This window comes from Cercospora beticola, chromosome 9 (genome assembly GCF_033473495.1).
Source record: "Cercospora beticola chromosome 9, complete sequence".
Classification (NCBI taxonomy): Eukaryota; Fungi; Ascomycota; class Dothideomycetes; order Mycosphaerellales; family Mycosphaerellaceae; genus Cercospora; species Cercospora beticola.
This window is the reverse complement of record NC_088943.1, coordinates 241,541-308,042: the sequence shown is the minus strand read 5'-3', so window position 1 is coordinate 308,042 and position 66,502 is coordinate 241,541. Positions and strand designations below refer to the sequence as shown.

Here is a 66,502-nt window from a genome sequence, read left to right as displayed (position 1 = left end):
AGACGAGGGGTATAGTGTAGAGCAATCTGTCGCTTCAAGTCGAAGTAGCCGACGGTGTCGATCTTACGGGCGTACTCGGCTATCGTATGGATCATGGATTCGAGGAGCTGTGGAACCGATGCATCACCATGTTGCTTGTACTCAGGCCGAAGTTGCGCAAGGAGAGCGAGTGCGTCGACCGACCACGCGATCATGTCCCAATCTGCCGTGTAGCAGAACTTGTTAATCGAGTGCTCGTCGTAGCGCGGACGGCGGCCATCGTCGTGACGAGCTTGAAGGCCTGTTCCCTCCAGGAGCGTGCGACGAACCATGAAATTACCCAGAATGGCCTGCAGACGTTGAATCTCGCGGCCTGGGAACTCGTTCTCGAATTGGTTCTCCTGGAAATTGGACAGGTCAGGATGCTTGAGGTTGAAACCGAAGATCTCGTATCGGCTACCGTCACGTTTGGTCTTGGCTCGGTCTCGATGAGCGGTCAGATAGGTTTCTGGATCGAGCGCATGCAAGGCCACAGCGCCTTCGAGCTTCTCCTCGAAGCAAGCGATCTGGTACATGAGCTCGGTGTCTTTGTGCGCATATGTCTGCATGTCTTCGATCGCGATTCTCACCATTGGCGCAAGTCCCGGAAACCAGCGGAGCATGTCGACACGGCGTGCGGATCCAGTCGTGGCTAGTTCAGCAGCTCTCATGTGAACCTCGAACTTGGCATGTCTCTCCGGTTGAACTGCCTTCCATACCGCCATCTCCTTGTTGAAGCTGTCAACAAGCTTCTCTCTGTGAGAAGCTAATTGGACGCGCATTCCCTTGAGCTTCTCGATGCGTTGCGCAATGGCGTGCTCACGCCTGATCTCCTCTTCTGCCGCGGCGAGTCGGCTCTCTTCTTCCACGGCCAGCCCCATCTCATAGAGCTCCTCGCATGTTGGGAGGCGGGGACCCAGAAGGTCATTCATGCGTGTTTCGTCGTCTTCCAGACTTGTGTTCAGGTAGAGGTCTGCTGCTTGGCCCCGCCTAACGGTTCTGTTGGTCGCCCGGTCTCCGGGATGGATGAGCGGAACACGGCGTCCTCCGTCGGTGGGGAGACGTTGGCGAGGAGCCCGGAGCGCCGGACCACGTGTACGTGGCATGATTGTGGTTTGATTTATGGATGTGTTCGTTCGTTGTACTGCTGTTGCTCGGTTGGTTGTACTTCAGCTGCGGCAGCAGGGGTAGTGTTCTCGGGTTGGCTGTTTGTATGGGAGAAGAGAAGTGTAAGAGTGTAGAAGGAGAGCATCCCTATAACCCTTCGACGACGCTGTGACTGTGAACACATCACGCTTCACTTGCAGTCATTAACTTGCGAGCGAACACAATGCCTTTGTCCAGTCACGAGCGCTCATATGGGCACGTCACTGTCGGTGGAGACAAGTCACTTGTCCAAGCGCTGTAGATGATCTCATCGCTCTGAGCAGCAACAATAGTGCTGTACATCCAGGTTCCATCTCCTGTTGGGTCTGCCGGGCAGCCGTAAGGGAATGATTATAATGGTGTTGCAGTATGTTGTATAGTTTCTTTGATGTCGATTCATGATGGTATCTCTCAAGGACAACGCCTTTGTGATTTTGACCTCACGCGGATGCTTCTCCGACTGCGCGTTGCGGATGGGAGCTCCCTGGGTTGCAAGCAGTGTATCGATTGAGACCTGATGTAGCGCAGAATCGATTTCGGTAGCTGGTCTTGCATGAGGTGGTATAATCCATTTAGCTATATAGTGAGCGCCCGCCGCAGCTGCGCGAGCGTTGGTAGCATGGACAGGGATGGTGTGAAGTCGAAACGATCCGCGCTAGTGGGCAAAACAAACATGCCTGCCTCACGCGGCTTCGCCCTCTACCTGCCCACGAATACCAAAACCACGCAGAACGAGAAGACCAAGACAGAGAAGAAGATGACGACGACGACGAAGACGACGATGACGATGCCGTTCGTTTCTCCGCTCCGCCGCACTCCCTCAACGCCGCCCTGTCTCAATCTCGCTGACTGTCCAACAGATTCAAACACTGGGAATTTTGGGCCGACGGCAGCGTGCGGCCTTACAACCGCAATGACCCCAGCGTTGCTGGAGGTTTTGCGGGCTGCGCGTGGGTGATGCGTGATCCAGAGCGCAGTCCCTCGCGCTTTGGAGAATGCTGGGCCCTGCCGGTGACCCGCGATGTCACCTCGACCGAGCTCACCGGCATCATGAAGGCTCTGGACTTTGCCGTTGACGTCGTCCATCAACTGTCAGCTGCTGCCATCGCTGATCTCCACATCACCGTGCGCTCCGATTGCAAGGACGCTGTCGACGAGGTGAGATACGCGTACGGGCCCCAACACGGGCTCATCCCACTGAGCGGTGGGCGAGATGGGTATATCCAAATACACCATCCAACGCTCACCCACCGATGCGTGAACGCAATCCGCTCGCTCGAAGCACGAGGCATCGTCGCTCGCGTGGTGTGGGAGGAACGCATGGCAACAGACGAGGCAATAAGAGCTGATGCCGGCGCGAGGAAGAGGGGCGAGATGAGGCGCATGTTCTCTGGAACGCATGGTCCTCGGCGGTTTCCGCTTTGAGGAGTACCGACGAATGCCATGAGAACGTCGTTGACTCTCACACTTCATCGCAGACTCAGCTGTAATGGCTTGTTCTGTGGTCCGCATGCGGCAGAAACCGCATGAAAGCCGTTCGGAGCGGTAATGGAGGTCAAATCTCATTCCAACCTCCTCGTTGGTGGCCTCTGGGCGGCTTCACGAAGCTGGCGGACCGGAAAGGGTCGTGATCTTTGGAGATCGTTGTTTTGCTTGGGCGGATCGTCTCACGAGGCACTTCACTTCAGGTCTTGACCAGGTCTCTTCGCGAGGACAGACAAGCACTGCGACTGAAGGCGGCGAAATTCCATCAAGCTTGCGACACATTGGACAGAGCTTCAGCAGAGCGACAAGAAAGCTTCAGCCACGAAGGTGCCCTCACCTTCATATGTTGCTGTAAGCTCCATCCAGAGAGCGTGAGAGGAAGCCAACAACTGACAAACCCTCGCAGTCAAGCCAACGATCGAGGCGCCGAAACACAATGCCTTGGCATCCTGGCGATGGATGAGGAGATGGATCCCAAGATTACGAATTCAGAGTTGATCGATACCGACTTGCTGTTTCTCAACGATGCACATGGCTTTTCCAACCCAAGAACGATGCGACTGCCAACAGAAAGCGACCCGCCTGCTCATGCGATTGCCGTCAACCAACAGAGTCAGCAAGACGTTGGACATTCAGCCAGCGTGTGTCCACCAAGGTACGGGCCACTTGCTTTCAGAGCAGCCAGAGGTTAGGCCATCAGATCTAGAAGACTGGTCAATCTTGCTGGCACTGCCTCGTAGAAGCACTCTAGCTGCCATGGCTACGATTTCCGACTTCAATCAGCATCGATCAAGCTCATAAAGTGTCCGCCCGATTGTCGGCGCTGTCATTCTGCCATTCTGCCGAAAATCCCAGCTCCGGGCCTCGATGTCGCTGAAGCCATCTCAATCCAGTTCCAGAATCAGCCACACCGTCTCCTCTGGTCCCTAGATCGATACCGAGAACGAGGAGCGCACATCGTGTCGAAGGCGCGAGCAGTGTGCAGTGGTCCCGCAGCAGACTTGGCCACTGAAAGGGCTTGAGCAGCAAGAGCGTGAATGGCGGAGCGCAGCGGAAAACGTTGAACGACAAGAAGATGCTGCGCAGCCGGCGTCCGAATCCAAGCTCACGGAGTGGAGAGCCTGATGAATACCACGAAGCGAAGAAGCCCGGATCCGAGTAGACCGATGTGGCGGCGGCGCTGAAGGTAATGGTCTTGACAGTCCTGACTCAATCTCTGGCTGACTTTGCAATGTCGCAGAAGTTGCTCGGAGCGATAGCTTATCGGCAATGTTCCTCTCCTTGGTTCGAGGCTTTGGATCAAACAGTAGCGCCGGTGAAGAGAGACGAAACCTGGCTGCCTGATTATCTCTCTTAGACCCGCACACCAGGTTTGTGCTTAACGTTCGGAAGAGAATGGATTATCAGTCGGGCAGCTGCGGAGCGAAAATGACATGGCTGCACCTTGTGCGATCGAGCCCGAGGGCACAGCTGAGCATGCTCATCAGCCTTCCGGCGGTAATAGGCGCCCTAGCAAAGATCGTCTTCGCAGTGAAGGCGTGTTCCGCGAAGAGCCGTCCGTGCGTGTTCGAGCTCGTCGAGGGCGAATGCCTACTGGTGGTGTGCTCAATGAATGAAGGTTCTGGGTCGCGGGCAGAAAGGGTGCGTGGGACAAGCGTTTGCGTGGAATGCCAGGAGCGCTCGTGGGCATGAAAGTACGTGTTGGTCACTGGCTGGGATGGTGCGGAAGAAAGGATACGAAGGCGACGATGGGTCCTATCAGCGACTGCTGATTGGCTTGATGCATTCGTGGAAGGCTGAGGAGGAGGAGATATCGAACGGTGTGAAAGAAGAAAGGATCTGTGTACGCGAGAAGAGAAGCAGAGGTCAACAGCACTTTGAGCATGCAAGAAGGAGTACGGTATTTATGCTGTTGCGAAAAGCTTTGTTTCTCAGCCATGTCTCAAGGTGTCTCATTTATGCCATCATTTGTCTTATGCTGGAGCTGCCTTCCTCATTTCTTCCAGCCTACATTCGCATCGGAGCTCGACCCTCCAACAAGCCAGCTTCTTCTGCTTTGCCGTTCAAGTCCGCCAGCCAGACATTCTGCTCCGTCTTATACACCATCTCCTCCACATCGTACCACAGCCTATCCACCTCATACTCTGCCGTCTCATCGCTCATCCGCGACTTTCGCTGTCTCTTCGCAGGACGAGCGGCAGGTTCTTGGGCATCTGCCTGCTCCATGGCTCTCTTCTTGTCCGCGATTCTGGAGCTGCGGCGTCCAGTGCTATCGTCAGTGGTGGTGAGACTGGCTTGCGGCGCCGTCGATGAAGAAACATCACCCATGTAGTCGTCTCTATCCTGGTCTCTCGCCTGTCTCACCACGACCTTCTTCGTTCCACCACCCTTCTTGCGCATCTCTACCACCTCTGTGGTACCCTTACCAGCTGAAGCCATCTTCTTTTCCTTGCTCACCTCCACAAGCTCCACAAACGGCGCACCAGCAGTACCCATCGCGAGGATTGCCCGCACCTCCAGCTCTTCGACGTTTCTGAACGAGCACTGTTTGAGCGTCTGGGCATCCGAGGCACGCGGAATGCCGTGGAAGTACTGCATATGTGTGGAGAATGAGGACAGACCACGTAGTGGTGTGTGCCCGGCCTGCGTGCAGTTTCCTCCGCAAGTGCGGCAGCGGAGCTCGATCCATCGGCCTTTTTCTGCGGCTCTGATGATTGTTGTGCAGGGTGGGACCAGGGTTTTGTATGTGGCGGAAGCGAGGAAGGAGTCGATCTCGTCGTCTGACATGGGTGGAATCACCTCTTTACCTCCAACGACGCCAAGGGAGGAGGTGGTTGCGTCTCCGTCGTCAGCAGGCTGTGGCTGAGCGGCAGCTTTGCGATGAAGAGGCGCTGGTGGAGGTGGCATTGATGAAGTGCCCGTATAAGGTCCATCTATAGACGCGTTGTAGGCTTCCAGCGTTGACTCGAGTTGCTCGCAAAGTGGGAGGACAGTGGCTGCGGTATATGTACCCGGGTCCTTCAAGATGATCTTTGCGTCGTCGAGGAGATCCTGGAGCAGTTCTTGCTCCTGGGCATCGGACAGCTTTACCATGGCCACATTGTTGTATGCGCAGAAGAGGCGGCCCATCGCGTTGGAGTTCGAGTTCGAGGCCATTTTTTCGAGACTTGGAGTGAGTGTGTTTGTGGAGAAGGATCTAAGGGATTGATGTGCGCGTCGTAGGCTGTAGTGGGAGCGAGAAGGCGAGAGTTGCTAAGCTCAACGATGCACTTGGTGTGTGTGTGTCTGATGAGAGAAGACGAGCGAGCTTCGCGGGAAGAAGGGTGCTCGAAGGTGGGCTGCCAAGCATCGAGTGAACGGTCACAGGCTGGCGACTATGCACGTCACTCGTTCACTCCATCCATGCTTGGCATCAGTATCTGGTGATAAAATGGCTTGATGAATAGTTCAGGCATTGAATAATGGAACATATATTGTTGAAAAGGTTGCATGAGTATAGCTGAGGACGCTGAGGTGGTAATTGAAACAAGCTTTGCGTTCCCTGGCTGTATCACTAGGCAGTACGCATCAGTATTCCTCTTGAAATATATCAACACAGTTTGCTCGTATGCATTTACAATCAATATCATGTATCAGCAATAGGAGCCTCCATGTACGAATCATTGATCGAGCACAAAGTGCTGCTTGCCGGCCGCGATTGTTTGTTGGGCCTAATCTTTGAACAGGACGACAATGTTTATATGCACGTGAAGGTGGATCTGGAATTGCTGATCACAGTAGAGTTGCAGGCAGACGAGGACAATCACTCCTCATTGATACGACAGAATACTTTCGTCCCGTAGCTAGGCGAATGAGCTGAGACTCTTGTTCGTATCCAGAGACAGCTATTCCTGCGATGTTGTCTTGCACAGTATCCAAGACGTATTGCCAAGCTGTGTCCAGGTAAATTAGCTTGGAGAGCTTCATTGCTACCAGAGAAGGGTGCCCTTTCCGGCGGACCGTATCAATCGCTCCATTGCCTCAATGCAGTACACTTTCGTCCTATATCCAGACGAAGAAGCAGGAAGCATCCGCTCTGTTCAGAGAAAGCTGTACTTGATGCCATGTCTCAAAATAGCGTCTGAGACGAATTTCACGGCCGGAGCCAGCCTCGTAGGCTTGACAAGCTGCGTTCTGCTGGAGAACGGTGTGCCATCCAGCGGACGGTAACGATCGCTCTGTTTTGACACGGTGGCACACTTTTGTCGTATATCAAGATGAGGCGGCATAGATTCTCTGCTGCATTTCAGAAAAAGCTGTACCTGCAGCCACGTCTCCGAGAATTATCTCAAATGCATTCCATTGCCGTGGCGAGGCCTGTAGGCCGCCCAAGCTCCGTTAGACCGGAGACGGTGTACTTTTGGTCGGGCTGTAAGAATCACTCTATCTCGACACAGCGGCACACTCTCGCTCAAAACTCAGACAAAGCAGCTGGGACGTCTGGGCCTGTTCAGAGAAAGCTGTATGTCAGGTTATGTCTCAGGGAATCTTTCAAAACGCATTTCATTGCCGTGGCCAGCCCTGCAGGCTTGATCAGATCCGTTATGCCGGAGAGGATGTACTTTCTGGCGGACTGTAGCAGTCGCTCCACCTCAGCGCGGCGGCAGACTTTCGGGCCATAGCTGTACGAAGAAGCATCGAATCCCCACTGTATTCAGAGAAATTGGTAGCTGCAGCCTTGCTTCAGGATATTGTCCAAGACGCATTCGGGCGTTGTGTTCAGGTCCATAAGCTTCGAGAGCCACCTCCTATCAGAGAAAGGTTGCTTTCGATCGATCATTTGGATCTGGAGGTGTTGCTTTTGTTTGCTTTTGTATGCTTTTGATCATATCGTTGCGTGCGATTGATATATCCATGATGAAGGGTCCCAATTGACTTTTCTCGGCTTTGCTATGCTATCGTATACGATACTGGCATCCTTCTACTGATTCTTCTTGTCCTCTGCCTCCATCTCCTTCTTTTCGGCCAGCTTCTCATATGCCTTCCACCAAGCCTCGTTGACGAACAACCAATGCTGACGATACTTCTGCAGACCCTCGAGGATGCTTGCTCCATCTTCCATCATCCACTGAACGATCTCCAGCATATCTTCCTTGTTCGAAGAAGCTTCAGCTGCCTTTCGCAAGTTGTCGACGTATTTATCAAGATAAGGTTGCGTCGCTTTGATCCAATCTAGCGTACGCGCTCCCTTCTTGATTTCCTGGTAAAATGGCATGGGTCTGTCAAGGCCCGAGAAGGATGGAAATTGTGCCACCATTTCGATCGGAGCTGCCACGACGCTTTTGAAGTCCATTACGCCTACAATCTCGAAGTTGTCGTTGACGAGGACGTTGTGGGTTCGGAAATCACGGTTGACGAGGCAGAATTTCTTCTGGTCAAGTTTTCCGTACGATTTGATGAGTTTGAGGAATTTCGATGGAAGTTGAAACGATGGGCTGTTCTTGAGCTGCAGGCTGCCCTGCTGTTCTGCAGTAGTGTGGTAGCTCTTGACCAGGTCACTCCAGTATTGCTCGGCTGTGTTCCATGGTCCTTTGCCGGTGATCAGCTCAGGTCCAATCGTGAAGTTGTCGTCGATGTTGTAGAGGCTGCCGATGCGATCGAATGTGCAGCTGGCGAGCTCGATCTGTATTTCAGCCATTTGTTTCCAGAAGGCAGTGTTGGTCTGAAGATCGTAGTCCTTGACCTCGGCGAGATCTTGGGCAACCGTGCCGTGGATGTAGTCCATGAACATGTAGGGCGCGCCGACCTTGGTATTGGCGTCGAGGCAGTATGTGTGGACTCCTGGGACGGGAATGCTTGTGTGCTTCCTGGTCTTTTTGTCAGCAAGTTGATTGGAGATCCAGTATTTCATGATCTTACCTCAAATACGCCATCGTCACAATCTCTACTTCCATCGTCCGGCGTGCGCTGAGCAGCTCTCGGCGAATTGCCTCTCCCATATCTGGCATCCGCAGTCGCGCGACCCACTGCACGCCATCTGCGAAGTCGATCTTCCTGACTACATTGTCGAGTCCTGTTGAGTAGCTTTGACTGAGCTCGCACGCTACGCCGCGCACGCTTTGGGCGTGTCTGCGAAGGGCGTCCCAATCGACGCTCTTGACGAAATCGGTGACTCTTTCGTGCAGCGGATTGTCTTCCGGGAACTTACTGGCACCCTGCCAGGCTTCAGCGCCGGAAGCGGACATTGTGACAAGCGTAATGGCTCAATGTAGAAGTCGCCGGTTCGAGATGGGATGATGTCGTTGTGTGCAAATGCGCGTCGGTGCTGCTAGGCGTGCACGGACCATTCACTTCACTCGCTTAGAGCTCGAACACTCGCCCAAGCGAGCTTGAGGCCGGGAATGTAGTATTTTGAAACTTCAAATTTCGACTTCCAAAGCCTTCCCCGACTCGGCTGGGACTCGTTCGTGCAGCCGCTCGTGGGTGCGAATCGATGTTCCCACTAGTCTGCCAGCATGACTGATGTTGTGTACATAGCCTCAGACGAGACAGATGAGGAGAGCATGAATATCCATCTTTGAGGCTTCCCTACAGTCTTTTATGCCCACTTTGGATCGCTCGCGCCTCCAACATTATCCTCATGAAGGCACATCTGGCCGCAAGCTATACGCCTCACGTTATGTCCCAGCAGCTAGAAGGATGGACAAGGCAATATTGAAACAGTCAATGAGTGTATATGTAGAGTGCTGTTGCATAATTGTGTCGATGTGTTGTGCTGTTTCCAAGATTGCTTCTGATCGGAGTACATGTAGCTGCCCAAGGAAGTTTGTCCGAGCCTTGCAAGCACTTGCTAGAAATCACTAGTTGACCATACAATCAATAACATATCATAAGGTAACTCTGTGATGAGAGTGATGGCAAACAATGGAGGTAACTCAGAAAAGCTGGAAACATCTCGCAAATGCTCTTGCCCACACGATGGTATCTACTACTTATACCATGGGATGTACCAGTATCCGCAGCCTTGAAACAGTTGCTGCACATGGAATAAAGGTACTGCAGTACCTCTGCAGATATTTGCCACATATCCTTCCATACCACATGGATATTGGTAGCTCACAATTTGCTCGCTTTTATTCGCCTTCGATCAGGTCTTGTGGCATTCATTTCAGTACTGGGAAACACACATCAATATACCGATAGGGAGGACGTCAGAATGATTTTAGACAAGCTTGACTTGTACTTCACGGTCTTGTGCGAGCTGTCTTTGTGTATTACTGACAATTTGACAAGTAGCAGGTACTCGAAGCCGCTCGCCACGATCCGACAAATCCCTGTTGCCTCCATGTCAAGCTGCTTTCGCTCATTCATACCGCTGGCAAACCGATCATCGCTTTCCCGTGCATCGCATTCATTCAGTCCTCATCAAAACCATTCTTGCCCACCTCTCCATCATCATTCGCATTCGTATCCTCATCCCCAGACTCCCCATCCAGGTCCACCACCAAGTTTATCTTTCTCTTCTTATTCGTATGGCAAAACAACTCTTCCTCATCCGAGTCCTCCTCATCATCAGAACCCTTAACTTCCACACGCTGGCCACTCGAGCTAGACGCCAGAGAAGTTGACTTTCGAAAAGCTGGGCCCAGAGACTCTCGTGCGTGTTGATAGCCTTTGCCCATTCCAAGCCTGGACGTGGTCGAGACTTGGGGCAAGGGTGGCGACGAAGTGAAGACGAACTGCTTTGAAGGAGTCTCGCGTGGAGAGATTTGGGGTGTGGCGTGACGAAGCGTCTGAGACTCCTCGATGTCCTCATACTGGGGCGATGGTGCCCATCTGGGATCGTCCCGGATGAGATGACCACGATGTGTGGCGATGGCCTTCAGAAACTCGTCCATCTCAGTCGGCTTGTAAATTTTCGTGATCTGGAAGAGCCATTCGATAGACGTCAACTTGTGCCCATCTTGGTGCTCAGACAGATCGCCTGGATTGAAGGGTGGCAGCTCGCCCTTGATGCACTCGCGCAGCCAGAGGAGCAAGTTATCCCAGTGCGGTTCATACGAGAGGTCACACTTGATCTCGCCCATCGTGAGTGAGGTGGTGGGAGGATCGTTGAGGCGGCAGATCGTGAACTCGCACTCCTTGGTGGCTGTCGGCCTCGAAGAGATGTGGTCCTCAAGGCCGTCCAGTAGCGGTGTCGACTTCTCCTGCAATGCTTCGAAAAAGCCAAGCTCATCGTGGCTTCCGGCTAGGAGGATTGGATCTTTCTCAGCTTGTTGACGATGCGAGTCCATCAGCTTCCAGAAGGGCTGAATCGCAAGTCCATCGAAGTTCGAGACACGGATGTTGAAAGAGTTTCCAAAAAAGAAGATAGGAACAGCAAGTTCGCGAATCTGCTTGCAGGCTGTGAGGAGTCCAGGTGCTTCGCGAATCGGTGTGCCATCGGACTTCGTGTGTTGGCGCTTGACGAGTTGGCTGCTGTCGGTGATGTCCCAGCTGACGAGTGGCTGTGGCACTAAATGGCCTTGGGGAAGGACATCGTAAGGTGCTTCATCGACGAGCACGAAGCTGTAGATTAGTCTCTGAACAGACTCGGGGAGATGCAGGAGGTGCTCGCCAGCTGGCTGCGTGCTGACAGAGTCGTTGTGCATTTTCTATCCCAGAGTTAGTACTCCGTTTTTCTCGATTGCCATACGAACTTACGCTTATGGCCGGTATGACCTTGCTCGAATTGTACACCACTTTGAAGCCGCGTACGGAGATGTCTCCAACCTCATGTCCGGCCTTTCGCTTCAACCCGCGCGGTTGAACTTCCAGCATGTACTCCTCCTCATCTACCTCTGGTGCTGGAGTTCGAATCTCTGCGGCCGAGTTGTCGACTGCAGGGCTTGGTGCTTGAGAAGGAGCGGGAGACGGCGGTCGATCGGGCTCCTTGCTCGAGGTGGAGCCCCAAATCCACGCCATGATCGGCGATTGTGGAGTTGATTTGGAAGGAAAACGAATCAGTTCTCGTGGGTCTGGCGCAGCTCGAATAGCTCGCGAGGGTGATGATCAATGGCTTCGTGTTCGCAAGAGAACTTGGAGTGATAGGTTGAGCAAGAAGGGAAGAGTGGTTTTATGGAGAAGACGAAGGCATTGCGAGCGCTGCAATCACGTGCGGGACAGTGAATGTGAATGGTCTCGTATCTGCAAGAAATCAGTGTTTCGAAAGAAGCGAAAAAGTGTTTCAAGCATTGTCTGGAACCAGCTGGACTTTGAAACAGGATGAGAATGAGAATCATGCAATACTTGCCACCGGATCCCCATTTAGTTATCTTTCGACAAACCGGCATGGATGTCACCCTGCTGGGCTCCGCTTACCCTCTCCCGCACAGAGACTAGCTCACTGATCCTCTGGTCGATACGTGAGACTTCGTTGCGGCAGTAACTCAGCCTCATAGAGATGGCTTTGTCCTGCTCCTTCAATCCCTCCATCCTCACCTTGTTTCTGGCAATTTCTGCCATGTTCTGCTGCAATTGTGCCTTCATTACACACAGTCTCGCATCTTCTTCTCTGCTGAATGATCTTGTGCCGATTTGATGCGGTTGCCGCAACAATGGCTGCCCAGTGCTCGCTTTCTGGGAGGTACTGGAAGCAGGGCTATGCCTGTGCTGTTTCCTTCTGCTTGTTTCCTCCGCCACCATCCATACCGCCGCCGAGGCTGTTGCCGCTGCCGTCTCCGCTCATCGTGAGCTGCGCGTGTGATTCCAGAAGGCGCTGAAGCTGGATTTGAGGTCGTAGAGGAGGATTCGAGGCGGGCGGACAGTGGTGGAAGTGAGGTGCTGGCCTGAGGCTCGGAGCTGCTTGCCTGGCGGTCGTACTGTGCGCTGATCAAGGCTCCGGAGGGCACCAAAACACCTCGCGCTGCTTCTAATACCATCTTTGACCTTCCGCCGCGGTGGTTTAGGTGTTTTCGAAGTCCTGTGGTGGTGTTGTGGCCGTGGAGGGGAAGCCATTCGGCACATTCGCAGCGAAAAGCCAGGGTCTTGGCGCTGAATTGCACTGATGGCTCTTGCTCGCCAGTCACTGACCAGCAGTTTCCTCTCCACCACCACAACGACGTCTTTCTTTCCGCCAACAAACTGAAAGAGCAGCGGAAGAGCTTCTCGCTGCCTCTGACACCCTCTACGACATCTTCCGGCCGTCAGTAGAGCCCTCAGTCACCGCTTAGTCACCCTTGAAGGAATGTTTTCCCGCCATCCACCACCTCCGCCGCCTCAACAGCGAGCTCGGTGGCAACGAGGAGCTGGACTTGGCCATCTCATTCGTCCTAAGCAGCCGCGGCAATGGTCTCAGCTGGCTGGGAGGTGCTTTCGCCATTACTTCGCGCCTTGATGCGTAAGTCTTCCTCTGACACCACCTCCTTTGCCGCAACACCGATTTCAATGACGGCGGAGAGCCTCCAGTGAGGATCCCCAATGCCCCCAGCAGCTGTGACCACAGCCTCAGCTCGCTGAACAGCTCGCTGACCTCACCTTGAGGCGCTGATAGGCACAACTAACGCCGACAGTCATCTTCCGCGAATCGACGGCGAGGTCGGTGGCAAAGCGGCAGCTCAGCACTCGCTTACACACTATCCGCGGCGTCCCACGCGAGATATGGTGTGCCAGCACTCCATTGGTGCCGCTGACAGACTTCCTAGGGTAAGATCTCCCGCCGAGCATCTCCGCCAACATGGCCTCCACCATCACCCGCAGTCGCCCAGACATCCGCAACACCGATACTCTCCAACATCTGAACAGAGCTGCCGGGTCGGGCACAGCTCCAAGAGGAGGACGTTGAGGAGGATGAAGAGGAGGAATGTGACGAGGACAGCAGCACCATGGGAAACTCCGGCGAGATGAACACCAACCGCACGGCGGTGGTCTGGACACCACGGGACATCTCAATGCTCTCATGGGCTTTGCAGATTCGTCTGGGGTCTGACATCGTGGTCCTCGATGAGTTGCACATCACTGCCACCAGTCCTACGCCAGCGGTGGCGACATCGACAGTCATCGGGCTCCGAGGAGTCTCAGTGTCACATCCTGTGCAGTCCACTGCTCGACTGAGTGAGTCCTCGGAGTGTGGTTCCGCTCAGAAGAGAGACTTTCGGCATACCACAAATGGTAAGCCGAGAACCAGGTGGAGACCCGATGCCACTCCGAAAGCTGGCTTGTTGGTCGTTTCTCAGAGACTTCTTCATCACACACTGCCTTCTCCCATCATGGAGACACACTCTTTGCACAGCAGGATGACAGTTGGCTGATACAACAGATGTAGGTGCATGCTGGCACATGGCAGGCTGATTCCAAAGACCACGGCGATGGACGTCGTGCCATGAGCAGCAGAAGCAGCAAGTGGCTCCGAGATACGTCTCTCCTCGGTGACGCCAGCAGACAAGAGCTTCTGCTCTCGACAAGAGCTCAACAGGTTACACTTCGAATTCGGCATTCGCCATCATGGCGAAACACTGCCACCCAGCTGACCGTTTGCCGCCATGGAAGTACTCCATCTCATGTGGCTTCTTCTTCTGCAAGACCGAATAGCAGGATCTTGGTCGAAGTCTATGTCCTTAATGCCAGGAGTTCTTCAGTAAGAGAAGGATATCGCCGCTGCCATGGTCCTCGCAAGATGTTGCGAAGTAGGGTGACCAACTCCGATAGTACCACCATGGCCACAGCTCAGGCATGAGTACCAAATACAAGCATCACACTTCGGCCACCGTTCGCATACTTTCATTGGGCATCCGTGAGCTGCTTCAGCCGGTGTAAGTCCCGCCTCGCCTTCCAGCCTTGCTTCTGGAATTTCTTCGACTGCTTTGTTCTCCAACGCCAGCGAACATTCTGGGCAGCCGTGAGCCAAGTCATCAGGCCGGCGTAAGTCCAATGCCTGCTTTCAAGACTTCTTCCTTCGGGATTGGTAGCGCTTGGGCAGATGACATTCGCAAGCACTTCCCGGTCTCTTTTACTCTTTGGCATCTGTGGGCTTCGGCCAGTGTAAGTCCTGCAGCCGAACTTAACGACTACTCTTGGTAGACGCTTGCTGAGGTCAAGTCTCTTCGATCGTCTTTCGCGGTTTGGCTTTCTTGTACTTGCATCGGAGTGCTTTGAAGCCCGAGCAAGACCAAGATCCCTTCATCACCGCTCCACACTGACATCGGAGAGCTTTGACGCCCGACTGAATCCAGGATTCCCTTTCGCCTTCCAGGACAATTCTGCATCCCACACTGGCAGCGGTGAGCCTCCACGCCCGTGCAAGACCACATGTTCTTCATCATCTCTTCGAACACTCCTCCAACACCCCTTCGCGTTGGCATCGCGGAGCTTCCAAGCCCGTCAACGACCAAGGTTCTTTTCAGCAGTACCGGCACTCACAACCTGGCGGCGGTGAGCTTCAAAGCCCGCCAAAGTCCAGCTTTTCATCTCTCCTTTTGCTCAGCGTCTCTCGACTTCAACATCTGTCTTCTGGCCTCGGAGAGCTTCACCGCCCGTGTAAGACCAGAACGTCCCTTCTCGATTTGGTTTGGTTTTGCTTGCCTCTAAGCACAACGGAGTGCCTCTTCATCTCTCCCTTGCATTGGCAGCGGCGAGCCTCGTGGCCCGCATCAGTTTAGCTCCCTTTCTCTTTTTTCCTTATGCCTCTGCTGTATCGCCGGCGAGACGACTTGTCCCGGCTGCTCGCTGAGGTATCGTCGCGAGTATCGGCACATGTCTGGCAGCTCGCTTTGACTTGGCAGAGCTGTTCCCTCCTGTAAGGTTGCATGACCGCATCTCGTACTTCTTCTTTTCCCTCCAGCAAAGTGTGTTGCTCTTGACCAGCTTTGCAATCTCTTCCCTTTGGCAGCGGCGAGCCGTCGGGCCCGCGTAAGTCCGGTGTTGTCCTCACAACTGCAGCATAAATTCGGGCGCCCCCGAGACGTGTGTCCCGGCTACTGAGTGCAGCGCCATCTCGAGATTCAGCAAAACCATCAACTCAGGTATCGGCATTCAAGGCTCTGTGCATCGACTTCAGCAACAGCCATCTTGCAGTTTAGTACTTGATCTTGTTGCCTGGACCACGACTTCGCATCTCGACTTTCCGTTCCGGACCAGGGTGTGGCCTCACAGGAATCGGCTGCTTGGCTGCGGAGAACTTGCAACGATTGTGGCCATCTTTCAGCTTCGACGCCATGTGGCCAGAGTCTCACAACAGCAGCTTCGTCGCTAGCGGCTCATGGTCTGCCTTGGTTTTCGCTGTTGGGTATTGGGGCCTTGGCTGGCTGCGATTCCGGGAAGACTACTCTTGGTAGACTCCGACTCTTGTGCTGAGCGGGAGCACTCTCGTTCTCAGGAAGGCGTGGCTTGAAGCGTACTCTTGGTAGGCTCTTGCTTGTTCGCTGGAACGGGGACTTGAGGTGCATACCACTGGGCTGGCGAACACCGATTTTGCGAACATGCGACTTGCAGCGTACTCTCACTGGGCTCTCGATCGGATGCTGGACTGGGATTCTCGTGTTGAAGAGAGAATGCTGGTGTGCCTTTTGGCCCGGCGCTGAAGAAGGCTTTTGTTGAGGATGACCTTTTCTTTTGCTGGTGTGCTTTTGCCCAGCTGGAACTTCTGCGTATGCTTTGAGGCTGAGTGCTGCTGGCCAGCAACTGCTCAGCTGGAGTTGGAGACGGGAACGCCGGTGTGCTTTGGCCCGGCTGAGGAGGATTCGTATTTGCTGCTGTTTGTCTTGTTGCTGGTGAGCTTATGCCCAGCTCGTGGAGCCGGTCTCGCTGGAAGGCACCTCGCGACAGGCTCCTGCTTGATCGTGCGCAGACTATACTTCTGCACTGCTGGACCGGATTCTCTGAAGGCCGCTGTCGGCGGAGACCCTCCTTCTCTGGCGAGACATTTGTGGATGCGCACATGCTCTTGGTACGATCATGATTGTACTGCCAATCAAGCTCGTACTGCCCTATCGCTGCATGGCTCCACGAGCGCATTCGGAAGATGGACGCGCTGTTGCATCGATATCCCGCCTGGGCAACACCCATGGAGTTCCGTCACGAATCGCGAGCAGCGCATCGCATCAGGCCACTGATGAGATGTCTTCAACGCCGGCCTGATGTAACCTCGCAATGCTTGCGCTCACGTGTTTCCCAGGGGATCACGTCTGGAGTCAGCGGCGACGGCGTTTAGCATGATGCTCTCTCGACATTCCGGCCTTGCACGATGACGAGACCTTCGACCTGCGACTTCGCTGCGATCCACAACGTGCTGCACAAAGCTGGATGCAGCCTGGCGACTTGTTGATCCGATTGGTGGAGAGTATGTTGCGCAAGGTGATCACGAAGCCACTGCGGAAGCATCTCGCTGCTGCAGACCTGACTTGTCTGCTTGGCCGCCAGCGACAACGACGAATGGCAGCATTCTGCAGCGCACCACGAGCGTCACCTCGATCAGCCCGCAATTGATCCTTTGCCTGCTCAGAGCAGACCATCGTGTCATCATGGGAGCTTCTTCTCGCCAGCTGCGCGGAGACGTAGGTGCATGGAGATGGAGGTAGGAAACATTGAGATATGGAAGTTTGGGTTGGCAGCTTTCGCCATAGCTGGTATCGGGTGAATCTGATTTTGGCGATATGAATGTACGTATGTGGGATGCGAGACTTGCAGAGAGTCTTGTGCGAAGTACATGCAGAGGAGAAGGAAACGGAAGCGCCGATTGTGCTTTCCGGAGAAGCACGAAGTCAGCCCGCCTGCGGATGCCACTCACCTGGCTTCGACGAGCTAATCAGCGGACATGCCGCGCGAAGGCGCTCTCGATGCTCTGGACCTGTCTCGCAACATCAAGGTCAGCATGCGCTCATCAAATCACGATCGGGAGGAGAGTTTCAAGTGCAGAGATTCGTCAGATCTTCCCAACCCGCATCATCGAAAACCACGCAATTCGGGTTAACGATCACCTTTGCTCCCACAGCACAACCGCAACAGCCCTTCAAAGCTCCGTGTTTCACCACTCCTCAAGAGCGAGCGGCTATCCCATGTTACCCTTGGGAGAGGGCTGAAAAGAACTGGTTATCCACCCCAAGAGCTAGGTGCTGACCCACAACAGGCCAATGTGTAATCTTGATAAGGAGCTTCGATACGAGCAACGTTGGGTGCGCGTCGAAGTTGGTTGCGGGGGTTGTATCATCATTTGAGTGGTGGTGTTGGAGGTGGGGAAGATACCTACCGAAAAAATGGTCGTCATTGTGCTGGCTCGGCCGAGATATTTCTGGAGTGCTGAAGGCTGATATCCTCCCTGTCGATCAGCTGCTCAACCGGAGAACTGGGTATCTTTCCTGCATGATTGTCAGTTCCTGCTCTATGTCGTTTCTTTGATTCAGATCCAAGCAAGCCCGATCTGTGACAAGGCTCGCGACGAGCCAACTATGAGCAGGAATCGAAGCTCGCTCTGCAGCCGAGATCCGCGTTTGGAGTCTACTTGAGGACTCTGTCGAAGCATAGGACATCCGGGTCGAGAGAAGCCACGCTTTGGCTTGGAAGACCTGTCACTCAACGTCAGCACCGGCACTGGAAACCAAGTATTGTGAGAACGCCAGTGTTGTGAAGCACCATCTTCAGTCCGGACAGTTGCAGCGAGTACGACTCGTTGGCCACCAATACTCGCTCCTACTCTTGCGGCCAGCCCTTCGAAGCCTGCAGTTTTGGGTGCACGCTCAAAAATTAAGCACTCTCCCATGCCGCAGCCGACTAGGCATTCCTCTCCTCGACTCCTTCCCTCGACCCGAAAATCCCTCGATATGGCAGACTGCGCAACGGGCGATGGCTTGGATCGCATCAAGCCGATCAAGAATCCTTTCGCCGGAGTAAAGCGAACTCTTGTTTGGGGATTCATCACGGGTGCTGAGAAGGAACAGAAAGCATTCCACTTACCGATGTCTTCATCCTGGAGGAAGCTGCGAGCTCGCTGAACTGTCTAAAAACATCGTCAGCGTCCTCTCAAACACCGCCTCAATAGCATCGTTGTGGTGAGAATTAGTCGTCAGATCGAAAGAGAGTCATCCTTCTACCACCAGCCCTTCAACGCCCGCAAGTCGTGCCATCTAGCAGTCGGATGTACAGTTGCTGTGTACAGCAGAGCTTCTTTGGTGCTTCAATCCTGGATAATGTGCTCGGGAGAAAGGGCTCGACTTACATGCTGGGAGGTGGAAGGTGCGTCTTTCAGGTCTCGTGGTGCAAGATCTGGTCTCGAAGAGTCAGCTGCTGTGTTCAGGCATACTTTGTGGGTCAAGGCATTGTAGATTGTGAGCTTCAGAATCGGCCCGCTGACATTCCACTCTCGGTTGGATGCCCGCCAAACTCTCAGGATCGCACGGAAAGTCCTTCGGCGCCTGCAAGCGATCCGGCGTCCCCATGCCATGTTGTCCTTGCGACCAGGTCTTTTACAGTTGATTCGTTTTCGAGACCTGGTCTTCTGCCACAGCCGCGGCGGACATTGTTCGTGCTTCGAGTGGTGATGGCGGGTGCCTTCTCATCATCTGCGGGGATGGGGAGAGGAGGTCTGCAAAACACTTACCCAAGAGAGATGCGGTATGGGAGATTGCGAGAGTGTCGTCCTCGGCTCACCGAACCACACCTGGGCGTCAAGAGTTGGAAGAAGGCGGCTTGCCGGCTGTGGCCAAGAAGTCGCAGATTCTGGCAGTGAACCTGTGTGCAGGAAGTCAGCATCTGCTCACGGTAAGCTTGCTGCATCTCTCCATCTTCCTCTGCATCGCAGCGTGGGTCACAGTGCGCGCTTCCAGTCGTGGTAGGCTGTAAGATGCTGCACCTGAGAAATCAAGAAAAGCTTACCATTTGGATTGGTGTCAATCCTCGATATGGCTCCATGATCTGTATCTCGCACAAGTCAGCAGCTGCTCGGACACAACTCCGTCGAAGCTGATGAGAAGTTTGAACGCTCATAGCTGCACACCGGCTAGCCTCCTCCTTTTGACGAATGTCGACTCCACTCCCATAGATGCCCACACAACCTGCAGAGCCCGCAACCGATCCGAAGGCATCTCCCCTTGCCAACGTGTTTCCCATCGCCCTTCGGATCGTCGCTGCCCACTGCCCACCCTCTGATGAAGATGATGGACTCATGGCTGCTGCTCTGCTACGGCATGTGTGTGCGGACGAGGTAGGTACGGAGGGTGGGGTATAATCATAAGGTTGTAAGACCACGGGTAGGGCGTGGTCTTACCTGAGATACTGGGCTTCAGAGCCTCATCTGCGGATTCCAAGTAGACGTTCTGGAGTTGGGATGTCAGCAAAGGTCTCGATCTCCAGTATCCAGGGTTGTTTCTGCGGCTCGAATGGATCTCAAAATGGAATCCCACATGTGCAGTGCAAGGAAGGTGTGGCTTACCTCTGCTGGCTCAGTGCAGATCAAGCACCCGTTGCGCTGGCCGTTGCCCTGGGGATCCATGGCTGCCACAGATGCTTTACTCCAGCGGCAACGAGTTACTGTGCAACAAAAAGTCAGCGCATGGTAACGAAAAAGCTGATCGAGGAGTGTTCGTGTGGAAAGACATTTCAGTCGGTGGCTCTTCGTGGAGTCCGAATGCCACACCGCTGCCATGGAGACCATCACCCGTCCTCAGCAGTGCAAGCACAGCCCTTCGGACCTCGAGTCCATGTTCTGTGCTGTTGTTGTGCCTCTCATCCTTCAGGTCTCCGCTATACTTGCCGACTCCTGATCCGCGGCGGGCAATATGCTTGCAAGGTGGGCGTGGCAGGTTCGGATCATCATTGTGCGCGGGTAGGGAGTGAAGAGTAACGCCTACCTTCATATCGCCTTCGAAGTCGGTCGGAAAAGATATGAGCTGTCAAGGCGCTGAACAACGCAAAGACCCCTACGTCTGAAGGGAGATCGTGACTGTCGGCAGTTCTTCGTTTCGCGCCTGGCCGGTGCTCTAGCCTTTTGAGTTCTGCTGTGTAAGAGATGGTCAGCATCTTTTCGGCCTTGATCGACATCGGGTAGATCATTGGCAAAGGTCCTGGTCAGAAGTCTCCACAGCCACCGTTTCCTATGGCGCAGAGCTGAGCGTGGATCATACGTGGACAGCCCTTCGAAGCACTCCTTTACTGCCTCTCCCCAATGGGCGGAGAGGTCAGGGTCCCACCGAACAGATGAACAGCCTCTTATCGTGGTCGTTGGTAGTCGCTACACGCGATCGTCTCGCCAGCTGGGAATGCTCCGCGACGGGCACGCCATGGGCCACATCCCCCGCTCACTGCGTTCATCATGCTCTGATTGAGGTGGTGTGGGCCGGGTCGTCTTACCGTTCAAGCTGCTCGCGCGCAGCGTGCTTGGGGACGAAGGCTTCGTTGACGCTCTATGCCGAGAGGAATCGGAGAGCCCGCCGAGGGATGCTCAGGGCTGGTGGGGTCCTGCGCTCATTACTCGTCAGCTTTTGATTGCGCGAACACTGGTTTCCAAGACCATTGATAATTCGATGTGCAATCAGATCATTGTCGCCGTCGGTACTCATTGGATGATGGACGCCGAACGGAGATCTCGTGCGAACAGCCCTTCGCAACCCTCGCTTTACCGATGCCCGCTCACGTTTGCATGGTCAGGTCGTCTCGTTCGAGAATCGCTTTCTGCATCTTGACCAGTTCCCTCTGCCTTTGCGGGACTGCGCAACGGGCATGCCATGAGTCGCATCTCGTGTTCGGGGGAGAATCATCATCAGGAAGTGCAGGATGTGTGAGAGGTGAACATACCATGTATAATGGTCGCCTTTGATGGCGACGGATTGGACCTCGTTGGCGGCGTCCACTGGCTGAGTTCCTGTTTGAGGCATCAAGCACTGGTCGCTTTATCAGCGAGCGGCAGCGGATCCTGCATCTTGTTCCTCGAACTCAGCGACTGAGGAGGCTGTTCGGTCCATCATTAAAGAAGTCTGGCGTGTCTGCCTTCGCAGTGCTGTTAGAGGACTGGAGTGCCCAGGGGGAGAACAGTGCTGCTGTCCTGCGCCGTCGCCAAAAGGGTCAAAAGGATGAGTAGCTTACCTTGACAATGCACGCAGCGTGGATCAGGACTGAACGGAAGCGCCTGTTGTGTTCATGCTGATGGATGAAGTTGTGTTGTGGATGAACAGCCGACGAAACACCAAACCACTCAAGCTCCGTGACGCCCACGTGACCTTACCTGAAGTTTCCCGCCTTGACGTAAAGGTCACCATTGGGGCGGCGGGCAACGATGGTGGCATCAAGACTGCTTCAATGCACGTCGACGAAGGAGCGCAGCCATTCGCGGTTGATTTGCGGCGGTCGAATCGGACGTTTGGGCTCGAGATCGAAATTGGGCTGAGGGCGGCGGCTTCGACGGCGAGGAAATCAGGTGCACTCCTCCTCCTCTTCTCTCCCAAGCTCTTGCGATGACCAAGACGATTCTCTCCATCCTCTGTCGTCACCCGCGGACGCAGATCTTGCCCCGAAAGGTGTGTATGTGCACGCCGATGGAATTTTGCTCGAGGCGAGCAGGATGGGGCCGAAGCACGCGTCAAACCTGAGCTCTGAGAACCTCCTCCAATCGAGCGAGTATGATGTGGGTGTCCATTGTACTGTCCATCTCTGACCGCCTCTTGATGCTGTGATCAACTCCCCCTCTTCATCTTGCGCCAGGCGAGCCTTTGAATCATCGCCGCAGCGAAGCTGCTCCAAGCTCTTTTCCGGGATGGCGATGACGATTGGCGGGATCGTCTCGATGCGGTAGTGAGGTTGGTGGGAAGCCGTGGCTTTGTTCGTAGGTGGACGTAGGTGGGTCGAGGATGAAGCGAAACAAAGGACTGCTTTGTTGTCAGGGGTCTGGGCGGCTTGGAGGACGTTCTCTCGAGCTATCCTTCTGCTTACCACGGAATATTGCTCCTGCATTGAGTGCAGTTGACGTGCGGAGAAGACAATGTTGATGAGGCTGGGTGGGAAGCAGGAAGGAAGCCGAAGAGGATGGCGTTGGTGACGAGAAGCCATTCACGGTCTTGGCATATCGCAACACAACAAGAGCGAGCGAGCACAACGAAACATGGCCTGCGCGAAGACGAGACTGCAAGCAGGGGGCATTGAAACCACCATTGGAAATGCGCATAGTCGCAGAGCCCTGACGAGCCTTCTTGTGGTCCAGCCCTGATCAGTTTTGGGCAGGACGGCGAGTGCAAAGACGACACAGGCAGCAGCTTGCAATGAGAGCATGAGACAGGTGGGAACAACATGAACACAAACATGAGCAACAGGTTTCGAGTGGCTATCTGAGCTCTGAGCAGTGCGCACCACCAACATCCTCCAGTGGCATGTGTCTCGACATCTGCGACCGCCAACATCTTGCACACAACGGAACAGACAACTCCCAGCCCCATCATCATCAGAGCGTACCATCAGCAACCGCAACAACATTGACAGATACAGCAGCCCTCGGCGTGGCGGGACAATGTGACTATTTGCAGGTCAGCGATCGAACAATGTTGCAGTGGGCGACGGGATACTCACTCTGATACTCGAACGTCGGCGGCGGCCAGCGAACAGTCAATGCTCACAGTGCGGGGAAATGGCATGAAGGTGGAGACGTCCAGGCGGGATCCGCAGTCCTGATGTTGTCGAGAGCACGCAGACCGGGGCCATGTGTCTTCGAGCCGGCGGACGACGACCAGTTGGTGCTGAGTGCGACGGCCAATCCTCGGTGCGGCGGAGATGCAGCGCAGGCAGCGGTGTGTCGATGGTGAGTCGCAGCAGTTGGAGGTGGAAGACCAGCCAAGCCAGGGTGAAGCAGTAGGCGACAACGAGCGCACCCAAGGCAGCGACAGCAAGGCCCGGATAGGCTACTAGACGCACGGCAACGACTGCGGCAGAGGTCTGGAATGATGTCAGCATAGAGAACAGAGGCGCCACTGATGGTGGTTGAACTGACTGGCAGGTGGAGGTCGTCGTCGAGGCGAGCAAGCAGGTCATGGAGGTTCAGCTCCTTGCCTATGTCCGGCGGAGTGTCCTCAGTTGCGGCGGTCTTGCGCTTGGTGGTCTTGGGCGGCGAGACAACGCGAACCGACGCGGCGAAAGGGTCAGCCACGGCGGCGCGGGGGGTGAGCATCGTAGATGCCGCCGCCGCCTCCGTCCTGTTTCTTGTAGATATTGCGGACGAACATCTCTGGTGACGGAGGCGGCGCCGGAAGATAGAATCGACGGACGCTTCGCAAGCAGGGGCGCCATGGGCCTGTCGAGGGATGTCAGTGAGGGTGAGAGCGGTGAGGGAAGAGGATGTGATGCGTACTTTGGTCCCACAGCGCCCCGCACAGGAGGGAAGCGGCAGACACTTCTCGATGCACTGCTGAAGGTATTGTCTTGGTGGTGGTGGTGAAGAAGAGGAAGAAGTCGAGAGAGGAGGAAGTGGGGGTTTAAGTAGCCATTTGACGAGGCAGTGCTGCCTGATGGCTGGGCAGGCAAACAAACGCCAAGTGCGGCAAGCTTGTTCAAGCTGGACGTCAGCTGCATACGGTCTGTCCTCCTTTCCGTGTGTGTTTCTTTGAGCCTGCAGAAGATACAGTGCATTGTCGAGGGTAACTCCTGCCCACAGACGATGCTGCGGCACAGTATTATTCGCAAGGTGAAGAACGGAGAGCTGACTCTGCCTATGTCCTTCGGTACAGCACGACCTTTTGGCGTTCTTAGTCATCTGGGGTAGAGGCTACCAGCATGAGATCCCGGCTTCTCGTGTTCGCGGCTCTGGCTGGGGCTCTTTTAGGGCAGACATGTACTGCTTTGGAGCATAGACATGGTCATGGTGAGGGGCTACAGTACGTCTCTCCGCGCTGAGGGCCATGGTCTGCTGCATTTGGGTAGCCCGATGCGATACCTTGGACATCGGCATATATCCAAAGCATCAGTTTCTGAACCTAGTCCCAGTCAGCGCGCTGACATCTCTGACTCTCTCGAGAAACGACAACTCCCCGACTTTGCACAGCGCAACTTGAACACCATCCGAAGCATCTACGGCCTCACAGTCTATCCCAACAATGTTCCGATCCTCAAACAAGGATGCGACAAAGCAGTTCCTCCAGGACTCTTCAGCCCATATGCCACCGGACGTGTGTCTCCAGTGGGCGATTTTAGTGGCTTCAACGACTCATGCGAGTACTTCTTCGCCTTGGCGCCAAATCCTGAGGACCAGGAATTCCAAGGCCTCGGTATTTATCAGGCCGATGTTGTAGAGTTCACTTCCGGTTGTCCAAATATTGCTGCGAGTGTGGTGTAAGTCTTCGCAGCCGTGAGAAGATGCCAAGCCATAGTACTTGCAGTGTGATCTACTGCAATCGCTCTTCAGCCTGGAGACGAGCCTGTAAACGTTACCATTCGTATGCTGACGTCTTACGCAGATACCTTCGCACAGCAAAGTATGACCAGAACACTCGCCAAATCGATCCAAGTCGCCCAGTCTCGACGCTTGCACAGGTATGCAGAAGGACATTCAGCATTGAGCTTCGTCTGTCCTATGTGCTAATCCTCCGCTTCCTAGGTCGCCTTCTGGCAATTCGACGCCTACGGCCAAGTCGAACGCTACCACGCCTGGATCACCAACCTCGAAGCCTGGATCAAAGCCGGCACAGGCGTAGACTTCAACGCCCTCCTCTACCAAAAATTCGTCCCCGTCGTCCTCTGTCCCGGAATCCAACAACGCTGCACAGGTCAATACCAACAATACCTCGACGTCACAACCTGCATCCTCGAACTCGAACTCAAACCTTTCGGATCCTTCGATGAAGTCTCGGGCGATAATGTCGCTTGTCGATTGATTCATTTGATTTTGACGCAGGTCAGACCGGATATTCACTGTCCGCATGTGGGACCTACTGGTGGGGGCAAGTGTGTGGATATTAATTACAGTATTGATTATTTTTCGGATTTGGAGTTGTTTGGGCTGCCGGAGGGGAGTGTGTTTACTTGTGGTGGGCCGTTGACGGATCCGATGAATCCGGCTGCGGTGGGACCTTTTAGTGGGAGTGATGGGAACCCTCTGCCTGGAGAAGCGCCGCCGCCTATTCCGGATGTGAAACAGGCATTGGGACCACTGGGAGGTTTGTTGGATGGGATTTTGAAGAGGATGCCAGAGTGGTTGTGATGGTGAGGTGCCATGTTCTTCTATTCTGGTTGTCTTCGTATCGCGGGCACAGCCAGCTCGAATTATGCTTTTGGCGTTCAAGTATGCAATGCAACTGCCGAAGAGCCAGTTGCAGAAACACGCTGACAGTGCAGAAATCTGTCAGGAATATATATACTCATAATTGACTTCGTCAATGCAAGACCCGTATACGATCGCAGTCTGCGAAAAATCATCTGCTGACTTCGATTTTGTTTAGTCAGTAGGCTGACTTCTGGCCTTCACGTCTAGGAACCCAGCAGTTCGCTTTCGATTGCTTGCTCGGCTGGCCTGTCAACGTTCAGCAGCCCTGATATCCCAGCACACGCGTCTCCAATTCACAGAGTCCGCCAAAGTTAGTCGAGGCGAGACCTACCCGTTTCGGACAGTGCTTAGATGCTGACCGAGAGCTAATGCTTGGCGTCGTGCTCACAATGGTGGCGATACATAGGCTTAGTCAAGAAAGACTTAGGCTGCAGAGCTCTTGGCTCGACAACGGAAATACGCGGCAAGGTAAGTTTGCTGGTGATCCGTTGGGCACTTTTCTTAGACCGCCTCGCATGCGTACCTGCGACAAAGCTCTCCTGGGCTGCCAACATCTTGAGAAGGAATGCCTGGAAGGGTCCACCCAGAGAAACAACTACCACGGTGGAGCATGTTGCAAACATCGGCCTTCGGACCATCTCTTCGACTCATTGGGATGCATTCTAGCTTCCTAAAGTACCATCTACCAGTGAAGCGATATACGAGCAAATGGGATGAAAGCCCTACATGGTGTGTACGGCTGTCAATCAGCAAAAAGATGCCAATTTTTGCATCTTTCCCGTTCACCATGTTTGTGGGAAAGTCGCCGTCTGCATGGAACAGGCTGCCAGCCTGGCTGTTGTTGGGTCAACTCACCTGAATACGAGGTCAGCAACTTGGTACTGGTCTTCTCATTGTTGCGAGTCCTTCCGTTCTTCCCCTACGCGTTGATCCTGTACGGTGGACACGATATCTTGCTGCTTGGAACGTGATTGTCGCTCCACTACTGGAGGTCGTTCCTGCTACTCGCCTGCGGCATTGAGACAGTCTTCAACGATGTCTAGGAACTCTCATATCCATACGGCTCATGGCGTTCTGCTGCGAAAACGCCAGGAGCCTTGTCACTAAACGCTCGCTGCTGCCCGATTGACGCAGCGTCAGTATAGCATCAATGCGTTACGCAAGTCAGCAAGCCGACTTGGTCGAAACTCTGTCACTGTCCACGGAACAGGTCTCGCTGGTCTTGTAGGCAGTCAGCATGCTTAAAAAACCACCAACAAGAGTTCCGCTGATTGTAGAGTCGTATCAAGCCAGCCACCTCCCAGAAATACGAGTCTCTGCCGGCCAAACAGCTGCATACCATTTCAGCAGGGTGAGGAGGACGCCTTCTCCGTTGTCGTTGTCGAGTGCGGGGCGGAGCGTTGAAGACTCTCGATCGTGCGATATAAAAGACTGCCTCAAAGCCTGACTTTGAGACGAAAGTCAGAACGCAACAAGACTCCAAGCTCATCACTACAAACCATCTTCGATCTCAACTTCGAAATTCAACCATCAACCACGATGGCTCGCTTCTCCTGGTTGATCACTCTTTTCGTCGCCGCTCTCGGTGTCTCCGCCTGCAGCCCAGAGGACAACTGCTCGGATTGCCCCAGCAGTTTCGACCTCTGCACGTGCATCGGTGTAAGTGAAAAATACCAGTGAATCTTGAAGAGGGTCTAGCGGGCATGGCTGACGCGATGTCTCTTGCGATCGAACAACAGTGGGAGAATTGCCAGACAGCAAAATTCAAGTTCGCCAAAATGGTCAAGAAGGACGTTATGGATGATATTATTGTTGCTGGTCCAAAGCAAGAGTGATGGAAGCGGTGGAGCACCAAAGCGGCCGACAGCCATTGGCTTGGATCTGGATATGGCGGAGGGAAATGGGATGAGCACTCCTTTCGGAGGCTGTTGGGGTGCGTCAGAATATGATCACGCTCCTTGATCATGTAGATAGGAGCCTTGTGCTCACACTTTACCAAAAACACGTTCGGCCGCTTTCGTGTCTGCTTCCAATACTCGGCGCTGTGTGTTAATTTCGAGGCCAAGAGTATCTGCTTGTTGGACGTCTGGGCGTAGTAAGTTCCTCAGTCTTGGCGAAATGTTGGTATGGAAACGCGGCGAAAGGTGTCTGGCAGCGGGCGATGATCCTCAACGTCAAGACTGAGGGCATGATAGTATGCGCTCGATACATGAGGCCTCTGGTCGAGAGGGATGCAGCAACCGTCTCGCTGGTGCCAGGCCGTGCGGTGGAAGAGGTGCCACGGACCATTGTCCGGTGACTGCGTTCATCGAGAACAAGTGGTCGTACCACGCCCGTTAGCTCTGCTCTAATTTCTTAGGGGGTTGCAATCCGTTCCTAGGCGGTTGCACATGTCCAGAGAGTCGAAGGGCAGTTCACAGAGACGAGCATCTGAGCCACGTCAGAGCACGGTCATTGGTGGCGCTTGCAAATGCTTTGCGTGCCGTGCATCGAACGGAATCACTTATCACGAAATAGGTCCAGTACAGAGTAAGCTCAAATATGTGGATAACATCTTACTTGACCTTCCTTGTGATAAGTAAGACATGCAATGCATAAAGCTGATCTCGTTCCAGAAGCGCGACATTTCGAGCAGAAAGAGAGGCCAACTTCGATTTGTAGGAGGCATGTGATACAGTTGGTGGCTGCGAAAGTGACTCGGTATGCTCATGTTACGTTGCAATAAGCTACACGAGATGCAGGGTTCCGGCAAGGAATCGGCAAGGAATGAACCAGTGAAAGTAGTGGGAGTCCGATCGTTATCGCTCCGTCTGTGTTACAATTGGTCACTTGAATCTAGCGATTGAATGGCAGGGTAGATCTCGTCTGCTAGGCGATTTAGCCTTTATCGTAGTCGACTTAGGGCAGAATGTTAGTAGGAAACCCGCGATTGGCCTTTGAGCTTCTATTCCTTGAATCCTCGTATGCTGCTGGAAGACTGTCAAGACCAACCTCTGCGACAACAAATCATCGCTAATGAAAAGGGTGCAGGTGTCCATTTGCGGTGCGGCAGGCATAGTGTCGCCCACCCGGCTGGTTCATGGGAGGCAGTAAGGGTCGGGACAAGTATAAGTATACCCACGCTGCCCGGATATGGGACTGCCATCAACTCACATCAGATCTGCATAATCACCACCAAGACCCCGCTCCAAGCTCGACTCCAGGAAAGCAGCGTGATGGCCCGTTTGTCTTGGTTCACCTGGATCTTCGTCGCCGCCCTCGGTGTCGTTGCCTGCATCTCCGGCGACGGTTGCAACTGCAACGACTTATACGCATACTGTAGATGCAAGGGCGTAAGTTGGCAGTGTTTGACAGCCGAGTAACTCATGGCTGACTGGATGCTTTCTGTGGCAACAGATTCCATCATATGAGTGCTATCCCGACAGCAAAATGGCCAAGCTGGTCAAGAAAAATGTATTGGATGATGTCGTTGCTGGACCAGAGTAGGGAGTTACGAACGAAGGCTCGACCGTGGGCTGGAATGTAGTGAAAGGGACCGAGATGATTGAGATGAACCCTCTTTACGGTCAGCGAAGATGAGACACGGAATGAGAGGACAATCAATCCTCCAATGCTTGTGTATGAGCCTCGCGCCCCATGTCCACAAAGTCTCTGGCCTTCCCAGCTCAATGTGCAACAGTGGCAGCCATGGTCGTTTGGCCTACTCTCTGCTTCCGACCATTCATTGTGTCTCAATATCATGTGAGCTGTCCTTCGCGCTTGTGCTTGTCCTACCATGCTCCGGTTCCAGATCCGATGAGGCGCTGTCCAAGCGGAGATTGGTTACTTGTAGAGGGCTCGAGCAGAGGAAGAGCTGGTGCACCAGCAGATCGGAGGTTGAGCTGCTGCTCCCTGGTCTTGCGGAATGCTGTGGGATGAGCGAAGAAGAGCAGCGTAGCTCGGAGTCCTCGAACTGCAGACCAGCAGAACCTTCTAAGACCATCCTTTCGAATCACATTGCGCGAAGCCGGCCAGCACTTTGATCAGCTCTTGAGAACACATGAAACCGCGAAAAGGAGATCTGCTTTGCTGCCAGCGTCGAATCAAATCAACATGACCTAATGCCCTCGAACTGTATCCTCCAACTTTTGCTCAGCGGGTCTGCGACTTTCCAACCCCATCACTCCGCGCGGTATCCGGGCCGTCGCGTTGCCCTCGTGCTCACCGCCACCGTCGCGTCCGTTCGCCGCTCCCAATCCTTGCTCCTCTTCCTCTGATCTAAGTCTTCGGTTGACCGGATGCGGGTTATTCTGGCCTGGCGATGAAGAAGAAGCGTTGATGCAGTCTTGGACGACGAACTCGAGTCGAGAATCGTGGCGCGGAGTGCGAACGAGAGAAGTGTAAGGTGGACATTTGGCGAAGAAAGAAGTCTGATGAGAAGGGAAGCCAGTAAGTACCGCATGTGAGGAGCAGGAGCAGCAAGGTGCTGCATGAAGTTCTCGCAGTAAGCTCCAAGTTTGATTCGTCATTGACGTCCGCTGAATACCCAGAGCAGATTTGAAGGATGTTTCAATGAGAGCAGGGTGGCAGCCAGAGAAGCAGAGACTGTGGGAAGCGGCGCAGCAACGAGCGGGAAACAAGTACGATTTTGAAAGCATGACAGCACAGATGATTTGAAACGGTTGGAAGATTGAAGTGCTGTAAGTATGTACATGCAATCACTTAACACCGCCCTCTGCATAAGCTCAGCCCTGCGATGACATGCGTGCTCCTGATAGCAGCTGCAACAGAAACGTGATCAAATCCCCTCGGTAGGTGGTCGCATACGACACACTGATATCCTTGTCCGTCTCTTGCTCGTAACACTCTGCATGACCCAATACAACTGGTTTCCACTGGAACCGAGGGAATCGTGGTGACCGAGCAGCATCTGTTCTCGCGCGCCGGCGCAGTCTGCGAATGGTTGAGATTGACTTGAGTCAGCGGGTTGGCGGCTCGGGATGCTCTCGTTGCCCGTGGGTGCGTGACCGATGAGACCACCAATCATTTCAGCACCTGGATGTGGATTATCCGCGGCAACGCAACTGTCGTCCAGGCCACGTGGAGCCTGCCGCAAATTGCTCGCTCAGGCAGCGTCCAGGGCTTGAGGCGGTGAGTGGGTTGCCTGCATAGGCAGTACCGAAGGCCTGTGGTGGTGGCGGGTGTGGCCAGCCTTGAGGTGCCGGTGGCCGCATGTACTGGCCGCCGAACTGCTTCGGCTGTAGATCATGATACGGCTGTGGGTTGTAGACGTATAGGGCTGGACCAGAGGTTGGCATGTATTGCATGAATGCTGGGTACTGTGCCGCTGGCATTGGTGGCTGGATGTACTGCTTGCTCGGAGCGGCAGTGTAATTGTCGTAGCCGTATGCTGGAGCCAAGCAGCACGACTCCTCCTTCTCCATCTGGCGTCGAGGGTTTGCGGACGAAGCTCAGGCATGGAGGACGATGGGGTGTACCACAGCTTTGGGCGGTAGTCTGGGAACTCCGACATGATCGAGCTGTTGCGAAACTTGTCGATGATGCAGTCGATACCCTGCACGGCGCTGCGTGGTCGTTCGAGCGCTGATTCTTGGTAACGTTGATAGCTGGAAAGGATCCTGCGCGCAAGAGTCAGTCAAGCTGCGGTCCCCATCAAAGAGGACGAAAAAGGAGGAAGCTCACCATCCACCGGCCCCATCGCACCGCACTGAACACCGTCTCCCGCTGTCGCGAGCGCGACGACGCCTGGCCAGTGAGCAGCAGCCTGTGAAACACGAGTCAGTTGGTTCTGTGTTGCTGTGTTGAGAGTGTGAGGGAGCGCGGAGGAGAGGATGTGCTTGAAGTGAAGATCGAGGCCTGCTTCGTCGTCGTGGCCGGGTCTGCTGCTCCTTCACATGCAGCTGTTGAGGTAGATATGCATTTCGAAATTGTCTTCACTTCGAAGCGGCGTTCATGGTGAAATGGTATGATCTGTAAGTGCTTGGGAGGTCTTTGACTTACCCGCGCCCAGACGCCGCCGCGCTCCACTTCCCTTCTCAAGTCAGAAGACTCGGAAGGTAAGATCGGAACCCCAGCAACCAAGAACTGTTTGCGCCGCTTTTCCCTTTTTGCACTGTCAGTCAGTGAGGTCTCTCTGAGAATTGATCAAGATTCGTGGCGCTGGAGGTAAAGATGCCTGCCATTTGGACAGGATGTGTCGATGGAGAGGCCCGATGTGAAGTCCGCTGTGGACAGCTTCTCAAGCAGGGCGAGGCAGTCAAAGCGAACGTTTGTAAGGAAGCGCCAGAGCTGAACATTTCATGCGGTGAGAAGCCAAGATGCGAACAGCTCGCTGTCTCACGGCCAGAGGAGCCAACGGAGCCGCGGAAGGTGGAGATGGGTGGCGGTGTTGATGAGTGATGGCGATGGGGAAGGGGAGGGGAATGGTGCTTACCGCGACGCCCTCCAGAAGCAAGTTCTGGGGCTTGATATCTCTGTGACAGATGCTTTGCCATGGTAGTGCGTGGGCGAATGGGCGGTGTAGATGATGCTGATGGAGGTGGAGGAAGAGAAAGAGAAGTTGGCAGTTGGGGGGAAGAACTTTGGCATTTGAGCACGGCCTTCACGCTAGCGGACGTGGCGCGGCGTGCCTGCTTCCGTTCTGCTGCCTGAATGGCCTGCCAACGGTCTTGACGAAGACAACTTTTGCTCAACGGGAGTCGAGGAGGAAGACGGTGGAGGAATAGGTACAACACGCCCTTCTCTGCTTCTTCTGCTTCAATCCATGGCATCCTATCGAGCTACGCGCACTTCAGTGATCAAGAAGTCTCATCGAAGGGCTTCAAAATCATCCATGCCTCTACCATGCAAGATCAAATTCCACCATCGCGGCTGTCACTCGCGAGCGCTTCCGGGGCAACGAATTTGACAGCTTGACGTGATACAATATTGGCGGCCCCTTCTTTCCGTTTCCCATTGCCAACATGAACCTTGCCTTCGGTACGAATCACTCCTTTTCACGGCTTCTTGTTCTTGCTCAAGAGTCCGCGATGACCGTCAGCCAGCCTTTGCGCCTCTCCATCTTGTCGTTAGCCTCACGAAAAATAGCTGAGCGCAGCACGGCAGTCCCTACTGAAGGCGCGGAACACCCAGTGCTCTCCTGATCCATGAGTTCTCAACTTTCCACTGGACAAGCTCAGAATCCCGCTCCGCCTGCCGCCGATTCTCCTTTCCTTCACTTACACCTGGCCACACGAGCGCAAGGGGCTACGAGACGACGATGACCCCGCGATCCGAATAGCGTGCTCGCTTCCCTGCTGCGCGCTTTGCAATCGAAAGCCTAGGTCGGCAGTTGGGTGACATACTTCGTATCATGCGCACCGAGAGCGGCAATGAATGAATCGGAGGAACGATGGCCGACAGTATCGTGCACCGGGCTATCGGGAAAGGTAGCCTCGTCCGGTCAGAACACAAGAGGAGGAGGCTTCAGTGGCTTAGTCAATACGTTACCAGATCGCGAGGCAAAGCCTTGCACGGCACGTTGGAGGGAGCTTGGGGCCTGGATCTCATCATCCCCATGCATGTACTCCCGCCTTGCGGGCCACGATCGCTGGCATCCTCTTCCAGTACGAGATGGTAGAGCTCTTCGGGAACCGCAGTCAGTGGGGCCGCGGAAAGGGAGATGGACAGTGGGGAAAGGCTGCGAGGAGGTATGGTTGGCAATTATGAGGCGCGAGAAGCCAGGAGGAATCGAGGCCGACGTGGCTGGCGTATGAAGGGCTGCTTGCATTGGAACTGCAGCGAGACATTTACATCTTCAAAGTTCCGTGTTCGTCAAATCGTACTTTGCGTCTTGTCGTATCTATTGATCACTGCAGCCGCTCTCCGCTGAGCCCGGTATACCTCTTCTTCGTCTCGTACAGACCATGACCGCCCAGGATTGCAGCATCCCACTGTGGCCAGAGTCTCGTTGTTTGCGGTTCCTGTTGCTGGAACTCATCTTTACCCTGCACTTCTATCTACTTGCATCAAGTCTACGCGTGGCCGAGAATGGTTGAACAGCTTCTTTCCGTCAAGACCGTTCCTGCGGGGGACAAGCTATACCATCGCGTGCGACATCGAGCCCACTGTCAAGATTAGGCCATCCTCAGGAATTCGCAGGGAACTGCGGCAAAGATTCCCTTTGAAGCCATGCAAATGTAGGGACATAAGTCAAGATACCATGCAGTGTAAGCATAGCCAAATCCAGATTGGCGAACCATGGTAGTGCCCTTGGCGATCTGGGCTGCAGGCGAGCTAAATCTTACCTCGTTGCCTGCTCACCTCTTTCATTACTTGAGCAACGCTGCATGCGGCTTGAATACATATTGAGTCCTTTGTCTGAACATTCAGGTGTCGAGGGGAGGAAACTGTTCTTTGTGCTTCCTTGCATTGCGGACCCGAGATATGCTTGTGCGCATATGGTAAAGCAGATGTCTCAGGACCTTATTGACATGGACAAGCGGTGTCACTTAAGGACGCCCTATATCGCATCGCAATGAGCGACTGCTTGTCATGCTAGTGCTTCCCCTTCCATGCAGCGCTCGTCCAGGCTCATCTGCGATGGAGAGACAGTACTCTGGTCGGACCAGGAGATTCAAAAGGGAGACCGCCAGCGCATACGAATAGACTGTACGTTTCGTAAGGAGGACCGTAAAGAGATGCGCTGGACACAGTACTTGAAGCTATCGATTTCCACGTGCGCTGGACACAGTACTTGAAGCTATCGATTTCCACGTGCGCTGTCTGAGTCTAGGTATCCTGTTTTGCACGCCAGCCCTCGTCTCCCTGGCAGACCATTCCCATCGATAACACAGCCGTCCTAAGCTTGTCTTAATGCCCTCAGGGTGTCCATTCGCCATTCAAGCATCTTGTACCCTCCTCTTGCTGCTGTTGCGTTCGATCGAAGGCGTGTGTTCGGGCGCTAAGCGGGGACGGGGAGGCGATTGCGTGGTGCGCCATCGACATAGATCTCTGCGAGGAGCGGATGGGTACTGGTCCGTTCGCGAGGATTGCGATAAGGGAAGGTCGGCTGCGAAGTCGACGTCGTGAGTTGTTGCTGTCGCTGGCTGGAGCGCTGTCGTGGACAGCGGCTTTCGAGGGCAGTCGCATCAAGCTGTGGCTTTGTTGCCCAGCGCTCGACGAATGTGTTCCGATGGATGAAAGGCTGTTGCGGGAGCTTGAGATGCTTCTTCGACATGCGGCGACAGCCTGCGCGAGGATGATGGTTGATCTGCTGGACAGTCAGTGCCGTCAATGAGGCTGCGAGTGCGTGGGGGCGCTGTTCAGTTGACTGGAGGTCTTCCGATGCTGTAGGCGCCTGCGATATCAGTGCAAGGTACTTTCGCTTGACGAAGTGGTCGTGTTGAGGACTTCGATCATCAAGTAGTGAGTGAGGGGCGAGCGTCACTGGTGCAGTGGCTGGAAACGACTAAGTCCATCCAGTTGGCAAAACACTTGATGGCACCAACAAAACTCCAAACATCACAATGGCGCGTTCAAAAGGAGCTGAGCATCAAAAGCAGCAGATGAAGCAATTTTTCATCTCACTATGGATACTATTGAGGTGGTGGCTGGCCTGCAATGCTAAAAAGGCAAAAAAGAAGTCGATATCGCCGCGCACACTCCTAGATTCAGACACAACCGCAACCAGAATCGAACCGCAACACCAAACAAAACAGCAAAAAACCAGCTCCTTGCGGAGCTGGGGAAACTCATCTACTGCATGTTTGCCAGACACAACAGTCATTGATTGGTTTCATTGCCAATTGCCCAATCCTCCGAACAAGCCTGAAATGACCACTTACCTGATACAAGTGTTCCATAACACCAATGAGATCTCCGAGATGATCTCGAAAGTTACTGCTGACTCTGTGATATATAAATGTCAAATTTGTGGCGGGGGACTTAGTGGCTGCGTGGCTGAGCAGAGCCAGAGGGAGGACTCGAGGAGGGGCTGCGCTTGGTGAGGGAGGACGTTTTGGGCAGTGTTTCTACACAACAACACACCGCTGGCTCAATATTGCGGACGCTCTGAGTTGCAGAACAGTTCAGTGCACGCGGATGTCAACCTACTTAATGCACAGAGACGTTGTGGTGGTCAGAGAGGTTTGGTGTGAGAAGGATTGCATGAAGCCAGCGGGTCCCTCGCCACCAAGGTGTCTGGGTACCCAGCCAACATTCTGACAATCGCGACCACGAAAGACTCCTCTCTGATGTGCAGCATGTGTCGAAGCTCACGAATACAAAGCTGCTTCAAGCAGGAGGTCGTTACACGAAAAGGAGAGCCACGGCGACGAGGAGAAATTGAAGCCAGAAAGCTCTTGCTCCACCAGGCGGTCGAGCTTCGAGATGTAAAGTGCATCGACAATGTTGAGGTCCAGGACATAAACACCTCTACAGCGATCCAATGTACACATTGAGGCGCATGCCCATAGATCTACTACTTGCACGACTTTACTGCGCTGCTCAGGGAAGCTGAGAGAACAGGTTGACGACGAAGGCGGACAACTCTTCGTCCTCCAGATGAATTGACCGAGTCATCCAAGCTACTTCCACTCCGCTGACTGCGCTCGACATCCGCAAGATACGTCCTCACTGAACGGCGAGCCAGCTGCGCTGCCCCTGCACTCTGACCAGATCTCGCGTTCGCAGGATATTTTGCCTTCCGACCTCCACCTTTCTACGAGCAGCGATCCGACTTCAAGCGACTGGCGACCGCGTACTCCTCCACTGCGCTGAGCATTCCACCGGCCGCCGTTCACCAGCTGCTCAGCGCCGCGTGACCATGTAGTCCACTCATACCCTTCTGCCGACTGCTCCCGCAAAGGTCTCCAGCAGCGGCCACGAACAACCTCCTGCACGGCTCGAATTCGAAGCAGCGCGTCGCTCATGCCATCAAGCGAATCCCATAAGAGCATTAGGTCCAGCAAAGCGATCCATACGGCGAGCCCCAGGCCGTCATGCTCCCTCCTTGCGGGAAAAGGGAGGACGCCTTGCAGCAACACGTGAAACAATATCGCTACAGCGCCTCGACTCGTCGTCAACAGCCATATCCCAATGCCGAACAACACAGGCGGCGGGCCAGCAACCCCGAATCTGTTACACTGGCGGCTGAGAAAAGGCTCTCGTAGAACACCTGCTTGGGATAACATCGAGAGCAATCCTGTGACGTGACTGACGCGAAGATACATGCATCTTCACAACTTGCGCAACGGAGTCAATACACAAGACGGACGCCTTACTATTTCAGAGACCCAAATGCACAATGAAAGTATCATGATGGAGATCTGCGTATGCAGATTGACACGTCAGGAAGAAGCCTATGGCTCTGATCAACGTGGGTCCCAGGCGTGTGTGATCCGGGAGTCATTTCTGGGTAGCTACTTCCGAGCTCAAACTATTCTGCTGGCTCAGGAAATAGTCCCAACTCATACTCAATTCCACTGATGCCAAGTCCATCGCGATTCTTCTGCAGTCGGAAGGCGGAGCGCAACTACGCATTCCAGATTTGCTTCATTTGAAGCACGTACATCTCTCTCGATCAAAGAGCCGCTGTGTGAATTACAGGGACCGTATGTAACACTCGTACTTGCACGACGCTGGATATTCTCATGGCAATGGAGAAGAGATAACGTTGGAAGGTTTTATGGGGATTTATTGAAGGCTATGTATGTCTTGTATGTCAATTATGGAAGTGTATCCAAGACCATAGTGATACATCAGTCACTCTTTCTTTTTTCCTTGCTTTTTGCAAGCAACACAAGCTTCATCAGTCCGCATCTCCAAAATGATGTTAGTAGCAGGATCGCCATTCCAAAGTCAGCTCAACACGTTCGTGGTTCTTCTTGAGGAGTCATTCTTCTTCGCCTAACTCTGTTCATCGTCCTCCTCGTCATCAGTCCCGGCATCTTCGTCATATTCCTCACCATCAATCTCATCCTTCCAATCACCCTCCTCAAGGTTCGCCTCGCCAACTTCATAGGTTTCGTCACCCTCGTCATATTCCATCCCATCTTCAGCATCTCCCTCCGCTCCGTCAATCACATCACGCTCCTCATGCTCTTCGAGTTCCTGCTCCTCTTCCTCCTCCTCCATCTCCCCTTCTCCCTCAAGCCCCTTCCACCCAACCCTCCTCTCCCCCCACGCGGCCCTAACCCTACACTCAAACCAATCCCTCCCCTCCCTCGCCCTCTCAGTCATATCCGGCTCACACTTCTCCACAGCATACAAATCCGATTCTCCCGTAGCGCCTCCAAGTCCAGGAGTTCCGTAGTAGAAAGTTGAATTTCCGCAAGTGTAGCCTGGCATGGCGCGTGCTCGAGGATTGGCTTGGAGGTCCGAATGCATTTGGGTTATGCAGGCGAGAAGAGCTGTGGAGTTGGAGGTTGTGGTTGGGGAGGTGTAGGTGCGGATTCGGACGCGGGCGGTTGTGGGGTGGAGGGAGGAGAGGAAGAGGAGGGTATTGAAGATGGCGGAGGTTGAGAGAGGCATTTTGGTGGTTGAGTCGAGGTGAGTTGAGTTGTTGGTAGAAAATGGTGTTGAGTTGAGTTGTTGGTAGATAGTTGTGTTGGTGTGTTGCGAATTGAGCGTTAGCAGTTGTAAGATGTTCGATGCCAGGCAGAGCAAGGGACTGTGGTAGTACTTATGGCTACAAGGTTCTAAGGATGGTTCGAGATTTGGTGGTACAGCGAAAAGCTAAAACCTTGAGACCATTCCCGAGAGCTGAGATTCTCTTTGCCTCAAAGCTTGTTGGGGTCAAGCGGCCTCAAACGCAGTATGCAGTGTTCCGGATCAGAAGAAGGTCTGGTGGCCTATTGCAGAATACATTGCGAAGTCTGCGAGCAGTATTTGCGTACGGATCGGCAGCTGAGGGACACCATTAGCATGAGCACCAGCCTAGCAGAGGCATATGCAGCGTTTCTTGCATGCGATAAGGCTGTACACTTGGGAGCGGGTCCAATGAAACTTGAGTGACTTCGCCTCGTGACAATGTGCATTCGTGCGGCCTTGGCCATAGGCATAAGCGCTTGATAAGAGCCTCGATCGGTTTTGGGCGTTGCTTCAGGGGAGCTCGTACGCGCGCTGCGCAGGACCAAGAGGGCGACCCGACCTCGATCGCCGGCCACTGCTCAAATGCTGTGCACCAAGTCCTGGGCTGCAGGACATCATGCTAGACACACCTCTCCATCGACTGCCATAGACGTTGGTGATCCCTTCGTAGATGGCGATACAGTGATGCGCTCCTCGTCGACCTGCCCTTCAAGTCCCCACGAAAGCCTTCTCCTTCACTATCGTGCCCCCAATAAACTCCCTCAAAGCCTTCCATCTCTGTTGAATATGCTCCTGTCCTCCTGTTCCAGCATTGCCTGATCCTGCTCCAGTAGCCACAACCTGCTGACTCTCCGCCTTCGCCAACTCCGCCAGATTCCGCTTAAACCTCTCCATTTCCCTCTCCTCGAGCACTTTCTTCCGCTTCATACTGCCCGGTCTATGCTTCAGACTCTTCATGACCATCTTGCCTCCTTCTGCAGCAGGAACTTTGCGCCTTCGTCGACGAAGTTTGCCGATATTCGTTATGCCGCTGATCGCCATGCTGTCGTCGTCTTCTCCTTCGCCTTTGGTCTGCGATGTGTCGGATACGCCTTCCCATTCCCATTCGTCTTCAGCATAGGGGCCACTCTTCTCTGCTCCATTGTCGCCGCTGCTATTCTCGACTTCCATCTCGACGTCTTCGAGGGCGGATTTCATCTCATCGAGGTCGGTTTTGAGCTTCTTGTTCGGCCGGCGAGTTTTGCTGGTGCCATTGCCGCGAGATCTGCCGCCTTTGCTGATTCCTGAGCCTTCTCGGACGCGAGCGAGAAGCGCATCATGCTTCTGGTCTCGTTTGGACTTTTTCGTCAAGCGGGAATTTCCTTGCTGGGAGAGAAGGTACTCGGATTTGAGGTTGGCGAGGGCGGGAGTTGTGGAGGTGGCGGAAGTCACACGAGAGGCACGCGCTCGAGCGGTGGGACGTTTTGCCATGGCGGAAGCGGAGTGCACGCTGAAGTGATGAGGTGAAATCTGTCTATGCTTCGGAGCTCTGGGATTCGAGATGCGGGAAAGGTGAATTTGTTGCCTCAGGCAGGAATGCTTGTGCAACGTGTGTGAAGGGGTTGGAACTTTCCAACTTTTCTTTCAACGACATCTGACATCAGGCCATCATCTCGGATGGAGGACTCCCGCCTCACAAGGCCGTCTCGAACTCTTCTACTCTGGTGACCTGAAAGTATGAGCTGGTACAACGTACACCGCATGCCATTCAAGACGATATTTGTCGCTGGAATTCATGGCCTCGCTTCCATAACGACCATCTGCAGACTTTGACTGGTGTCTCGATTCTGTTCCACAATTCTTCTTCTTCGGGATGTTGGCTTTGTGCACCTCGCGCATGTGCTCCACCATCTTGTCTTTTCTCCCGAATCCATAACTGCCCTTCCGATGGCATCCTGGCCACGAGCAGTCATGCGAAACGGTCGATCCTGGAGCCGGATGCATAGCATGATAGTGACGCTCGAGATCCGCCCTTCGTCCTGCAGCATAGGTACAGTTGGCTATCATGCAGCAGTATTGGATCCTGAGAGTTATCAGCCATCTTCTAATCGTTGTGGCGAACACGCTGGAGCGTGCTTACGGGACTTGCGGCTGCAATCTTGACGCTGTGTTCCCCCCAGATGGACCCGCGACCGGAATCCCGTATGAGGGAGGGAGGCCCGCGGACGATGTGTATGGGTCCGCTGGCGAGTCGTAATATGACGGGGCCGGGGTTGAAGAACCTGCAGGATTGACAAGTTGCTGTCTGCTACGATCTGGTGCTGTGCCATATAGTGGCGCCGATGGTTTGCTGTAGTATGGCGAGGACATGTCGTCAACTGCTGTGCTCGAACCACCTTTGCACAGCCGCGGAACGAATGCAGACGGAACCAGAGGAGAGGGAAAAAGTGATCGAGCTCGAGGCGGCTGACTCCAACTTGTGCTGGCGGCAGCCATCAGCTTGAGAAGCATCCTTGCAACGAAGGATCGACCCAAACAAGCTCGCAAGCTCGCGAGCGCCACTGTACAACACAGGCAGGGAGCTTGCGGGTTTGTACCATCAAGAAGCCGCCGTCGGACACCGTCGCCTACGCACACGCCGGAAGATGTAGTGCTGACTTCGAACGAGTGGGCCACGCGTGCTGCATGTCGCAGCTCAACCGGAATATTCGCTTTTGGCGTGGTTGGGGTGTGCTGAGCAACATGACCTGGGCCATTATTCGCTCAATCAACGCACCGTCTAGCGAAACGCGAAGATCAGGACGTCAATCGGATTTGAGATGTGCAGTGGTGCCAGTTCTCCTACCAGAACAGATCTACCGGTCGCTTGAAACCGCTCGTGGGAGCGTTTCCCCACTGGCTTGACATGAGCGCTTTGCTGCTTGCAGGAGAAGTCCAATGCTCGAACCTGGCAGCGAACGCCACTTGGTCAGTGTCTCCTTGGAGCACACCTTCCTCCGGAATGGTTACAAGGTTGTCCAACTTCAACTCAAAGAGCACATCACCTCTGCCCAACCCTCGCGCGTCCAAGATCGCCAGAGACGAATACCACCAGGACTGCAGCATACGCTGCTGTTGCTGCGAAGATGTTCTCTCGACTTGCACTCGTACTGATGCGAATGCCGATCGCAAACAGCAGAATGAAGACTATCAACAGCCCTAGTCGAACATCGGGATTGCGAACGAGGTAAAGCGTTATGATTGAGCCAACAAGAAGCAGAGCTGCAATGCTGATGCTCACGCTCGATACAACCCACCGGACGCGGCGCTCTTGGAAGTGACGAGCTCGATCGACTTCGACTGCAGACAGTTTCTGGGAGAAGTCAGAGAAGTCAGTACCGCATCTGGCTTCGCCCTTAGAATTTCGACCGACTCACTGTAGTTGGAAAGGGCCAATGTTCCCGAACGAGATACGACAAGGGATCGACCTCTGGAGGCGGCTTCAGGGCGATTAGATCTGCCTGTTCGTCCAGCATTTTTGCAGCCGGTCCGCTAATGTTCATTTGGCTGAATGCATCCTGGTAGGCTTTCTTGACACGAGCGGATGGTCCCTTCAACCGGGCCATTTCGCTCGCCTGGAGCACCGCTCGTTCTTGCGCGATGATCAGTCACCTGCCGTCATCATTTGGTGTTGCTATACTGCTTACGGTATTTGTCCAGCTTTCTCTCGACCTTCTCGAGTAGCATGACAAGCTTCTTCTCGGGTCCATCACGCTCGGCTGCAAGCTTGTGTAGCAGTTGCGGGTTTTGCATGCAGACCTTGAGCTCGCCACTTGCTGTGCTACTGGTCGCATCGCTATCGAGTTCGCAGAGTTGCTGACGCAGATCTAGCAACTCGCTTTGCAGATGGAGAAGGTTCCGCGCGGTCAGGTCGTTGAACCTTCGGAAGATGTATGTTTCATGGTCCGGGTCTCTCGCTGTGAACGATGCCAAGCCTGGTAAGCCATGAGGACTGCGTTGAATACCCTTTTCGACGCTGCTAGTCATGGCAATTGTCTGGTCTTCAATTCCAAGTGTCGAACAGGTGATGCTGTTGCGATCCCCGAACTCAGCCAATTCACAGACGAACCGTCATCGTTTCTGACCTTCGTGCCTCACAGCGACCACAGCATGACTCAAGATGATGCAGCTCCTCGTATGGCTAAAAGCACGATACTCGACGAGCGTGCAGGAGCCAGGCCCGACGCCGGCAGCGAAACACCAACATCGCATGGCCGCAAACGATTTTCGAGTGGACTTAGCGGAAGCACGCAGTATACGACTCTCAAAGTGCCAGACACATCATATGGCGAGAAGGGAAGCAGCGCTTCAAGCATATTCAGTCACGAAGTGCGGGAAGATGCGCTGAGACCAGATCCTAGCACGGAAAAGGACTTTGAAGTCAAGGACAACAAGTTCGCTTTCTCCCCTGGTCAGCTCAACAAGCTGCTTAATCCCAAGTCGTTGGGCGCATACGCTGCGCTCGGTGGTATCAAAGGCATCGAGCGAGGACTACAGACTTCACGGACGGGTCTGAGCGTGGACGAGAGCAGAATCGATGCAAACGTCTCATTCGAGGAGGCGACACAATACGAAGAGAAAACAAGGTCCTTGACCCACAATTCATACAAGCGGGTCGCAACCAATAGTAGTGGGCATAACCTGGTCTCACGTGAATGGATCACGACTGGCCAGCTAGATGGTATGCGCGTAGAGGCTCTCGCGGATAGTTGCGCTGGGAATTTCATCAGCGAGGCTTACCTAAGCACCAGGGGAATACCGTACGGGAGGAAGAACGAACGACATATCGTTGTCGGCAATGGGCAGAAGGCGTTCAAGACCCTCGCAACAGTTCGTCTGCCTTGGGAATTCGGGAAAGAAACACACACCAAATACATCGTTGACTTCGATATCATCCCAGCTCGATTCTGCGAGTACGCTGTCACTCTGGGCGGCAAATTCCTGGCAGCGACCAAGATCTTGACTGAGCGCTTCAAGGACCGCATCCTTCGAAGATCTAGGCTCTCGGCCATGCCTCGATTATTCTACCAAGGAGGATCTCACGTTCGCCTGAAGGGGTACTGTGAGGGTGTCAAAGTGGCCGCTCTGGCTGATACTTGCTCGGATCTGGATCTTCTGTCCCCGGAAATGCTCGCTGAGCTTGGCTACGAGCATGACGATATCTTAACAGACGTTGAGCATCGTGTCTTCGTTGAACTACCTGGTGGTCTCATCACCAGGACATCAGGAATGGTCCGTGACGTCGAGTTCCGCTTCGGAGATGGTCGTTTTGATGATAGCTACATTCGCAACTTCTACATTTTGCCAGGACTGCCCGCCGGTGTTCTCATTGGAGATGACTTCCTGTGGCAGAGCGATGCATTTTCCAAGTACTCCGAACACTTGATCGACATCGACGATGAAGACCTCTGGGAAGACGTACCCGAGGGCATGTTCCTCAACATCAAGCTGGTCGAGCAGAAGAAGTCATGGTGGTCGAGACTGAGAAGACATGGTAAGCTCATGAGTGATGACTCTCTGATGTCCAATACTGACATAGCCTAGCTGTTGACAACGCGGATGCCGAAGCCCTCATCCAGTGGCAAACCCAATGTAAAGGCGTGCTCGATGAGATCGAAGCCGTGCACTACAAAGACATTCCACTGGATGCTAGGAAAGATGAGATTCTAAAGCTGGAGCAAAGGTATCGAGCCCTGGTGCAGAAGCCCCCAACACCAGTCGCTTCCGCGAGTGAGACTCACAAGCAGCGGCGGGCTCCTGCGTCATCGACCTCACGGGCTATGGCGTAGGCATGCAACTCAGCTGGGCACGTCTCTTCGAATGGAAAACCACGTGTGCCTGCGACTGGGACCGCCAATACGTGGTACCACAGAGCCCAGTTGCTCGCACACGATGCAGATTCTTGACTCTGAAGTACAGTTGCCGAACTTTGAGCTGACGATTCGCGAATTCTCTCCGAAGCAATTATTGCATTTTGCATGATACAATTCGAACACTGGAACCCTGTACGACGAGTTTACCGCGTTTTTTGGACTTCTCTATTTTATATCTGGACCTCTTTGCACAGCGCCGCCTTAACCGATTACATCGATGAATTAACGTACCGTTGACATTGACACACATTCTACCTTCCGAGGATCTTTTTCCAGCTACTGATCTCTGATACAGATCGCTCTAATGAAACAGCTGGTAGAACTCTTCGGCTACGCCTGACCGATGCCACTCAGTTTCCGTCAGCTGCTGACGACGATCCGCGCGGTGTCTCCGCTCTCGCATCGCTTCACGACGAGCTCTGTCTGCTCGCAAGACCTCAGCTGCACGGTGCCGACGGGTATCTACAGCCTCCCGGAAATCTCTGATCTTCGGGCCCGACCTCCGCTTCTTCAGTCTGTTCGCTGTTTTCGTGCTACCTCGCTTCCCTTCGACAGGGTCAGCAGCCTCGGGAACCTGCGTGGAGCGTTTGGATGACTGCACTATCACACCGCCAATAATCTCAGGCACGATCTGAGCTTCAAGAGACGTTCCCCAAACCCAGCCGCTTGTCACGAAGGCGAAGCATTCTTGCTGCTCATCGACGGGCATGGGGTTCCAGTTCTGGGAAATGTTAGCCTGATATTCGGATTCAATCTCATAGACCACGTCAAGTGGTCCTTCGTTGTGGCGTGGTCCATACTTGTTCTCGTACATGATACGCAGGGAGCTCATTTTCGATATCGTTTCGACGCGGCCAGCCGCGTGCAAGTTCTTGATCCGGAAATGAGCTGATCTGTGCAGGTCAAATGTGATGTACGAAGAGTCGGTCTCCTGGGATGCTGGCAATGTTTTATTTGCTTCTGGTTGCACAGTCCATTGACGAACGCAGTTCTCTTTCCAAGAAGGCTTTGTGCTCCGCTTTGTCGTTTGGACGGCGATTCGGACAACGGCATTGTGCAGCACGACAAGGGTCGCAGCAGGAACTCAAGAATATCTTCTTTGTCTCCAGCGGGTCTGATTGCTAACGTTGTCCACAGATCGTCATGCCCACGAGCATGATGCTGCCACGCCGAGCGAAGTGGTGATGAGGCCCGCGGCTAGATGCTTCACCCAATACATCAAGGTGGGGACGAGGAAGACAGTCTGTCGTTCTTGTTTTGCATCGCTCGATCCACATGGATTGAGCAGCATTCAAAAGTGCAACACAGCCTCCAGTCATGCCCGAATGCAAACTCACATTTTCTTTCCTTGCTCAATATGCCTCTTTTCCTTTTCAATATGTTCACTGAGCTTCATCTATATATGCAATTCACAAGATCACCATACACACTCCTCTCAACACCATCATGCTATACGTCTCTTGCATTTTGGATACCCACTGACTGCCTCGCGTCGGCTGGACGTCCGAATCTCCTTGAGCCGCGGCTTTTCTAGAGTATGACCGCCGTCATTGCCTGGCTCTCGCTTGTTTTGGACATGTTCGCGCTGTCCACGAAAAGTTGAAGCCCTTCAAGTGCACCTTCGACGACTCCAGGAGATCTTTTGCGTATGTTTGTTGAGATACCTTCCAACAGATCGCCAATTTTACTCCTCCACGAGTTACGACCCAAGGACAACTGCCCGCCTCAAACGCATCCTGTCCCGGCAGCCAGTCTTTCTCAGCACGGCAGAAGCGGACGCAAAGGCAATATGAAAAGCACATCGGTTGCTCTGCGTCCACAGTTCGAATCTCTCGCCTTTGCAGGTCCTATCTTGCCCTGTTGGAACGCTCCGCTTCATCACTGCAATGCTTTCACTCTTCCAACTATATACGCCTATACTCAACAACACAAACTCTATAACAAGTTCCTGGACAAGTTCCTGGAGCTTCGTACCGCTTGTCAGCTTGGATCCTCAATTGCACGTTTCTGCAACGATATGCCTCCAATGTCAGGTCCCACCGGCTCCACGCGCCCAAGCATCGACTCCCCCATCAACTCCTGTTCATCCGGACCCACCGGCTCCTCGCGCCCAAGCACCGAATCCTCCGCCAAGTAACCGAAGCGCAGAAGTTCTGGAGAGCCTCCGCAGAGAGTTGAGCGAGATTCGTGGTGACATTCATACTTCCAACGGCGACACCTACCGAGGCTAGTCACGACTTTCGGCCACGCTGATTGCTGCACGGCGACTGTTGTCATTCGAGGAACAGGCCAATTTTTCATTCGCTTCATTCGCGGGACTATACTTCATATTCAGACAAACTATACGCAACTTTCACAACATCTAAACGCAACTTCAGTCTCAACTATACGCGTTCGTCACATCATCCCTTCGCAATACGCAAATTACGCACCATGTTCACACTACAACTGGACACACTCGGACCCTTGCATGCGGAAGGGCCTGCTCGTCTCGATTGCAGAGTGGATGCCGCTGGACTCCTTGTTCGCCAGGTACGGATTCCACCACCCAAGCTACCATTGCTGTTGGGTGCTTAGCGCACAGGCGCAGGAGGAGGCAACCACGAAAGGATTCAGTACAATCGAGGACATGCAGGCCCCGGGCAGTTGTATCATGAGCGAAATCTCCGGAGTGGGCAATATGTCTTTGAGAGATGCATTGCTGGACAACTGGATCGCACTCGGTGCCGTCACGACGAGTTCACCGGCATTGTTTTTGTCAATTGCTATTCCTGCGCAGCCTACTACCTTTGCTGCTCGTTCGCTTCCATCGAAGCAAAGTCGATGTCATCTGCTTTCGCAACAACTGGCGCATCGCAGGCCTCTGCCGGGGAGAAGCGCAAGGGCAGCAATTCTTTTGGTGTGGCACTTTCTGATCGGCACACTGCTCGTCAATGCCCTGCTGCAGATGAAGGATTCGGAACTATCTGAAGCGCTTTGTGGGGTCCTGTCGTCTCCGCGACTCATCCCACCCTGGACGATTCAGTCGGAGCTGCCTTTCCTGTTGCAGCCCAACCTGTCCCAGAGCAAACGAGGTTGAGACTTCGGACCGGACGCTGGTCGTCTGAGCGCGTTCGCCAGCTCTGCCATGGACGCTTTTTTCGCAAGCAACATATTTACGATCACTGGCGCACCTCAGACTGCAAGCACCGCGGAAAAGAATTTTACAACGATGAAACGATCAGGCGTGACAGTAACCAAAGTGAAGCAGCTCTGGTGGCAGTCCAGGGACAAGAATCCCGGCTCAAACGCGGCTGGAACTCCAGGAAAAACGAGGGTCGTCTGAGCGAGTTCACCAGCTCTGCCTTCAACAGTTCTGCGAAGCAGCGACAAGGCCGCTCATACCCAGAGAAATTTGTGGTTCGAGTGATCAACGCTGCCTCCACTTGACTGTGAGACGAGTGGGAAACAGCCGTGCAGAAAGAGCGAGACACCTCTGCGGTGCGGTGCAACGCTCAGTACTGGGTACGGCTCCCTCGCCTACTGGACGAGCACGATGAGTCTCTCAGGTCGTGCAGGACAGCAAGAAGCCTCCACCAAAGTCGGCCAATCCTCGTCGGCGAAGACAAACGTTCCCACTCGAGCCAGCTTGCCCGCCCGACTGTATGAAGTCACGCCCAGCATTGTGCTCAGACGCACACAGTCGGTGGCTTCCACGACGCGCAAGTCTGTAGAGACATTCGTCTACATCAAAAAAGAGCCCAAAGGCGACAGCGCGCCGGAGAACGTCCCCACCGTCGGCAGTAGCAGCGCAGAGGAACCAATCAACTTGCTCGAGGGCACGACCCTCAACACGCCCAGGTCCGTCCAGACAAAAGCCGTTCCACCGGTATCGTCTTCGTGAAAGTCTGTCCAAAAACAACCGTTCAAGTCCACGCCGACTGCCAGTAAGCATCCACAAAAGCGGGCGGCGAATCCAGACTCGCCGGCAAAGGGCCAGCCGAAGACCCGGCGGCAAAACATCGACGACACTGAAGGGGTGCGTCGAAGACAGGACAAGCGTCAAATGAGGGAGACGACCCATATGAGTAAGAATGATCAAATGAAGAAGCAATATCAGATAAGAATCGGCCTGACGCCGAAATACATTAAACCTTCTCATGCTCGACTTTCTTCTTCCTTGCTGTCGATCTTATGTTCTTGGTATTCCTTCGGTCGCGTATATTGTTCGCGCCACGATGCTAATAGACTTGGGACGGTTTCTGACTTGGAACGAAGGCCTTCAAGCCAAAGAACGTGCTTGGAATTGCTCCTTTCGGTGGAGTATCAGCTTCGATGCGGTGTGAAGACTTGCAGTTTCGGATACAGCGGCATCGCATAGTGGACTATGGAAGAGGATGTGGTGACCATTCTTCGTTGTGGTTGTGCGTGATTGAATCGTTCACTCATCAATGGCATTTGCAGACCATGAACTTGAAGCTTGGCCTTCTTTGCGAAGAGATCTGCAGGATGATGTTGTGGCTTGAGGTCACCACACATCAGACGAGGCTGGGGCGGGGCTGTGCCGTCAACGGATTGTGCTGGTAGACAACATTGTGGCAGAAGCATGCAAGTGGGCAGCTTCGGACATCGTGATCGACGCAATACCGACTAAACATCACGTTACTCTTTCCGCGAATCCTGGAATTCTGCGAGTCCTGGTCCGAAATGTGGTTTATCGACGTTGAGACAAGAAAACTCAAGTTTTTCATGAGCGGCAACTGGATCAGCTATGCAATCCTTAGCCACACGTGGAACGACGAAGAAGTCACTCACCAGGAGTTCCGAGCCGGGACAGCCAAGGGGAAGAAGGGTTATGCAAAGATTATGCAGACTTGCGATCAGGCACAGAAAGATGGTCTGAAATATGCCTGGGTGGACACCTGCTGTATCAATAAAGAGTCCAGCGCTGAGCTGTCGGAAGCTATCAATTCGATGTGGCGATACTATGAGAATGCAGATGTTTGCTATGCGTTCTTGTCTGACGTGGGATCCTACAGCCCCGAGCTCACTGAAGCCATCGACCGCTGGTGGACTTCTGCCAGCGAGTCTGCGTACCACAAGTACATATTTGGGTCACCGCACCGGTCGGAAGGCCTGCTCATGGTAGACGAGATGCTGATCCACGACCCCCGCGAGCCACAATGGCTCTGCCTGGCCGCTCAAGAGTTTTGGCACGAGAAGGTCGCGAAGAGTCGCTGGTCTGTCAGAGGTTGGACGCTTCAGGAGCTCATCGCTCCTGAGCACGTTGTGTTCTTCGACTCGGCATGGTCCATCTTGGGTGTCAAAAGGTGCTTGTCAAATAGTCTGCGAAGCATAACAGGCATTGATAGAAGAGTAATCGTGAATCCTGCATGGCTATCGGATCCCGCCCATACCATCGCGAAGAAGATGTCGTGGGCTGCTGGACGTAAGACAAGTTATAAAGAAGATCGTGCATATTCTTTACTGGGACTCTTCGACATCCGTATGCCTCTATTATACGGAGAAGGAGAGAAAGCCTTTATTCGTCTTCAAGAAGAGATCATCAAGAACTCAACAGATCTGTCCTTTCTCGTTCATCAGCCAAAGACTTCGAAGAACGGGACCGAGCTTATTTTAGCCGAGTCTCCAGATCAATTCCACGTCGGAGCGAAAGTTGTTCCATGGCATGCGAAGACGGTCGATACGGACTTTCGACTCACGAATCGCGGACTGGAATTCAGACGATTATCCACGATCACATTGATGGACACAACGTTCGCACTGCTGAACTGTCGCCTAGAAGATGATATGCGTGGTCCACTTGCGTTGAGATTATGTCGAGCGGATTCGCCCACCACAGTACAGGATCGCTGGAGCTTCCTCGAGCTCCCTAGTCCAAATGCAGCTAATGATTATTGGATTGCCAATGGCAAGATGAATCCATTTCAGGCACAGCATAGTATTATGCACACAGAGGTCATAGTTTTTCCAATGACTAAAGATGCAGAAAGGGACGACAGGCCGGCCACCATCTTGACAAAGCATCCAAGCACGTTCGTACCGCCGCTCTTATGCCATTCGCAATCCTTTAACACTTTTTCGAAGCTTTGGCTTCGTGTGGAAGAAGAATCAACTCAAAAGATACGAATACTTGACGCTGTCCCGCCGGAGGCTTGGAATTCTCGGACCGATGTATTGCTGGCGCAGAATCTGCCGTTCATTGAGAGTGGGACATGCTGTGCTGGAGTAAGGGTAGAGATGTTGGGTCTCGATCGCCACGTGGTGGACATTGGCTTCCGCTATAACCATCCTCAGGATATTGTAGATTTTTCTGCCTTTTCGAGCATCCGTCGAGACGTGGACAGGCCTAGGGTGTTGGCTGCGGAAACATCTGTGGCGCCCATTGACTTCACGCTCTCTTGTCACGCCGATGATCGCGATTTATTCGCCTGGACGATAACGACAAGCAAGCGCGCAACTGGACCACGTTTCCAGCGAACCTGGAAAGGGTCCGGGCTTTCGATAGAGTCGAAGGAAGAGGTTGTCCTTGAAGAGAAAATAAACGTTATTACGATCAAAGGTTCCATCATCAGCGAGGAAGACTCCAAATGGAGGTTCTTCGAATCTTAAGCGGAACAGTCAACCCATGGATGGAAGGCGCGAGAGATCATTGCAGCCCACAAAGGCACTGCAGCTTTCCAGATAGATCGCATGACACAGTCCAATCCATTCATCGAGAGTTTGGTAATCTGTTCTACTGCCCACTTGCCGCGATCTCCTTCTCCTTAACATTATCCCCCATCTTGAACACAATCTTATGCACCTTTCTCTGTTCAAAGTCCTGCACAATCAAAAGTCAGCCAGACCCACTCCCTTCCCATCTCTCCCTCCCAGCCATCATGAAAAAGGACCACTCACCTTATAAGCCTGCGGCGCATCCTCCAAGCTCATCGTCTTCCCACACAAAAACGCCACCTTCTTCTGCTCCTGCACAAGCAACTCCAACGCCTCCTCAAAAATACTCCTCACGGGACACCGTCCAAACGCCATCTGCACATTCTTCCCATACAACATCAACCCATTAACCTCCCACTTCTCCGTATGAACTCCAATACTACTAATCGCGCCCCAAGGCCTGATCATATCAAATGCCATATTCCACGCGTCTGCATGACCCACAACTTCCATGACAACGTCTGCTCCACGACCTTGCGTGGCGTCTTTGATCTTTTGGACGGGGTTATCGCTGAGGTTGATGGGGATGGCGCCGAGGGCGGCGGCTTGCTCGAGGCGTTCGGGGACGGAGTCGATGGCGTAGACCGTGTTGACCATGGTGAGGGCGCAGGTTATGGCGCAGATTCCGACGGGGCCGCAGCCGACGCAGACGACGGTGTATTCTTTGCGATCGCGCTCGGGGAGGTTCTTGAGGTAGCGGGAGGCGGCGTAGTAGCCGGTGGGGAAGATGTCGGCTGTCCATTTGGTTAGAAGCAGTGGATGAATGCTGGGATGAGAAGTTCTGTACCCATCAAGACCAGCATCTCCTCAGGAATGCCTTTTGGCGTGAGGACGAAGGTCGTGTCTGCCAATGGACAGCGAACGTATTCGGCTTGGCCGCCTAAAAGAAATTGTCAGATTCAACATCTCTGCAGCTCAATGGTTGTGCAGGATGGTATACCATCAATCGTATTCGCCGGCGCCGAATTGCCAAACAGCTCTCCCTTCGCGCATCGCGAAGCCTGTCCTCTCACACAATAGTAGCACTCTCCACAAGCTGTGTAGAATGGCACCACAACCTACATCGCATGCTTCAGTATCAGCTCATGTCTTGCTCTTCCCTCCCCATTCTCATCCGGCACTGCTCACCTTATCCCCAATATTAAACTTCTTCACCGCATCTCCCTTCTCCACAATCTCTCCCACAAATTCATGCCCACAAATGAAGTTGGGCGGACACTTCAAGTGTCCTCGATAGAAGTGCAGATCGCTGCCGCAGAGGGCGGTCGAGGAGACTTTGAGGATCGCATCGGTGGGGTTTTTGATTTTCGGGTATGGGCGGTCTTCGACTTCGACCTGTATTCGCGTGAGGTTGGGTCAATAAATTTGTGCTCTTGAGCTGCATTGAATGGCGAGGAGAGCAATGCATACATGATAATCACCCTTGAGCACAACAGCTCGCATACTCTTCGGTGGTTGGAAAGACGACATCGTCCGCTGAGTGGGCTTGGTGGGAAGTCAATATGATCACCTTGATGGCAAGCAGTATAATAGCAGCAGTAGGAAAGTAGTATGAAACAGCTTCCTCTTCCAGTCCTTCTCCTACCTGTCTCTGCAGCGTCCCTCTCCCATGCTACACGGTCTGACCCCTCACTTACGGAGATGATGCTGCTGGTTCTGGTTGCTCCGTCATGCAAGCTGCCCCGCTCGTAACGGAGGACTTGACCCTCTTCCGCTGGAAGCTTCGCATGGCCGAGGCTGTTGGTGTGGGACTGAGGATTATTTCCGGCTCTGAAGACATGTATTCTTGGGTCTGGGCTGCAGCTGCGGACGTGATGAACAGCCTTGTGGGTATCGTGAAGTTGATGAAAGCTGGATGGCAGCTGTCATTGTGCAGATTGGATCCGAGAGACGCCAAGTCTGAAGATCGTTCGGGAGGACGGATTGGGGAAGCCGGCGAAGACAACAACACAGACTGCACGCGTCTTCCAGCTTTTCGCTGCTACAACGTATGCTTCTTCATGCGTCCAAACTGATTTTACACTCCTGCTGCTCTACGTGTGCTCTGGCCTACAGCTTTCAGTATGAAAATGACACGGTTCCGTTCAAGCCGCTGTAGGCAGAGAACCACACTCGTCGACGACTCTCCTCTATCCAGCAGCTTCGAAGGCGGAGCAATGGGTACAATTCACGTCTCCGTCATCAGGAACCACAGAACATCCGATTCTGACCTTCAGCCTCAACAACACAGACTGGATTGAGAGCGAAGTCTCCAGAAGAAGATCGGCAATCGCAGCAGCAGTAGCAACAACTGCAGAAAATGAGGTTTTGATACTCAATCGTAAGCTACTCTCATCTCGTTCTTCATCCTGTTCTTGATCCTTCGTAAGACATCCCCAAATCAATTTTCCTTTCAACGCTACACTTCTACGCTCGAACCGTTGTCCATCTCAACAACACCAGCATACTCCTCTCACTCATCCAGCTCCATCCTGTCATCTTTCATCTCTTACTCCTCAGCAACCTCCTCCTCATCCATCATCTCATTGTCCATCATCCTTCCCCTGCCGATTGTTGTTCCAGCATTGCCATTCGCACCGACGTTCGCGCTGGCGGAAGCTGGAGCAGCTCCACTGAGGCCTCCAGTGAGAGCGCCCAAGTTTGGCAGAGCTGGAGCAGATGGTGCAGCTGGGACAGCTGGAGCGGCAGATGGGAGAGCAGAGACGAGGTCTCCAAGACCGCCAGCGTTAATTTGCTGCAGAAGGAGGAAAGCAGCAGCTGGGCTGGGCTGTTGGACCTGTGTGCTCAATTTCTGGATCGTGGAAAGCAACTCAGTTGGGTTAGAGAGCAGAGCTCCTGGAGAAGCCAAGTTGGTTGGGAGGAAAGATGGGGTCTTGAGGAGGGAGAGAGTGGTGAGGAGGTCCTGGGTGTTGATTTGCGAGGCGGCGGATTGAATTGCTGGGACATTGGTCAGGTCGCGGAGAGGGCCGAGCGAGCCAATGTTGAGGGAGGAGAAGAGGTTGAGCAGGGACAGGGCGGATTGAAGTTGGGTGAGTTGGCCTGTTGGGAGGTTGGTGAGGAGGTTGGCGGGAGAGGTGGTGACTGTGGAGACGAGGGAGGTGACGATGTCTTGAAGGCTTTGTGGGACTGGGAGCAGGGAAACCTAAAATCGTTAGCTTTACTGTTGGAGAAGAGCTGTTGGGATATGCCGAAGACTTACGACGTTCAAGACGATCGATCCGAGACCAAGGTTACCGAGCACACCAGTAACGCTGGACAGCGGGCCACCGCTCAGAGAAAGACCGGAGAGAAGACCACCGAGAGGGTTGCCGCCTGCTGCACCGCCTGTGAGGCCGGAAATGGCACCTTGCACAGTGTTCTGCACGCCGGCCAGAGGGTTGGCGGCGTTGCCTGCAAGTCCGAGACCGTTTGAAACGGCGCTTCCGAGAGAGCTCTGGACACCAGAGAGGATGTTTCCGCCGCTGTTGCCAGTGAGACCTCCCACGATGCTGCCAACTGGGATCAGAGAGCCATCAGTGAGAGGCTTCAAGGCGCCGCCAGTCAAGAACGAAAGTGGGTTGCTGTTGGCGAGGACACCTCCAGTCAAGGCAGAAGTGACGCCTGTCAGAGCACCAAGCTGGGCAAGTGGGGAGCTACCGCCAGCAGCGCCTCCGCTCAGACCGCCAGTCACACCGCCGAGAAGGTTGGTGACAGTGTTGACAGCACCGCCGACGGCCTGGCTGCCTGGAACGTCAGGCAATTGACGCTTCTCCTCAGACTTCTCAGACTCCTCCGTGTTCATCGAGTGACGGCTGAGGCCGGCGAGTACAGCAGTCGGATTGCCCGAAACAGGAACATTGGCCACTGCGCTAGTGATCGTGGCAATGATCGTGGCAAGCTGATCAGTGAGCTTGCTAATCAAGCTTTCGCCCAAAGTAGCCAGAATAGCCTGAACGGGCGAGATGGCCTCGAGTGGGACGTATGGAAGGCCAGTTGGCAGAGCCGGGTTCTGAATTGGCAGAGCCGACAGGGGAAGGTTGCCTGGAAGGCCAGTTGGAAGAGTCTCCAAGACGCTCGATGGCAAGACCGAGATGGGAGCGCTCAGTGGCAAGGAGAGCGGCACACCAGATGGGATCAAGGACTGCACGTTCGTCGGGAGCGACGACAGTGGGAGATCTGGCGACAATGCGGTCGTTGGAAGTGGCAGGCCAGAAAGAGCGCCGGCCAAGGACGGCAGACCTGGGATGCCGGAGTTGATTGGCAGACCAGCCAGAGACTGAACTAGTGCAGTCGAAGCGAGTGGGACTACGGTCTGGCCGGTGACGGACAAGATGCTTCCAGTTGGGATGGCGACATTTGGGAGACCGTTTGCTGATGGAACAGCAACATTTGTTGGCAGTGCTGCAGCGACAGGAACGGCTCCTGCGACATTGGAAATAGCTGCTGGAGCGGCAAGACTCGGAGCTGCTCCGACGATAGATGCAGCTGGTGCTGGAGCAGCAGCACCTCCTAGGATGCCTCCGAGGCTGGGGACCTGTGGGTTGGGTGCCATCTTGAATGAGCGAAGTGGCAGTCAATCCGTGAGAGACCTTGTTGAACGAAAGATTCTAGGTCGTCGAATTCAAATCGTCGACCTGATGGTGAGATGATTCTTCATGGTCCCCACGCGAGTTCATATATGGCACAACGGTGGTCGATGCCTGCAAGACGGCCATGCTCAAGCATTCCACTCTGTCTTGCTGGGAGGTCGTCGTCCCAGCATAGTTCCCGAAGATTACACTGCTGGTGTTCCAGGTGGACAGTGCTGCCATCACGTTCTCCCAAATGGTGGCCCGTATTGGTCAATGCTAATGGCAACACGAAGTCTGAATTCCTGAGCGTGCCATATGGAACTTGCCGGGTCCCGAGATTGTGGTTCCGTGCGGTGGAGAGCATTGGTCGTTGCCGCTGAGCTTCGCCCTTGCGTCGGGCTGTTCGAGGTATGTGGAGTTGCTGGCATCGGCATGCCGATCGACATGCTGGCTGTATGTGACAGAGAGATCATTCGTGCTTGCTACAACATATTGCGCGACTTCCGCGTTGACGGTATGAGTTGCGGCTTATGTCAACATTGCCAGAGGTAATCCATCGGGTCCTCGTGCGTCACACCACCAGAGCAGCGGAAATTGGGCGGGTTGAAGAAATGCTGCCGTGACGGCGCCGAAATACCTGAAACGTTGTCCTGAGCGTAATTCTTTGTCGAATGTTCGCCGGTCTGGAATATGGGCACGGAACCGTCCGTACAGTGCGACTGCTTTGTTATCGGAGCATGCTTTCCCTATGCTGTCTTCCTCCATCTTCGGACGCATATAGCATCAATTTATCTTGACATCGACGACTCTACCGTCATTCAGTGTCTCGATGATCGCAATAGGGCATCTTACCCAAGAAATATCATCCGGCTCTTCTTCATACACTCACCATGTCCGTCCGACTCCAAGCCCAATCACCTACCTTTTGACACCGGTGCGAGCTCAGCCCGGTGACGCTCAAGATTGTAGAGATCCTTTCCCTGTCTGGTCGATGTTCTCGATCCGCTCCTCCAAGCCTGAATCGGCTGCACATGCATCGGTTCGCCTCTCCGCGGTCCATCTTGTACTGCACTCAGCATGTACTCTTCTCGAGTGATTGAGATTGGTTCGCGCCGACGTTTGGTAGGGAGGAGGATCGACCTCGTGAGGCAAACAGGCGGGATGATGTTGTTCGGTAAGGGAGGTCGGAGTTGCTGCATTGCAGGCGACTTGTGGGCGTTCGAAGAATCGTGTTTGGCATATCAGGTCGACGGTCACGGCTGAGTGCATATCGTGAGTGAGGAGGTCGATGTTCGCCTGCCGTGACTTTCGTTGCTCTCGCGCGTGGGTCGGCTTTGCTGACATTGGAGTGGCTGTTATTCAGCGATCGCGCATTGAGGAAAGGCTTCTCGGTGGCGGCAAAGGTCGCTCGAGTGTCCAGGCGATTGATGTGGACGCCCTCGCCGCCCATCGCTTGCCGCCGAGCCGTCTGTAAGAGGGTGAACGGAGAAGAACGAACAACTTCGGACACGCAGTAATCCGAAGGCGTTACTGGCTGTAGTGGGGGCCGTGTTTTGCAAAAGAGGTTGTCGCATGGTTGCCGGAGTTATGTTGCGTGGGTTCGTGACCAGAGGGCGCATTCAGCTCGCTGGTTGGCTCTCACCTGTGCGCACACCATCGGAGTCTCAAAGCTGTACGGCGAGTCCAGGAGCAAGGAGTGACCAAAATGATGTTGTTCGAGCTTGGAGCTGGCGAACTGCTTCATCACACAAGTCCGCTATCAAGGCAAAAGTCAGTCCGCATGTCTTTACGATGCAATATGACCATCTGACGGTGCTGGCACTCGCTGAGGAAAGTGTTTTGCCCAAAAGCAATGCCTTTGCGCAAAATGGCGGCCAAAACGCGATTCCCAATGCGTTGTTGGCGGTGCCAGCAAGCTGTAAAATCGCCTAAGTCCACAAGAAGTGCAAAAAGAAAGCGAGGGAACTTGATATCTCTGTGTAACATGGCTGACCAGCCCCTGGCTTCGAACCTTTTCGCACAAAAACAGCAAAAAAAGATGATCAGACCTTGCCAGGGTCGATTTTCCACCGCCATTTGCCATTGCCATTGCCTTGCCGCTCACGATAGAAGAGAAAGAAAGTGTTATAGTTACCTGATAGACCAATTGGTCGAGATTGAAGCGCTTGAAGCTGCTGATTTGATGGAAGTAGCTCATTGTTTGTCCGTTATAATGCCTAAAAAATAGTGGGGCAGGTCCTACGGGTGATAAAGGACTCGGGAGAACGGCGGCGGAGAGATACAGGAGCAGCCAGGACGCCTTCACTTCATGGAGGCCGCCTACAGGACGCGTTTCTTAGCTGCAGCAAGACGGCGAAGACACTGCATAACCGCCTACATCAGCTGCAATGTGCACGTCGTATTTCATTCGCGAGTGGAGCGAGCATACTGAAGCTCATGATCGTCCATGAGGCATGGGAGTATTACAACGGAGCCCATGTAGCCACCAGCAATGCTGCCATCTCCAGCGACTCGAAGCACAACAGGCCCTCCGCATGGTGAGCTCCAGCGCACCGTTTTCAGATATGATGAGACGGCGAAGATACAGCTTGACGGCCTGCAACAGCTGCGAGGAAGATAAAATCCTTGATTGACGAGCTGAGGGAGCATACTGACACTCAAGACCGACTGTGAGGCATGAAGACGATGCGGTAGAGCTCAGGCGGCCAGCGGAACGCCTTTCGTCCTCAGCAATTTGCGCAGCGCCAGCGACCATACTCGTCTCTCGGATGAGCTCTATAAACAGACCAGGTCAAACTTCACAGATATAGCGCAGAGGAGCATCGGCAGCATTTGCTGGATCGCCATCGTCGAGTGCACATCATTCCGACCTCCGCCAGCCCCCAACCACCGCGACAACTTTGACGACGAACATTGGCAGCTCATTCACTCTCAGGTACACCACTCCGCAGCTGCTCGGCAACAGAGGCTCCACCTCATCGCCGGCCCCCCTGATTCCACGCCGCCGGGTTTCATGAAGCGCAATACCAGGGCGCCACCGGACAGAGTCGATGGGAGGAGCGACAACACCACTGCACCAGTCGAGGACCAGCGGGCTTCAAGCCTACGAACAGACTGCCGCCAACAACCAGCTTGAGAAGCTTGCCTCGTGCTCTCGCAGCAAGGATCCTGACGACCACGCCAAGCAGCACCTGTGATGTCCACCGAGTCCGTGTCTCCTTCGAGGTCCCGGATTAAACCGCAACAGCGTCGTCAACATGATCGACACGGTTCAGCTCTTCTTGGTACTCGTCCAGTGGGCAGGGTATCGAGCAGCACCAGACAACGACGTACGAATCTATTGAGCAGCCTCGCTCCACGAGCAGGATCAACGCCACGAAACTCGAGCCTCGAATTGAATTCCATCCCGGCCAACGCCTGCCTTCCATCCACCTCTTCCGATGCCAGCGCCTCCCCGCAGACCGCAGAGACTAAGCCTCCGCCGACAGTCGATGATCAAACATGAGACAGAATTGTTTAGGGTTAAACAACTCAAACGCTCGCAAGCGTGCGGGCGAACACGCGGAGGATGAAAGAGCAGTGCGATATGTTGGCTTTGGCATCTGTGGGAGGGGCCAGGAGTACGAGAAGAGCAAAGGGATTGGGCTGTATAGACAGAGACACCGTGGTTCATGACACACATCATCAGACTACGCGTGCCGCGCACAACCCACGGCTGTCAACGGACAGAGATTGCATACTGCTGGCGCAAGCAGATGAGACTCGGGCAGCGCAGCCAGCGTTGACGAAGTCTGGTGACAGGAGCTTCGTTGAGCAATGCGGCAAGATCTCGTTGCGACTCATCGTCTGAAGCAGACCTGGCTCGAGGGCGAAAGAGAGCGGGCAGGGGATTGCCATCTGCTGTTCACAACGAAACATCAGCCTTCGGTATGCGCTTCGAAGAGATGAATCCAGCGTGGACACACTGGACACACGGGTCAGCTGAGCCGACGAGGAATGAACTGGATCACTCATCGCTACGAGCGGATTCTTCTGAGCCAGCCACTGGTCTTGCTTTAGCGAGGGAGCATTCATCGCTCTCCGTTTCGAGCAGTCATTGAAAACACGGTTTGCGGAGACTTCTCTGGTGTCGTTGGTGTATTTCTCGACTTGAAGCATATTCCAAGATCGCGAGAACCTTCCGGCGATTCCAGCATCGAGACTCCACGAGGCATGCATAAGGAGCAAACCATGTCGTTAGCACCTGCGCGGTCGGGGCATTCTGACTAGCTTCTTCTGCATACTATCGCAGCATGGCTGGACCTGCCGTGCTCACCACATCGGTCGTGCTTGTGGCGCAGCTAGGACACTGTCTAGCGATTGTCGCTTCCAACATCCTGCCTCCATTGCACGTGGCGTCGTGCTTCATGCAAGAGAACGCCGAAACTCTCGCTGCACGCTTCCTGGATGTCGCTAAGACTTGACAGCATGGCTTGGAGCACTCTGTCTGCCGTCATTGCTGACAATATGTCATGGAAGCAAAAAAGATGCTGGCTGTGGCACTTGGGAGACCCCTCGATACGCGACATCCTCCGTAGTCGACTGCTCACACTTTCAGCTGTCGAAATACCGTATTCGTATCCTTCTGGTTTGAGGCCAGCATACAGTGCGAACGCTCCTACATGAAGCCACTAATGAAGCACACATGGCAACCACGCAGTTGCGAGTATAATTGCTTCCGCCTCAACCTTCTAGCGTTCCTGTCCATCTCCCGAGGCATCTTTCCATCAACTGGGGTGTGCTTGCGGTGCATTAGCAATTGGACGAATTGCATTGGTCAAGGACGCTACACAGTAAGTGAAAAACATCAGGTGATGTCTGCCTATAGATGCCAGAGGGGCAGCGCAACGCATTCCACATCGGGACATCGCATCGACGGGCAGTATACAAAGTTGGAAGCTAACAAGTCCTGCTCCCACATCGTGTCTCCAGGTTCCGAGGCTTTTTGACCGATGCCAAACTGCTGCAGTACCTGCATGGCAGACGTGGTTATTGTAAGCACAACTCAAACAATTCTATACGACAGGACCAACGAGCAGAGGTCAAGACTTAGAAAGAAACGTCACTGGCGTTGCTTGGCCAGGTGAGGCGACGACCAAGAAAACAATGTGAGAGCCTGGGAAAGGGACCACACACGTCTGCCACGAAACGCCTCCAGACCCCCTTCAACATAGGGTACGCCTGAGATGGGGGGCTTGGATACCTTAACCTCAACTCAAAAGGCTAAATTTCTGCTTGCACCGAGGAATGTTGCAAGAGGCGTCGAAGCCGCGGTCGTGTCATCGAACTCTGATCGATGTGATTTGTCCGACCAAAACGCCTCCTCCGCACTCTGGCTTGGGGCTCTCCCCACCCGCTACGGCATAATCAGGCAGGTGGAGCGCCACTCCTCGCCAATAGAGCAAGATCTGCAGCTTGGCATCTTAGCTCATTCGACGACTCTGGGGAACGATGGGGTTTAGCAGTGTTCGTCTTCGTCGATTGCAGAATTGCAGATCTCTTCACTGATGGATTATCATCTTTATATTGACTACACGTGGTGATGGAGATATGTTCGTCTTCTTCCCAGCATCCAAAGCATACCAGAAAAACGCTGCATCTCAAAGCCTGCGGGCGATCTGGAGCCAAGTCTTCCTTCCAGCCAAGGACTGCACCCAAGACTGATCAGCGCGCACGACAAGACCTGCCGTCGAACGCCCAGCAGCACCACTTTCACCTTCCAAGTCCGCCTGTCGTCGAATTGCTGCAGCCTCCGGGCCAGTGGCTCGTACTATTGTATCATTGCGCTCCAATCACGTCGCTGGCATTGGTGAGAAACGCCATCCAAGCCACAGACTACACTGTCGCCCCTCTGCACCCTGAGCCCCAAGCCAGTGCCGAAATGACCGCTTCGTGCTGGCGGCTGCAGACGCTCGCAGTCGGCCTCGTGGCAGCTTCAATAGCGTGAGCTCTAAGTACGACTGCGCTGACGATCGACAAGACAGCACTTGCCTCGGAGGTAAGCAGACGCGAGTGTTTTGTTCTTCTAGAAAGACGTGGCGCATGTTGCGGATATATTATGTTAGATGTGATCGTCCTCAATTCTGGCCGGATCAGCAACACCAGCACCTCTTCTACCTTTGCATCTTCTATCAAGTCGATCTTCTCTGCAGTAGAGATCTTCTTCCTCCACCATCACCATGAAGTCTTTTGTTGCCATCTCCCTCATCTCGGGAGCCAGCGCCTTCCCATGGGTCGCCAACGTCCCAGGCGTTGACTCTTCGGCACTCTCTGCTGTTCAAAGACGTCAGCAAAACCCACAGCCAGGTGGTCCAGGTTCTCCAGAGACTTGCCCATTCAACGCACAGCACGTCAATGCTGTCCCTGTCCGCGAAGGCTGGTACAACAACGCACGCAATGGCCGCAAGGGTAACGAGCGTGGAGGCTACCAAGTCCCACGACCAGACGACCCAGACCACCAGTTTATTGCACCCCGACCTGGTCGCGATATCCGTGGTCCATGCCCTGGCTTGAACACTGCTGCCAACCACGGTTTCTGTACGTTCAGAGTCGCACACTTCTCCATGAACAATAACTGACAACTTCCCAGTGGCCCGTGATGGTATCACCACATTCAACGAGCTCGTCGACGCACAACAGAACGTCTACAACGTTGGCCACGATCTCTCTCTTCTCCTTGCTTTCCTCGGTCTCCAGGCCGATGGTGATCTCGTCACCACTAAGCTCTCCATTGGTTGCGATGTGTGTAGAGACCTACTTTCTCTTGCTCGAGCTCAATGCTGACTTAGCAACCAGGCCACTACTCGCACATCCGTCGCTCCAATCTTGACCGGTAGCCAGCCAGGTCTTGCTGGCCACAACAAGTTTGAGGCTGATACCTCGCTCACCCGTAACGATTTCTTCACCGGTGGCGGTGACAACTTCAGCTTCAACCGCACGTTGTACGACATGATGGCAGCCTCCACTGGCGGCCTCCACAATGTCGAAAACCTTGCCAAATACCGTGGCGAGCGTTGGGATCAGTCCGTTGAGGAGGTGTGTCTTTGCACTACAGACTGCATTCACATGTGCAACACTAATTCATTGTCCGCAGAACCCCAACTTCTTCTTCGGCCCACTCTCCCTCCTTCTCTTCGGTGCCGCCTCTTTCCTCTACGAGCTCTTCCCATCCGGACCAAACTACATCCCCGACCAAGCCACCATGGAGGCCTTCTTCGTGCGCGAACAACTCCCAGCCAACTGGATCAACCGTGTCGAGCCATACACCAACCGCCTCGTCACCCAAGAGATCCTCAAGATGTACCTCCTCAATCCACGTCCCTTCGGTGGCAACACTGCCGATGGATCATTCAATGCTATCAACTGGCGCGCTATCCAGAACGGCGAATTGCAGCTTGGCGTCGAAGCTCCAGAAGTTCTCTGCTTGCTGTACCAACTCGGTACCCAGTCGATCCCATCGACGCTCAACGGCATCGTTACTCCGGCTGTTGAGGCTATTGCATTCTTCCTTACTCGTGTGCAGCCTGCGTTTGATAACCTTGGTTGCCCAAGGCCGCTTACTAAGTAAGCGTGACTCTTCTCAGAGAAAGATGCTATATGATCGAAAAGAATCGCATGAATGGTGCAGCAAATGCAATGAGAATTGCCTGCTGAAGAGATGGAAAGCACTGTGTTCGAATCGAGAGTGTCTTTAGCGACTGCTTTTGCGGAGATGAAAAATGAACTTTCGAGAAAGCATTCTCGTCTTGCCCTCACTCCTCTCTCCCCACGTCCTCCCGCTTGGCATCGTCCTAATTCCAAAGTCCTGTTATGCACAACACCTTCCCGCATCTACTGGAACTTCTTTTCTGCCAACAGTCATTGTGTGTCCTGCACAAGCCGCTTCAAGCCGCATCCCACCGCCCGTTCTCTGTAGCCCATACTTTGCGTTTTGATGGCGTAAGCCACGAACGCCTGGACCCGGTGATTTCCGGCACTTCACGCCCACTTCTCCTCTTCCACCTTCCCAGTCCATTCTACTTGTCATGCAACGTATCGAAGCGTCGGATCTGCTCCACTTGGAGTTGGAGTGTACTCGTGGACCGCACGTGGCGTTCTTCCACGCAGGAGCGAAGTGACCAATCGATGGTCCGTTCCTAAGCTCGTGAGTCGTGGGATCTGGCGGAATGTTAGGAGATCAGTTCTCGCGTGATTCTCTAGGACACGATTCAGAATTTGCCATAACTACTCCTGCTTATGACTAGTGTCATCAGATTTGGAATGGTCTTGCTTATGTTCTCAAGGACACTAGCTTTCAAAGGCCAGACGGAAACAGGGGAAAGAGGTGAATATAGGAATACTGGCAGAACGGACTGATTACTTCAAGAGCTATTTGTTTCCGATCTGTGGTCCTCAAGGGATTCAATGTTTACAGCGTACGACTCAATCTTATCACTGCAGCTTTGAATTCAACCCTTGGCATCCTGTGCGAGCTACAGTATCCCATGTTTTCAACTCGGAGTAGTGCTGCACACGACTTTCCTTATATATGCAGACGTCCACGAAACACATCGTAAGGAATCTGGGTTTGGCGGTCCCGACCAACGGGCACGATTGTTCACAGTGATCTTTTTTTCAGACGTTGAATCGAGGAGAAAAGGACAGCGACTGACTGATCTGTGATTTACTCAACGTACGTTCAAGCTATCATTATTCAAATGAATGTTGAAGCGATCTTCATGGATACTGTCTGACCTGATTTCTTCCCAGGTCGTGCTATATGCAGTGTGCTAGTAACGCGGGACTCTTCTTCTCTACAGCGACGAACTGATGAATTCAGCGTTCCACGGTGCACCCATGCTGTTAGTCACGGACACATGACTGCACGTCTTGTCAACTCCGCTGACATCCGCGTCTCCGCAAGGAACTTCAACACAACGACTTGTTCTTCCCATGCTTAGTGTCCTCGCACTTGCTCATTTCACAGTCTTCTTTTCTGCTTACACTCCTCATATACACAGTTGGCAGTCCCGCCGCTTGAGCGAACAACTATACTATGAAGCTCCTTCTCTTTCTTCTGGTGCTTGCCACAAGCATCGTTGCAGATCCAGATGCGCAATTTCCTGCCCATCCAGGTCCGGGTTGCTCATGGGGTGTAAGCAAGTACGACAACACTTCTCCATTGATGACTGACATATGCTCTCGCACTCAAGGAATCAGCCTGTGTTGACTTCTGCATGGGCAAGCCATGTTATCAAACGGACTCAGGATGCTGCTGTTCACTCTAGATCCGCTCTTTGCTTTATTTACTGCCGATTATACGAGGAATCCAGAGCGGTGCACGGAAGATTTGTAGACATAGCACTCGGATGACCAAACCTGATGCGGTATGGCGAGAGTGGTATTTTGAGACTAGTGGGAAACAACAGCAAAACGGGAGTCGCCGTGTCCTCGCGACAAAACGCTCTTGCGTTGTTGACACAATCTGTGAAATTTGAGCCATGTATCCATGAATAGTCTCCTCTTACCCCGCTGGATGTTGGATCGCATTGTCCTTGATCTTCATGCTTTTAGTCATCAATACATGACCTGATGTCTGCTCCGTGCTCCATTTGAAGCGGCAAGAGCGAGCCTACTCATGCAGGATAAAATGAGGCTTCCCTCCTGTTCGTCTATCTGGTCTTAGCTTCTCAAGAACGCCGCGCCCGACTCAAAAGAACACTCTCGGACGACCAAAGTCGTAACATCGATCTCCACGATGAAGTTCATCGCTATCCTCCTAGCTGCCGCAACACTCGCCCTGGCGCTTCCCAGACTGGAAGATCGTCAGAAACCATGTTTTGTAGTGGTGAGCAAACACCTCATTTCCATCTTTGCTCATCTAACCGTGCTGATACCATCTTCGCTGCTACAGAATGATAGATGCGGACAGCCAGGGTGTGAGGAGTGTGTTTACGGTCCGCATTCTGTATGCTGCGCACACATTTAGGCTGAAGGGACGCCCATAGACTTCATGCATTGATGGTCACAGCTGTAGATAAGTCGGGCCACGTGAATCTTGGAGGGCAAAGAACAGTGCAGAACGAGACAATTGCGTCGTAGAATCGGCACTTCGAAATGGATGTAGGACATTTTTGCTTCTATTTTTGTCTTCTTTCGATCCCTCCAGTCGAAAGTGTAAGCGATGTACCAACGAGTGGTCTTCTCTACCCTGCTTAATGTTGGATCTCAATTTTCTTGATCTACCCTTGCTTTTAGTCATCGATAAGTGACTGAACACCTGCTCCGTGCTGCATCCCCATGTACGATCATCGCCTGGAGCAGCATGATAAAATCTCTCCTCTCGCTCTCTCATTCGTCTTGTCTCAGTTCCGTCAGCCTCTCTCACCGATCTCATCTCACCTTTTCTAACACCGGAAGTCATTCCAATCTTCCAAGATGAAGCTCATCGCCATTCTCCTCGCAGCTGCGACACTCGCCTTCGCTTTCCCTGCCTTGGAAGAGCGGCAAATATTCTGTGAAACAGATGTAAGCAAAAATAATCGTATCTTCGCTCAACCGACCGTACTGAAGCAGTCTGCGTTACCACAGGACGGTATATGCGGGACGTCCACATGCCCACGATGCTCCAATATTGCAGGCTGTCTAGTCTGCGACGTCTGTATAGACGTAAGTAAACATAATTGTATCTCCACTACGACAATCGAGCTGAAGCGACCTGCGTTACCATAGCTCAGTATATGCGGAACCTCTTCATGCCCAAGTTGCACCAAATTTCCAGGCTGCGTAGTCTGTAACGATGAGTAGCTGGTGGCGGATCGCTCCCTAGAACTTTTCGTTGGCGCTTGCAGATGAGGACCGGTTGGAATGCGAAGGGAATCAACCGAAAGAACTGGTATCAAGTTGCAGAACAGGGGATGACTTTG

The 66,502-nt window shown here is 53.7% G+C and overlaps 22 protein-coding genes across 22 annotated transcripts in view; 8 read left to right on the top strand and 14 right to left on the bottom strand.

Moving 5' to 3' along the window:
- The window catches only part of RHO25_012366 (uncharacterized protein), a gene marked incomplete at both ends in the record, with an annotated part of 1,467 nt that extends 343 nt beyond the window's left edge, over positions 1 to 1,124 (bottom strand). Inside the window, one exon of the mRNA XM_023603743.1 lies at positions 1 to 1,124. This exon is cut by the window's left edge and continues 343 nt beyond it. Coding sequence (XP_023450292.1) covers positions 1 to 1,124 — 1,124 coding nt within the window.
- Positions 1,125 to 1,837: 713 nt separating this feature from the next.
- On the top strand, positions 1,838 to 2,589 carry RHO25_012365 (uncharacterized protein; the record flags this gene model as incomplete). Its single annotated transcript, XM_023603744.1, has 2 exons — positions 1,838 to 1,956; positions 2,025 to 2,589. The coding sequence occupies 2 exons, from the start codon at positions 1,838 to 1,840 to the stop codon at positions 2,587 to 2,589; spliced, it is 684 nt and encodes a 227-aa protein (XP_023449936.1).
- Positions 2,590 to 2,992: 403 nt separating this feature from the next.
- Positions 2,993 to 3,341, top strand: RHO25_012364 (uncharacterized protein; the record flags this gene model as incomplete). The annotated part of the gene is made up of 2 exons (XM_065603535.1): positions 2,993 to 3,000; positions 3,056 to 3,341. The coding sequence occupies 2 exons, from the start codon at positions 2,993 to 2,995 to the stop codon at positions 3,339 to 3,341; spliced, it is 294 nt and encodes a 97-aa protein (XP_065459607.1).
- Positions 3,342 to 4,656: 1,315 nt separating this feature from the next.
- RHO25_012363 (uncharacterized protein) lies at positions 4,657 to 5,805 on the bottom strand (the record flags this gene model as incomplete). Its single annotated transcript, XM_023603745.1, has 1 exon — positions 4,657 to 5,805. One exon carries the CDS (start codon positions 5,803 to 5,805, stop codon positions 4,657 to 4,659), a length of 1,149 nt encoding a protein of 382 aa, XP_023449937.1.
- Positions 5,806 to 7,609: 1,804 nt separating this feature from the next.
- On the bottom strand, positions 7,610 to 8,873 carry RHO25_012362 (uncharacterized protein; the record flags this gene model as incomplete). Its single annotated transcript, XM_023603746.1, has 2 exons — positions 7,610 to 8,495; positions 8,548 to 8,873. The coding sequence occupies 2 exons, from the start codon at positions 8,871 to 8,873 to the stop codon at positions 7,610 to 7,612; spliced, it is 1,212 nt and encodes a 403-aa protein (XP_023449934.1).
- A 1,170-nt stretch (positions 8,874 to 10,043) lies between these two features.
- On the bottom strand, positions 10,044 to 11,592 carry RHO25_012361 (uncharacterized protein; the record flags this gene model as incomplete). Its single annotated transcript, XM_023603747.1, has 2 exons — positions 10,044 to 11,282; positions 11,332 to 11,592. 2 exons carry the CDS (start codon positions 11,590 to 11,592, stop codon positions 10,044 to 10,046), a joined length of 1,500 nt encoding a protein of 499 aa, XP_023449935.1.
- Positions 11,593 to 18,981: 7,389 nt separating this feature from the next.
- RHO25_012360 (uncharacterized protein) lies at positions 18,982 to 20,086 on the bottom strand (the record flags this gene model as incomplete). The annotated part of the gene is made up of 5 exons (XM_065603534.1): positions 18,982 to 19,157; positions 19,246 to 19,326; positions 19,471 to 19,509; positions 19,862 to 19,910; positions 20,027 to 20,086. 5 exons carry the CDS (start codon positions 20,084 to 20,086, stop codon positions 18,982 to 18,984), a joined length of 405 nt encoding a protein of 134 aa, XP_065459606.1.
- Positions 20,087 to 23,184: 3,098 nt separating this feature from the next.
- Positions 23,185 to 24,201, bottom strand: RHO25_012359 (uncharacterized protein; the record flags this gene model as incomplete). The annotated part of the gene is made up of 4 exons (XM_023603748.2): positions 23,185 to 23,511; positions 23,567 to 23,866; positions 23,924 to 24,084; positions 24,147 to 24,201. The coding sequence occupies 4 exons, from the start codon at positions 24,199 to 24,201 to the stop codon at positions 23,185 to 23,187; spliced, it is 843 nt and encodes a 280-aa protein (XP_023449940.2).
- Positions 24,202 to 24,424: 223 nt separating this feature from the next.
- Positions 24,425 to 25,768, top strand: RHO25_012358 (uncharacterized protein; the record flags this gene model as incomplete). Its single annotated transcript, XM_023603749.1, has 3 exons — positions 24,425 to 24,900; positions 25,026 to 25,101; positions 25,166 to 25,768. 3 exons carry the CDS (start codon positions 24,425 to 24,427, stop codon positions 25,766 to 25,768), a joined length of 1,155 nt encoding a protein of 384 aa, XP_023449941.1.
- Positions 25,769 to 27,370: 1,602 nt separating this feature from the next.
- RHO25_012357 (uncharacterized protein) lies at positions 27,371 to 27,666 on the top strand (the record flags this gene model as incomplete). Its single annotated transcript, XM_065603533.1, has 2 exons — positions 27,371 to 27,490; positions 27,571 to 27,666. The coding sequence occupies 2 exons, from the start codon at positions 27,371 to 27,373 to the stop codon at positions 27,664 to 27,666; spliced, it is 216 nt and encodes a 71-aa protein (XP_065459605.1).
- A 3,210-nt stretch (positions 27,667 to 30,876) lies between these two features.
- Positions 30,877 to 31,254, bottom strand: RHO25_012356 (uncharacterized protein; the record flags this gene model as incomplete). Its single annotated transcript, XM_023603750.1, has 1 exon — positions 30,877 to 31,254. One exon carries the CDS (start codon positions 31,252 to 31,254, stop codon positions 30,877 to 30,879), a length of 378 nt encoding a protein of 125 aa, XP_023449938.1.
- A 6,463-nt stretch (positions 31,255 to 37,717) lies between these two features.
- RHO25_012355 (uncharacterized protein) lies at positions 37,718 to 38,341 on the bottom strand (the record flags this gene model as incomplete). Its single annotated transcript, XM_023603751.2, has 1 exon — positions 37,718 to 38,341. One exon carries the CDS (start codon positions 38,339 to 38,341, stop codon positions 37,718 to 37,720), a length of 624 nt encoding a protein of 207 aa, XP_023449939.1.
- A 768-nt stretch (positions 38,342 to 39,109) lies between these two features.
- Positions 39,110 to 39,871, bottom strand: RHO25_012354 (uncharacterized protein; the record flags this gene model as incomplete). The annotated part of the gene is made up of 1 exon (XM_023603752.2): positions 39,110 to 39,871. One exon carries the CDS (start codon positions 39,869 to 39,871, stop codon positions 39,110 to 39,112), a length of 762 nt encoding a protein of 253 aa, XP_023449933.1.
- Positions 39,872 to 40,096: 225 nt separating this feature from the next.
- RHO25_012353 (uncharacterized protein) lies at positions 40,097 to 40,750 on the bottom strand (the record flags this gene model as incomplete). The annotated part of the gene is made up of 2 exons (XM_065603532.1): positions 40,097 to 40,419; positions 40,663 to 40,750. The coding sequence occupies 2 exons, from the start codon at positions 40,748 to 40,750 to the stop codon at positions 40,097 to 40,099; spliced, it is 411 nt and encodes a 136-aa protein (XP_065459604.1).
- A 670-nt stretch (positions 40,751 to 41,420) lies between these two features.
- Positions 41,421 to 42,406, bottom strand: RHO25_012352 (uncharacterized protein; the record flags this gene model as incomplete). Its single annotated transcript, XM_023603753.1, has 3 exons — positions 41,421 to 41,732; positions 41,797 to 42,011; positions 42,067 to 42,406. 3 exons carry the CDS (start codon positions 42,404 to 42,406, stop codon positions 41,421 to 41,423), a joined length of 867 nt encoding a protein of 288 aa, XP_023450423.1.
- A 123-nt stretch (positions 42,407 to 42,529) lies between these two features.
- Positions 42,530 to 44,208, top strand: RHO25_012351 (uncharacterized protein; the record flags this gene model as incomplete). The annotated part of the gene is made up of 2 exons (XM_023603754.2): positions 42,530 to 43,913; positions 43,964 to 44,208. 2 exons carry the CDS (start codon positions 42,530 to 42,532, stop codon positions 44,206 to 44,208), a joined length of 1,629 nt encoding a protein of 542 aa, XP_023450273.2.
- Positions 44,209 to 44,593: 385 nt separating this feature from the next.
- Positions 44,594 to 45,124, bottom strand: RHO25_012350 (uncharacterized protein; the record flags this gene model as incomplete). Its single annotated transcript, XM_065603531.1, has 1 exon — positions 44,594 to 45,124. One exon carries the CDS (start codon positions 45,122 to 45,124, stop codon positions 44,594 to 44,596), a length of 531 nt encoding a protein of 176 aa, XP_065459603.1.
- Positions 45,125 to 47,827: 2,703 nt separating this feature from the next.
- RHO25_012349 (uncharacterized protein) lies at positions 47,828 to 48,175 on the top strand (the record flags this gene model as incomplete). The annotated part of the gene is made up of 1 exon (XM_065603530.1): positions 47,828 to 48,175. The coding sequence occupies one exon, from the start codon at positions 47,828 to 47,830 to the stop codon at positions 48,173 to 48,175; it is 348 nt and encodes a 115-aa protein (XP_065459602.1).
- Positions 48,176 to 48,978: 803 nt separating this feature from the next.
- Positions 48,979 to 50,904, top strand: RHO25_012348 (uncharacterized protein; the record flags this gene model as incomplete). Its single annotated transcript, XM_065603529.1, has 1 exon — positions 48,979 to 50,904. The coding sequence occupies one exon, from the start codon at positions 48,979 to 48,981 to the stop codon at positions 50,902 to 50,904; it is 1,926 nt and encodes a 641-aa protein (XP_065459601.1).
- A 124-nt stretch (positions 50,905 to 51,028) lies between these two features.
- RHO25_012347 (uncharacterized protein) lies at positions 51,029 to 52,452 on the bottom strand (the record flags this gene model as incomplete). The annotated part of the gene is made up of 6 exons (XM_023603756.2): positions 51,029 to 51,115; positions 51,193 to 51,743; positions 51,797 to 51,889; positions 51,950 to 52,067; positions 52,138 to 52,344; positions 52,420 to 52,452. The coding sequence occupies 6 exons, from the start codon at positions 52,450 to 52,452 to the stop codon at positions 51,029 to 51,031; spliced, it is 1,089 nt and encodes a 362-aa protein (XP_023450271.2).
- A 1,045-nt stretch (positions 52,453 to 53,497) lies between these two features.
- RHO25_012346 (uncharacterized protein) lies at positions 53,498 to 55,540 on the bottom strand (the record flags this gene model as incomplete). The annotated part of the gene is made up of 2 exons (XM_023603757.1): positions 53,498 to 54,151; positions 54,209 to 55,540. 2 exons carry the CDS (start codon positions 55,538 to 55,540, stop codon positions 53,498 to 53,500), a joined length of 1,986 nt encoding a protein of 661 aa, XP_023450270.1.
- A 6,237-nt stretch (positions 55,541 to 61,777) lies between these two features.
- Positions 61,778 to 63,165, top strand: RHO25_012345 (uncharacterized protein; the record flags this gene model as incomplete). The annotated part of the gene is made up of 4 exons (XM_023603758.2): positions 61,778 to 62,135; positions 62,188 to 62,339; positions 62,394 to 62,633; positions 62,692 to 63,165. The coding sequence occupies 4 exons, from the start codon at positions 61,778 to 61,780 to the stop codon at positions 63,163 to 63,165; spliced, it is 1,224 nt and encodes a 407-aa protein (XP_023450277.1).
- Positions 63,166 to 66,502: the final 3,337 nt, after the last annotated feature.